Source organism: Herpailurus yagouaroundi, unplaced genomic scaffold (assembly GCF_014898765.1).
Source record: "Herpailurus yagouaroundi ecotype Mexico unplaced genomic scaffold, PumYag 163, whole genome shotgun sequence".
NCBI classification, from domain to species: Eukaryota; Metazoa; Chordata; class Mammalia; order Carnivora; family Felidae; genus Herpailurus; species Herpailurus yagouaroundi.
In genome coordinates this window covers 20,193,009-20,244,022 of record NW_024412404.1, presented here as the reverse complement: position 1 = coordinate 20,244,022, position 51,014 = coordinate 20,193,009, and the positions used below count along the sequence as shown (strand labels likewise).

Genomic DNA, 51,014 nt, shown 5'->3' with positions numbered 1-51,014 from the left:
AGGGATGACAAAAATAATCTAGGGAAGGGTCTGAACTGATCAGTGGAATAAGCGAGACCACTAAAATATGGGTAATCACTTTTAATTAGTAGTTTTTAGAGGCCATATTGAGCTGGAGAAACGTGGCCCATAGGTACTGTTTATTGAGCACTTATGTATGTTGCCTCATGGAAACCCCAAAAGGACTTTACATGGGAAAGCTTACAAGCATCCTAATTCCAGGGGAGTCAGGCATCTGGGGCACAGAGAGATTAAGTAACTTGTTCATGGCCATGTAGCTAGTAAATGCATGCCAGGGCTTGGATTTATACCCAAGTCTTGCTGAACCCAAAATTCTGACCCTTGATCATTATGTTATGCTTCTTTCCATTAAAAAAAAAATTTCTTGAGGAGAAAATCAAGTAGAAATGGACCGATCTCATTACCAATTCTCTATTTGTTGTTGTTGTTTCCAATCTTCATCGAGATAAGGGACTATACGCCGCTCATTTCCTTATTAGGTACCCATATAGTTATTACTTTTTCCTTAAAAATTTTTTTTTTTACCTTTTATTTAATTTTGAGAGACAGAGAGAGAGAGAGCATGAGCTGGGGAGGGGCAGAGAGAGACACACACAGGGAATCTGAAGCAGGCTCCAGGCTCTGAGCTGTCAGCACAGGGCCCGACATGGGGCTTGAACCCACAAACCATGAGATCATGACCTGAGCCAAAGTTGGAAGCTTAACCTACTGAGCTACCCAGGTGCCCAGTCATTTACTTTTTCTTCTGGAGTTTCTGAAGTATTTGATGCACCTTTAGCCTTGATATTTTGTTACATTTTTTTGTTGATAATCTAGGGAGAAACAGTTTCTTAGATGATTTCACCATCATTCTTCATGTCTAAGGAGTATCACTTAACCACAGTGGAAAAGTGATGGTTGCCTATAAAATAACTGCTTTTGAGAAGGAATTTGAATCAGAGTGGGGGGGGATATGACGAGCAGTCCAGTTTTCATGAACAGCCTCCAGGGAACGTAGCTCTCGTGACGGAACCTCCTGGTGAAGTGTGGCTGGATTTTTCTATCTCTTCTCGCTGTTGTCTGTTACCTCCAACACCCACCTCTCCTGAGAGGCAATTTGGTAACATCCCCTCTCAGCTCCCGACTTGTTTCTGAAGGCAGAAACATTTTGGGAACTTCATCCCTTTTTAGAGGGAAGTCTTTGTGAATCATTCTTTCAGTACTGCCTTCTTTGACACTGACTTTCATTTTTGCTGGCTGAGAGGTATCGTCTTGGTTGATCTTAGTCTGGAGTTGTCTCTTGTGAAAACCTTTTTTAAAATGTTTTTATTTAAATTCCAGTTAGTTAACATATAGTATGATATTCGTTTTGGATGTACAATATAGTGATTCAACACGGCCGTGCAACACCCTGCACTCATCATGACCAGTGTGCTCCTTAATCCCCATCACCTCTTTCACCCACCCCCCCCCCCACCTCTCCTCTGGTAACCATCAGTTTGTTCTCCATAGGTGAGGGTGTTTCTTGGTTTGCCTCTTTTTTCCCTCTTTGCCCATTTGTGTGGTTTCTTTTTTTTAATCTTTTTTTTTTTTTAATTTTTTTTTTCAACGTTTATTTATTTTTGGAACAGAGAGAGACAGAGCATGAACGGGGGAGGGGCAGAGAGAGAGGGAGACACAGAATCAGAAACAGGCTCCAGTCTCCGAGCCATCCGCCCAGAGCCTGACGCGGGGCTCGAACTCACGGACCGCGAGATGGTGACCTGGCTGAAGTCGGACGCTTAACCGACTGCGCCACCCAGGCGCCCCAGTGTGGTTTCTTAAACTCCACATATGAGTGAAATCATATGGTATTTGTCTTTCTCTGACTGACTTATTTCGCATAGCACTCTACTCCCTAGCTCCATCCATGTCCTAGCAAACAGCAAGATTTCATTCTTTCTTTATGGCTGAGTAATGTTCCACTGTGGGTATACACCACATTTTCTTTATCCATTCACCAGTCGCTGGACCCTTGGACCGTTTCCATAATTTGGCTGTTGTAGATCTTGTGAGAACTTTCAAAAAGACTATCTTTGAAGTACTAAAGGTAAGCGGATTAACCTTGAAGTGGCGAAAGTTCTTCACGCCTTCATGGCTCTCTAGAAAAGGGTCATAGAAAACTGAAGGAAGAGCTCCCTCTACAGCTTTAGCTTGGGTAACACTCTACAGAGTTTGCACTTCAAGATGACATCTGTGGGAATATGTGGTCTGGACTTCCTTTACCTTGGTTACCTGATTTTCCTGAAAAAAGATTAATTGAGATCATGGAACTTTTTTTTTTTTTATGTTTATTTATTTATTTTGAGAGAGACAGGGAGGGGCAGAGAGAGAGAAGGAGAGAGAGAGAGAGAGTATCCCAAGCAGGCTCTGCACTGTTAGCGAAGAGCCTGATGTGGGGCTCAAACTCACAAACCACAAGATCATGACCTGAGCCAAAATCAAGAGTTGGATGCCGAGCTGACTGAGCCACAAAGCACCCGTCATGGAATTTTCGTAGGAGAGGCAATTTGCTGAGCACTTTCTCCTGAAGGGTTTCAGGCAGACAGCATTGTGAGCTCAGTGCAGCTCAGACTTACTTCAAACTATTCCCTATTCCTAAGACATTTGATCCTGGCTATCTTTCGCTAAAGATTTTTTTCCTTTGGTTAATGTTTTCCAGGGAACTTCGCTGAGTTGGAGCCTCTCCATAGATTTTCTGACAGCATATGCTGGGGAGAATTGTCCTGGCTCAAAATATTCATTACTTGTTCCTCTTCTAAAGAATTACTTGAAAGATTTTTATCCTGACTAATCTTATACTTGAAACTTTTAATCTCCAGATGGCATTATTTGACCAGACTTATCTACTAATATTTGTGGTGACATTTGCTGAAGAACTTGTTCTTTATTTAGGATTTTTTATTTAGTAGTTTGACCCATGACAATGATAATTCTTTTGATATTTTGTTCCAAAGGGATATAGAGATGAATAGTAACGTGTCTGAATTCATGTCAGGATATTGTGCTACAGAACCTGTAAATCTGTTACTCCTGAAGAGTAATCCCAAGACACTTTGCCCTTATACATTGGTTTAATTCCTCCTGATGTCCAGATTTGCTTAGTTTTATCATTTCTCAGTGATTCAACAAACCATCTTTCAAGCAAGCCTCTTTTGAGGTTTTGTTCTAAACATCCTGATCGTTGGGTGTTATTTTTCTGTATGAACTTTCTGAATATCTTCTTTTCTGGACAATCCTATGCCATTTTCTCTGTAATTACGTCCTGAATGGGACACTGGGAATGCTTCTTTCAGACCAGAATTTGGGGGAGGGAAGTGGATTTCTTTCTGGATTTCTACTAATTGGATTCAGCTGCTCCTGAATAGACTTGTAAGAGATCATGTCTTTGTCACGGTCTTTTCTACATGATTGCCTCCCTGAAGAAGCTGCTTGGGGAACTGGGTCTCAATCACATTTGCCCTCTGATGAGATGTCCACTGATGTCACTTGAAGGATGTGCCCCAGTCATCTCTCTTTAAAGTTTTTTAATTTTTAAAAATGTTTTTATTTATTTTTGAGACACAGTGCGAGTAGGGGAGGGGAAGAGAGACAGGGGGAGAGAGGACTCAAGGTGGGCTCTGTGCTGACAGCAGCAAGCCCGATGCGGGGCTCGAATCCACGAACCATGAGATCGTGACCTGAGCTGAAGTCAGACACTCAGCCAACTGAGCCACCCAGGTGCCCTCAATCATCTCTTTTTTAAAAAATATGAACCACACACACACACACACACACACACACACACACACTCTACTTTTTTATTTTAAGTAGGCTCCACATCCAATATGGGGCTCGAACTCATTACCCGAGATCAAGAGTCACATGCTGTACCCACCGAGTCAGCCAGGTGCCTCCCCCCACCTAAACACTCCTTTTTGAAGAGGCTTGTCTTGAATATCTTTATCCAAGGACCTCAGGCCTCCAAGGGTCCCTCCTGGGCTACTTATTTGGTGGCTAATTTTATTCATGGAATCTCTTTATCCAGCAACTGATTTTTGAGGAGTCTCATAAACACTGATTTTATGCACTGGTTGTGACAGTGATGAATATTGAGGAATTTTTCCCTGGCTAACTTTTCTCATAAAGTTGCTTTCTTTTGGTCATTATTCATGAAGGTTTTTTCCCTTGGTCAGGCTCATCTGTAGAATTTATCTCCCCTGGTGATAATTCTTGCAAAGTCTCTTCTCAGCTATTTGCATCCATGTAGTTTCAAATGATCTGAAGATATTTTATTCTGGCCCATTATGGTTCTGGAATATGTCCCCAGCGGTCACTTTTTCAGAGAGGGGTGGGGAACGATTGTGGTCTGGCTGAAAATAGCCATGGGTTTTACCATTAGGGGCCATGATTTGTCATCAATTTCTCCCTTCTTGGCATTATATGTGGATTTTTCTTTTCTGGTGCCCCTTATGGAGCAAATTTTGTGCCAACAACCCTTATCTCTGAACTGTACGCTCTTTGATTGTTCCAATTCACTTTGCCTAAACTTATCTGCAAGTGTGGTATTTCCGGACAATGATATCTTTGGATCCTGTTTTATTCCTGAAAGTTGCCTTTTTGGACAATGACAACCAAAGAATTGTTTTCTTTTCTCACCATTTGTTTGGAAGGGGGTATCTTTTGACCATGATTCTAGAGAAGACTCAAGAAACCCCATCTGGTGCCAGCATGACTTTTGACCATGGCATCCAAAGGTCTACTTTCTGGGAACACTAACTGAGATTCTCTTCTTTCGGTGACATTCGGACTTGCCTTTTGCTGAAAGGCCTCAGAAGTTTCTTCTTGACAAACAGAACTCAAACATGAAAGCAGAAAGACCTGGAGGACTTTCCCTCTACTCATATGACTCAGCTGTAAGCTATCCCTGAGGAGCTGTTGGCTCAAGTATTAAACTGTCTTCATACAAATCATAAATTTTAATCCTATTATGAAAATCACTCACGAGTGTTTCTTTGTTGATAAGCATCTTCTTCTAGCTACATTGTTAGTTAAAACTTATATTAACTTATATTAATACTTATATTTTCATTTTCATGTTCCAACCATATCTAGTTGTGACATCATAGCTTTTGTGTTTGTTCTCCAAAAGTCATTCTTCTCATTCTCTTTCCAAAGAGAGAAGAGGGGTGTTTATTTCCCCCATAGGATATTATTCCACCTTTTGAAGAATATTTACAATCTATGGAAAAATATAAGAATGATATCACTAAGTACGAGTTACTCAAAAGAATGTTTTCACTGGAAGATGTTACTCTATCATTGGGAAAAGCTTTAACTTATGGACCTTATCACTTTCATGGTTATAAGTGGCTTTAAAGGATCTAACCTGGATTTTTGAAGTATCCTGTTTGGGATTGCAAATGCTTAGAGCGTTGGTTAATTTTGGGTGATAATCAAGACAATAAAATATACATGAGTGAGCTTAAATGCTTCTGGGTAACAATGATCATTTGAAAGCTTTTTGAAGGTTTCATTTCATCTACGAGGTAAGAAAAAGACTGTAATTGACTTGGAGCAAAATGTCCACGGACAGGGGATTAAACTTCCTTTATCAGTAGGTGTGAGGCAGCACAGCCTGGCAGTCAAGTGTGTGAGCTCCTGATAGACAGACCCGAATGCCACCTCCTGGCTGTCTGACCTTGAGTCAACCACTAATCTCTGAGCCTTAGTTGTTTCCTCAGCCATAACATGGAGATTATTAAAGTGCCCAACTCGGGGAGGCGGTTGCTGAGAGCGTTGAATGAGATAATGTAATCAAGCCCTTAGCATAGGGCCTGGCACATATTAAATATCCAGCATAAGTCAGATAGTATTCTTGAGAACCAAGATAATGCTTTTTAAAGTATGTTTCTTTCTTTAAACACAGGTGAAGGAATAAACTTAAGGGGTAAGTGGAAATTCACATATTCCCTTTAGAAAGCATAGAAAGTCTGAGTGAGATCATATGGCATTTGTCTTTCTCTATTTTTGCTTAACATTTTCTTCTGGCTCCATCCATGTTGCAAGTGGCCAGATCTCATTCTTTTTTTTCATAGCTGAATAATATTCCATTGCATATATCTATACCCCATCTTCTTTATCCATTCATCTCCTCATATATGGAATTTAAGAAACAAAACAGATGAGCAAAGGGAAAATATAGGAGAGAAAGAGAGAGAGAGAGAGAAACCAAGAAACAGACTCTTAACTATAGAGAACAAACTGATGGTTACCAGAGGGGAGGCGGGCAGAGGTTTGGGTTAAATAGGTGGGGATTAAGGAGGGCACTTGTGATGGTGAGCACAGGGTGATGCATGGAATTGTTGAATCACTATCACACTGTATGTGAGCTACACTAGAATTAAAATAAAAACTTAAACTTAAAAAAAAAAAAAGCAAGTATAGAAAGTCTGACTGAATATGTATCCTTTGGGGGAAGAAGTACTCCATCCTAAACATTTACTCCTTGAAAACGGTTCTGATTTAAAATTTTTTTTTAATGTTTATTTATTTTTGAAAGAGAGAGACAGAGTGTGAGTGGGGGAGGAGCAGAGAGAGAGGGACACAGAATCCAAAGCAGGGTCCAGGCACAGAGCCCAACACGGGGCTCAAACCCACAAACCCTAAGATCATGACCTGAGCCGAAGTCGGATGCTTAACCAACTGAGCCACCCAGGCTCCCTGGGAATGGTTCTGATTTCAAAGTCACTTCAAAATCAAACATTACGGGGTGCTTGGGTGGTTTAGTCAGTTAAGCAACTGACTTGGGCTCAGGTCATGATCTCGCGGTTCGAGAGTTCGAGCCCCGTGTCAGGCTCGCTGTTGTCAGCACAGAGCCCACTTCGGATCCTCTGTCTCTCTCTCTCTGCCCTTCCCCCCCTTGTGTGCCCTCCCCCCCCCATATCTCAAAAATAAATAAACATAAAAAAATTTTTTTTAATCAAGCGTTGTTTTGGAGCAAATTTACTCAGCCCCTTAATTTCTTAATTTCTCCGTAAGCGAATAAAAGCTGGGGTCCATTCTAGACTTCTTCCCACTCACTGTGGATACCTCCTCCCCAGCATCTCTCAAATCCAGCCCTTTTCCTGCACCCTGAGCCCCTCCGGCAGTTCCTCCACACACACCCTGCTGACGCTCTAGTGAGTACTCACTCCTGCCCCTGTGCCTCTGCACGTGCCCTTCTCCCAATCTCCATGTCTTTCACCTACTGTCATTTCTGCCACCATCTCTCCGTGCACTGGGCTTACTGTGGTCATTGAACGCCTCCTCTGCCTGAATTACTGCTGCTGTCGGCCATAGCTGCTCAAAGAGGGCGACAGGACAGGTGAAGAGAGGTGCCAACCACAAGAACTAGGAGGCAAGGAAGGCACGGCTGCCTCTCTTCAGGTTAGTCTTCAGTTGCTCCCTAAAGCAAAGCCAGCTTGGTCAGAGGTGGGATACATAATGTCACCTTAGTGAGAGAGGTGAGAAAGACCATACACCCAGTGAAGGCATCGAGCTTCCTCTAGAGAATGTGTCCATCAGAAAGAGGCAGCACAATCATTGGCAGTGACCTCCAGGCACTGCCCTGGGGAGAGGGAAGGGACTTGGCCATTTTATTTTGCCACTCAGTCCCTGGGCAAAACAAGCTTTTGGTAAAACCTGTGAGACTCTGGTCACCCGTCTTGACTTTGTCCTGGGCTGTGGACTAGGGCCATCTCTGTTGGGAGAGGGATAAGTCAGGTTGCAAGCCCGTTCCCTTAACCAGTTGATTTCCAAGGCTGCTTTTTTTTTTTTTTTAATTATTTTTTTTCAACGTTTATTTATTTTTGGGACAGAGGGAGACAGAGCATGAACGGGGGAGGGGCAGAGAGAGAGGGAGACACAGAATCGGAAACAGGCTCCAGGCTCTGAGCCATCAGCCCAGAGCCCGACACGGGGCTCGAACTCACGGACCACGAGATCGTGACCTGGCTGAAGTCGGACGCTTAACCGACTGCGCCACCCAGGCGCCCCTGCTTTTTTTTTTTAATGCCATGTTTATTTATTTTTGAGACAGAGAGATAGTGAGGAAGCAGCAGAGAAAGAGAGAGAGAGAATCCCAAAGAGGATCCATGTTGTCAGCACAGAGCCCAACACAGGACTCAAACCTGTGAACCATGAGATCATGACCTGAGCCAAGATCAAGAGTTAGACACTTAACCGACTGAGCCACTGAGGGGCCGCTCTGAGGCTACTCTTCTGAGGGCGGTGTTGATGAGTGAGGTCGGGCCCTCACTCTGGAACCAAACCATTGGGGGGTTTGAACACTGGCTCTCCCACTTCTAGCCACATGGACTCAGGCAGGCTACCTGTCTCTGTGCTTCCGTTTCTTTGTTGGTAAAATGGGGATAATAATGGTGTGTATTTGCAAAACACGTAGCTGATATCAGAATATCTATACAGAACTCTACTGTTTTTCACATATCAGATGGACAGAAAATAAAACTAAACCAGCTCAGTGAGTGTGGCAAGAGTATGAAGAAATGGCCACTTTGAAAAAAAATTTTTTTAATGTTTATTTATTTTTGGGAAAGAAAGACAGACAGAGCATGAGTAGTGGAGGGGCAGAGAGGGGGACACAGAACCTGAAGCAGGCTCCAGGCTCCGAGCTGCCAGCACAGAGTCCGACGTGGGCCTCGAACTCATGACCTGCGAGATCATGCATGACCTGAGCCAAACAAAGTCAGCCCCTTAACCGACCAAGTACCCAGGTGCCCCAAGAAATGGCCACTTTGAAATGGGAGTGTACGTTCGTCTAGCTTTCTAGGCGGCAATTAGGCAAAACTGATTGCAATTCAACATAAAAGATAACGTTTTCTTTTTAAAATAAATAAAAACCAAAGTACATTATTGGGATAATTTAGGATGTTTGAAAATGGAGCGTAGGTGAGAAGTGTATCAACTATTAAAAAATTAAACGGTTTATTTTGAGATACTTACAGATGTGCATGCAGTTGTATGAAATAATATAGAGATCCATGGATTCTTTACCTAGTTTCCCCAAATAGTAACATCTTGCAAAACTGTTGAGCCATGATATTGACACTGATACAAGCAACCAATCAGATTCAAGATTTCTCCCGTTGACTTGTACTTGCCTGTAGGTGTGTTTAATTCCAACCGATTTTTTTTCAGATGTGCAGGTTTGCGGATCTACTACCGCAATCAAAATACAAAACAGCTCCATCAGCACAAAACCCCCTCTTGTTGTTTTTTATAACAACATCATCCCTCCCAAACCCCTGCCCCAAGCCATGGCAACTGCTAATCTAGCCTCCACCTTTGTGGGGTTATTTATAAATGAACCATAGAGTCTGCTACCTTTTGGGATTAGACATAATTTCCTACAAGCTTTTGTGCTCGGCATGATTTCTCTTCAGATTCGTCCAAGTTGTTTGGGTATCACTAGTTCGCTCCTTTTTAATTTTTTTTTTTTTTTTAAGGTTTATTTTTGAGAGAGACAGAGACAGAATGAGAGTGGGTTGGGGCAGAGAGAGAGGGAGGCACAGAATCCGAAGCAGGCTCCGGGCTCTGAGCTGTCAGCACAGAACCCGACGCGGGGCTTCAACCCACGAACCTCGAGATCATGACTTGAGCCGAAGCCGGACACTGAACCGACTGAGCCACCCAGGCGCCCCAGTTCATTCCTTTTTATTGCTGAGTAGTATTCTGAGATACGGATGGACTACAGTTTAACAGTTGACGCACTGAAAAACATCTGGGTTATTTCCAGGTTTTGTCTACTGTGAATAAAGCTTTTATAAACATTCACATACAGGTTTCTCTATGAATGTAAGTTTTTGTTCCTCTGGGACAAGTGTCCAAGAGTACAAATCCTGGCTTATGTAGCAACTGCATGTTGAGTTCTATTAGAGATTGCTACACTGTCTTCCAGAGTAATTGTACCACGTTACATTTCCAGGAGCAAAGTATGAGTGAGCTGGGTTTTCCTCATCCTCACTAGTATTCAGTGTTGTCACTATTTTTTAACTCTAGGTATCCTGACAAACGTGAGGTGGTGCATCATTGATTTTTTTTTTCAACGTTTATTTATTTTTGGGACAGAGAGAGACAGAGCATGAACGGGTGAGGGGCAGAGAGAGAGGGAGACACAGAATCAGAAACAGGCTCCAGGCTCTGAGCCATCAGCCCAGAGCCCGATGCGGGGCTCGAACTCACGGACTGCGAGATCGTGACCTGGCTGAAGTCGGACGCTTAACCGACTGCGCCACCCAGGCGCCCCATCATTGATTTTTTTAGGTTTATTTATTTATTTTTGAGAGAGAGAGAGAGAGAGAGAGAGCGCATGCAAGTGGGGGAGGGGCAGAGAGAGAGAGGGAGACAGAATCTGAAGCAGGCTCCAGGCTCTGTCAGCACGAAGCCCGATGAGGGGCTCGAATTCACTCACCGTGAGATCATGACTTGAGCCAAAGTTGGACGCTTAACCAACCGACAGAGCCACCCAGGCGCCCCCAAATATCTTTCAGTTTAGCAATCTATAAATCTATCAGCAGAGATGTTCTAAGATATGTGTACAGGGAAGTTCACTGTAACAACTTTCTGGTAACAAAATAACAACAACAAAAAAAGCCAAACTTGGAAACAGTGCAAAAAAAGATTAGTAGGGATTGATTACACTTTCATGGACGAGTAACGTGATCACGTACTGGGGCTAAATAACGGTCAGAGGCAAAAGTATGGAATCCCTTAAAGCAGACAAAAGTTACAACTCACCTCACATGGGTTGTGATGTCCAAGGGACAACCACTCCCAGGCAGAGGACCTCACCTTCCCACTGGGGAGCTGCAGATACCATCCCATCCACTGAGGATTGCACTGCGTCCTCTACAAAGTTCTCTCTGCTTCTGTGTGTGGGTTTTTGGATCCTCTGGCTTTTTCCCAGCTACTCTGGAAAGTGTGGCTGCATGTCTACCCACCAGGCACAAATTTGAAGTAATAACCTCACCACCTGCTTTACTCAAAGACTGAGTGGGTCAAGGCCACTCCCAAGTTTCCCAGGTCTGCCCTCTGTGATAAAGCCTGACTCCACTTTTTGGCGTCTGACTGCCGACAGCTTTTAGGTTTCAACTCTTCCCCTTCCCCACTGTGCCCCACATCTGGGCAAACTGATAAACTCAGGTGCTCCCAACTTTGGCACAGCGGGAGTTTCAAGCCACGCAAGCCTCTCCCCGAGGGCGGAACTCCTACATGGGTCCACCCCTAACTACACTATAAACCCCAAGCCAGTCTCCCCTTGTTATCTCAAGCCATTTTCAAGCGAGCATGGGAAGCTTGTCCTCTTCTTCCCCAAAAGCCTCATCGTGGAAGTGGGCACACCGAGCTCTACTGTCATTGGAGCTGTTTTAAAATACCTGTTGTCAGTGACATGGGTATGCTCCAGGACACGTGTAAACACTCGGGGACCTGACTGCAAAATTCATCTAAAGTCAAGACACGGGGCTCCTGCATGGCGCAGTTGGTTAAGTGTCCACTTTGGCTCAGGTCATGATCTCACGGCTCGGTTCACGCCCCGCATCCGGCTCTGTGCTGACAGCTCAGAGCCTGGAGCCTGCTTTGGATTCTGTGTCTCCCTCTCTCTCTGCCCCTACCCTGCTCGTACTCTCTTTCTCTCAAAAATAAAATAAACATTAAAAAAAATTTTAAGTCAAGACACGAACACATGAAATGGATGTTTTTACTGTCTAATCTAAAAAAAAAAAGATAAATCAAGAGAAAAAAGTCTTTTGGTTACTTATTTGAAATCCTCATGAGTTTATTTTATCCTATCAGTAGTTGAAATGTTTACATGATTAAGGGGTTTTCATGGCTATCAGAACAGAACTTTGGCTGGAGAGTCCCTGCAGACACCCCCCTCCACAGTCCCTCAAATTTTGGTTTAATTCACATAGTTACCATCTTCAGTCAGAGCCCTAGCTGGCCCCTTTCTGAGCTTGTAGCTTTGAGAGAAGCATCCTGAGAATCAGCCACCTTTTGATAACTTAAGGAGATTTGGAGCCAGGATGCATTCTGGGAGCAATTTTATGCCGAAAAGCCTAGGAATTTATTTCTTGTGGAGTTTCAACACTGCAGTCAGCCTGGCCAGATGTCTCTCAAGAAGGAATCTATTGAGGCATCCCGGGAACCATATTGGAAGTACCTGGCAAAGATTCTTGCCTCAAGCCATCCTTCTCAACGGGTTTTGTGTTCTCTTGTATGAATACAGTCTTCATTGTGGAGCTAGCTACAGATACCAGTGGCTAAACAAAACCAAAAAGGAAAAGAGTTCATTAGCAGAGATTAAAACACACTCAATATGCCAAGAACACAACACTGCCATTTTCACGCCCAAGACTAATAACAAAATTAAACAGAGCTGCTCTCACAAAGTATAAAACAAATCAGATAGGACCGGGATGATTCACCAATAATTTTACTGCCTGCCAGAACAAAACTGAACACCATTTAAAGGAAAACTACATAATCTAGGCTCCCTACTAAGTATCATCTACAATGTTCAGCACATAAGTAATAATTACTAGACATACATATCATAATCTAGGGGAAAAGTATGTAATAGAAAGAGACCTTAAAATGACAAAGGGCTTAAAACACTTATCACAAATATTGTCAAGATTGAAAAAATAAATTCAGTCTCAGTGACCTATGACACAGTATCAAACCGTCTGGCATCTAGGTGACTGCAGTCCCATGAGATCGAAAAGACCCTTCCAACTTCAAAGTGCTATGCGTCTACACAGCAAATCTATGTTTTTTTTGTTTTTTGTCTTTAATAATGTTTTTTTTTTTCCCAACGTTTATTTATTTTTGGGACAAAGAGAGACAGAGCATGAACGGGGGAGGGGCAGAGAGAGAGGGAGACACAGAATCGGAAACAGGCTCCAGGCTCTGAGCCATCAGCCCAGAGCCCGACACGGGGCTCGAACCCACGGACCGCGAGATCGTGACCTGGCTGAAGTCGGACGCTTAACCGACTGCGCCACCCAGGCGCCCCTTGTTTTTTGTCTTTAAAGACAGAAAACATGGGGTGGGGAGAGGAGCAGAGGGAGGGAGAAAAAGAATTTTTTTTTTTAATGTTTATTTATTTTGAGAGAGAGAGGGGCACGAGCAGGGGAGGGGCAGAGAGAGAGGGAAAAAGGATTCCAAGCAGCGAGATCATGACCTGAGCCGAAATCAAGAATCAGGCTCAACCGACTGAGCCACCCAGGCGCCCTGCAAATCGATGTATTGATTCCATAAAAATGTAATTATAAAACATTTGTATGGCCACATCTCTATATACAAAGGGATTGTTTTCCAACATAGAAACAGAATTATGGTTTAGTTACTTAAAACTACCTCAGCTTAATAAAGAGAAATACAAGGGCAACTTTTGCTAGCTTTCCTTTAGGCCTGACTCAAATACTACCTTCTCTTGCCACCTCTTCTTGATGGCTATAATTGGCTAAGATCTCTACCACACGCAGTGCTGTCTGTACTCCTCTTTTTTTTTTTTCAACGTTTATTTATTTTGGGGACAGAGAGAGACAGAGCACGAACGGGGGGAGGGGCAGAGAGAGAGGGAGACACAGAATCGGAAACAGGCTCCAGGCTCTGAGCCATCAGCCCAGAGCCCGACGCGGGGCTCGAACTCACGGACCACGAGATCGTGACCTGGCTGAAGTCGGACGCTTAACCGACTGCGCCACCCAGGCGCCCCTGTACTCCTCTTTTTGACGCATCGACTGGACCGGGAATATTCAATCTGGGGCACTCAAAGGCTTTCTAAGGTATATGCAAGCGATCATGGTTGTAAGATAGTAAGGTAAGTTTAGCAAAGCTTTGAGTACGCGCACAAAAGCCCATCGGAAGGCCCGCTGAAATCTTATTCCACTCCTCCTGGGCCTATTTGAGACCAGATTTCAGAGTACTAGTGACTCAAAAACTGAAAATGACCAGTAGCCAGGAATAGTCTGCCATTTGCCTTGAGCCGGTGAGAAACAAGAACTTTGAATCTCATCCTATTTGAGGTATCTTCACTTCTTTGCCCTCTCTACCCAGCTCCTTCAATTCATACTCTGAGAGCAACTTGCTTGTGGATGATGTGGCTCTTCAAGGGAAGCGTTGTTTCCCGATCATCGTTGGGTCTCTCTACTTCCTTCTAACAAAGGGCATCACTTTCCATGATCACGATTTGCACACGCATTCTTCCTTGAAACTGAAAACCTGGCACTTAGTCCTGGCAGCATGCTGGCTCTCCCGCCCATCTTCCCTCACAGTCGCCTTTGTCTCACACTTGGCAAAAGAACAGCATGCCTTTTACTCATCTAAATCTTGCAAAGGAATATTGCTACAGGGTGTCATAGCTCCTGCACGCAACACAATGGGATGATTCAAAATATTCATGTGAGCAAAGTTTTCTTTAATAAAGGCATCCTAAAACCAGGGTGGAGTTTTGGAAGTCGTTCCCTGCCTTATATATTCATACTTCTATTAACAGGGAAGCGTGATGTTAGAAAAGGATGAGGGGGGCGGTAAGGGGATGACAGCTTCGGCTTCACAACCTCCCTACTACCATCTCCCAGCAACTGCTCAAAGAATGAAACGTTCCCCAGGGCATCTGGGTGGCTCAGTCAGTCAAGTGTCGGCTCTTGACTTGGGCTCAGATCATGATCTCGCAGTTTGTGAGTTCGAGCCCCATATGGGGCTCTGTGCTGACTGCACGCAAAGCCTGCTTGGGGATTCTCTCTCTCTGTCTTTCTCTGCTCCTACCCCACTCGTGTGCTCTGTTCTCTGTCAAAATAAATAAATAAGCTTTAAAAAGGTAAAAAAAAGAAAAAGAAAAAGAATGAAATGTTCCTGAGTGAGAGTTCCTTTGGACTATTGACAAACAGGAGTATGAACCTACCTTTCTTTTGACTTGATTTACCTTTAAAACATCCAGACTTAAAAAAATAAACCTATTAATGATGAGGAGAGCTGAGCATATTAGCCTAAGTGTACGTAAGCTAAATAGTTTCATGTCTCTTCATCAAAGGTGGCTTTGGAAAGCAGCAAAAGCTAGTGGATTGCACAAAACTGCACTAAAGATTTTAACACACAGGATATGGTGAGAGGTGGAAAGACGTCAGATATCAAGCCCAGTGAGTCAATTTCCTATCCAGCTATCACGCACTTTGAAGAAAGCGCAAAATAGGCACAAGATGTTTTTCAGAAGATTATGGCAAAAATCTCGTGAGATAAAAGATAAGCTTGGCAGACTAATGAACATACAGCTGTTTCCAGCTACAAGAAGGTAACAATTTATGACCAGTATTAAAGCATCACAGAGAAGGCATCTGTGGTTTGGTACATAAATAGGTAGTTCAGAGCAAATAAAATACTTAAGTAAATAGTATATAATGAATACAATAGTGTACTTGAAGTATATACTGATAACCATATTTGGTTTCTGGAAGGCTGAACAACACTTGAAAAGGGTTCAAAGGATCTTGTAAGGAAACATATTTGTTCTAAGTGAGAGCAGATTTGTTTTTAAGTCTGATTTTTTAAAACCAGTAACATCTAAGGTATTTCCTGAAATCTAAAATGGAACTGCCTTTAAACATTTTCTTCTTCCGTTGACAAGGATTGCCAATAAGACGGGTTTATACATAAACATATGAATAAGCAGGGAAAGGTAGGCTTACAGGAGCCGTGATGCACTTTGCACTGGGGCCTAGAGGACTTACAGGTTTCCAGATATCCATCCCTGGGATGCATGCACCCCCACTGCTGAGCTCCTTCTCCCTACCTGGTGACACTTATCATACTTCTGTTGAATCTGACAGTCTTCTTGCTTCAGCATTTCTGTCATCTCGGTTTCTTTGAGGCTATTATCGTATTCTTCCTTCAGCCGGATCTTCTCTCGGCTATCCTGGGGTGATTCGAGAGCTGAATCAGGTCAGTCCCTGGGAAGCCTGTACGAATAGGCCTGCCCTCGCTGGGATAGACCACAGACTCGGGTCCTGTCGGCCTCTGAAACTTGCTCCTGTAACTAGCTTTTGCCTGCTGGTACCTCCAAATCTACCAATTCCACAACCCCTCTGAGTTGGATTCCTTCTTCAGCCCCCAGACGCCCCAGACTTCAAGAATATCTGGGCCCAAGCGATCTCCCAGGTTGAATAAACCAAGAAACCTTTTGGGCTAGCTCTGGAATCCTGCTTTGGATTTCAAATTTCCGTGAGGAAGCTGAGAAGCCGTCCCCAAGACGACTCAGTGCACACACACACACCTCTTCTTTTGCTCTAGAGGTATTCCTGTAATGATAAAGCCAGTGAGCCAGGTACTCTATGGGGTCACTGGGCCGAACCTTCGCCACCTCTGCCAGTGCCTGGCCCAGGCAGGTTCCAAAGCACCTCTTCAGGTAGTCCGTTTCCATCCTTGTGGGCCTGGGAAACATCAAAGCAGAGTCACGCTACTTTGTGAATTTGATCTGATTTTAAAGATAGACACGTTCTAATCAATTTGGATTCATTTCGGGATAACTCTGAGATTCTTTGGGACGCCACCCCTCCCAAAAGAGCCAATAAATACATATTTGCCTATCGTTCTTATATTCAAATGGACTTTTTTAAAAGCTCTCCAGCTGTCTTAAGTCAGATAATAATAGATCCTGGGGGTCATCAGGCCCGAGAGGAGCTTGCTTTATTGGTGATTAGGGGAGGCTAAGGTCTCCATTTACCCCCACGTCTCTACCCTTGAGTAGGGAGGAAATAACTGAGCAGGCAGGAGGTCCCAAGAGCGGCTCTAAGGACCCAGAAAGCTGTGCTATTGTGAGCTTGGAAGCTACAGTCATCTGTGACATAGATAAGACAGACTTATTTATTTCATAAGGGACCACTGAGAAGCCCTGGGGAGGAGAGGAAGGGAACATGGCAGGTGCCACAGCTACCCATAGTGAAGGCCCTGCCAGCACTTAATACAATATTCTGCTGTCTAGTGCTCAAGTAAGAAACTGCATGAGCTTGAGTTAATGCCCCGGTATTTGCTATTAGTCAGATTTCAAGAGCTGGGGGCCGTGTAGGCTGAGTCAGATCATAAGTTAGGGATGGCAGTGTAGTGTAGCAGTCTGAACACAGGCTTCGGGAACAGACAGACCAAGTTCCGGTCCTGGTGCCGCTATTTATTAGCTGTGTGATCTTCAACAATTCACCCGGTCTCTCTGAGCCTCAATTTTCTCATCTGTAGAACAGAATAATAAACATATGTGCCTCATAACTGTGGGGATTAAAAGAGATAATAAATACATGTAAAGCACTTAGCTTGGCACACAGGAAGTGTTTAATAAACAGTAGCTATTACAGTGGAAGACTATAACATAAAAGTAGATAGACTGACACCTGGCCTATTTCGGACCAACTCTGTATTTCTGAAGTTTACATATCTTATGTCCCAAAGAGCAAATAATAAAGTGAATAATATTTTTATCTTATTTTTTTAATGTTTTATTTATTTTTGAGAGAGAGAGAGACAGAGTACGAGCAGGGGAGGGGCAGAGAGAGGGAGACACAGAATCCGAAGCAGGCTCCAGGCTCTGAGCTGGCAGCACAGAGCCCGATATAGGGCTTGAACTCGTGAACCACGAGACATGACCTGAGCCAAAGTTGGATGCTTAACCAACTGAGCCGCCCAGGTGCCCTGAGATAGGGCAAGTTCTAAAAGTAGAATGTCAACTAATAAACATAGAAGGAATAATGGAGTATTTAAAAATCAACATTTTGGGGGCACCTGGGTGACTCGGTCGGTTAAGCGTCCGACTTCGCCTCAGGTCATGATCTCATGGTTTGTGGGGTCGAACCCTGAGTCGGGTTCTGTGTTGACAGCTCAGAGCCTGGAGCCTGCTTCGGATTCTGTGTCTCCCTCTCTCTCTGCCCCTCCTCCACTTGCACTCTGTCTCTCAAAAATGAATAAACGTTAAAAAAAATCAACATTTTGTACCCATCACAGTATAACTTCATCAAGCTGAAACATCAGTGAGTGCTAAAACTCAGTGAATATTTGATAAACAGAATATTCATATAGTCTCAAAGTTTCTCCTCACAATTTGTATTCCAAAAGGAAATACAAGAGCTTTACAGTGACGGGACCTGCCCAATACAACTTTAATCAAGCGATCTAAGTAAACATCACTAGTAAAGGGATAAAGTGACATCATGTGTCTCCTGATGTGATGCACTTCTTAGTGGGATAAAATACATTTCTGTGGATCCTGCCCAAAATGGAAACCTCAAATCTAATTGGGGAAATAACAAACAAAGCCAAGTTGAGAGACAGTCTTGCAAGTGGCCTTTACTCTTATAAATGTCAAGATCTTGAAAGACAAAGAAAAGAGGAGGGACCATTCCAGAGCAAAGAGGCCTACACAGAACTAACAACTGCACCGAACACATGATTCTGGATTGAATCTGAACCAAAAAAAAAAAAAAAAAAAAGAATTTCATAATTCTTTTGAATTATGTTGTTGGGGACAGTAGATAGGAATATGGTCGTTGCATAATAGAAGTGTATCAAGGTTAAATTTCCCGGTTTTGGCCATTGAGATATGAGTAAGAAAATGCGCTTTTTCTTAGGAACTACACAGTGTAGTAGGTCTGAATAATGTCTCCCCAAAGTGTCTAAGTCCTAATACCAGAACCTATGGAAGAGGTTACCTTCTGTGGCAAAAGGGGCTTTGCGGGTGTGATGAAGTGAAAGATTTTGATTTGGGAAGACGATACTGGATTATCCAGATAGGCACACTGTAATCCCAAGGGTCTTTATAACAGGAACACGCTAAGGTCAGACAGGGAACAAGGTGTGATGGCAGAAGTTGAGGGCAAAAATGTGACGTCATTCAGGAGCCAAGGAGTGTGGGTAGCCTGTGAAGCTGGAAAAGGCAAGGAAACGGATTCTCCCCTGGGGCTGCAGAAGGAGCCAGCCCTGCAGACGTGTGGATTTTAGCCCTCTTAAGACTCATGTTGGATTCTGGCTTGAAAAACTCTAAGAGACTAAATGTGTGTTTAAAGCTACTAAGTTTGGGATAACAGTGGAAGGTGGGGGGGGGGGTACGAGGTGTTCTACCTCTGTTAATGTGCGGCCCACCTGAACCAATGCACCTGGATAAGCTGTCTTCTACACCCCTTTTACTCAAAGTTCGGTCCGTGATCTGCAGGACTGCGTGACCAGGAGGCTTGTCGAAACGCAGATTCTCGGGGCGCCTAGGTGGCGCAGTCGGTTAAGCGTCCGACTTCAGCCAGGTCACGATCTCGCGGTCCGTGAGTTCGAGCCCCGCGTCGGGCTCTGGGCTGACGGCTCGGAGCCTGGAGCCTGTTTCCGATTCTGGGTCTCCCTCTCTCTCTGCCCCTCCCCCGTTCGTGCTCTGTCTCTCTCGGTCCCAAAAATAAATAAAACGTTGAAAAAAAAATTAAAAAAAAAAAAAAAAGAAACGCAGATTCTCAGGTCCCACCCCCTACGTCCATATTCAGAGTCTGCATTTTAGCAAAATCCCCAGGTGATTCTGTTACAGCCCTACTTGGCTTTCACCACCGGAGAGCTGCCAGAATCACCAACTCTGCGTTCTGGGACCAGTCTCTCTGCAGGAAAGGAGGGGCAAACCCTTTCTGGACTGAGCATCTGCTGGACACTGCACCTTTTCAACAATGGTCTCAATGAAATAGGAGACCTGACAGTTACAAGACCTTGCTGCACAGGCAGTAGAGCCAGGAAAACAGAACCACCGCGTGAGGCCTCGGGAGGGAGAGGCCAAAGGGACGCCTTTCGCAGGCCTCTGTCCACAAACTCAGGGCACACTTACCAAGGGGGACGGGGCTCTTTTCCCCAGAGCTCCTCTGAGGGTCTGCTTACACTGCGCCTCCTTGCTCACGGCCTTGCAACTCAGTCGGCATAGAGATGGTCTTTGTTGACACTCTTCCCAGTGCTAAGCACACAGTAGGTGCTCAGGAAATATTTCTTGACTTAATCAGTGAGGGCCCTGGCGCGTGCTAGCTCAGGCAAGAGCCCAAGCTCCCGTCCATCTGTCAGTGCCCAGTCTGGTACTTACTGCCTCAACCAACGTTTGGTGAGGCTTCCCCTGCCCAGCACTGCCCAACATAAATTAAAACAGAACCTGGGAGACGCTAGCAGAGCGCTGTGCCCAAACCACTAGGCCTGGGAAGACTGCAATGGCTCCGCAATGGCGTAGGTCGGAAGGCTTCCCGGAGGTGGGAGCGCCTGAGCTGGTTCCGATAGGAACCAAGCAGAGGTCACCGGCACTCGCAAAGGTGCGAAGCTGTGAAAACATCGGGGCCGTCGAACTACCGCGATTGTCTCCTCTGGCTGGGGGCTCTGGGGGTTTCCCGCCCTTGGGGGACAGGTCTCTCCCAGGGAGCGCGGGCCTGTCCGCCGCTCCACTCCTCCTCTCGGCCTCCCGCTCCTCCCAGCCTCCAGGTTGCAAAGTCTCGGCTCACCTACGGCGGCGCTCCCCCCTCTGCGTGGCGCCTCCGCCACACCCCGCGCGCGCCTTCTGCGCCCCAGTCTCGCGCACGCTCCTCTCCGCCGCGAGCTCGCTCCCCCGCCCACCAGCCCGCTGGCGCCCGGACTCACCCAACCTGGGAGCCCCCGCTCACTGCCGCGCGCGCCCCGCGCCCCGCGCGCCTGGGTCCCTTCCCCGCGGCAGCGCGCCGTCTCGCGTCCCAAGGCGCGCGCTCGTTGCCTAGCGACGGGAGATGCCTAGCGACGGTGAGCGCGCGGGCGCCGCCCAGACCTGTTGCTGGCGCTTGGCTGGGGTCCCGCGCGCGCGGTGGTTCGGGCCGTTGGACCTTCTGAGTGGTGTGGGGCTCAGGCGACGCCTGAGCTCCCCGAGCAGAGCGAGGTTAGTGCAGCGCCTGGGGGCGGCCGCCGTTGCTACCGCCTCCTCCTCCGCCTCTTACTTTCCCTCTCCTCCCCCTCAACCCCGCTGGCGGCACTGCGCGCCGCCGTGTGGAGAGGACTGGAAACTCTACCCGGGCCCCTCCTTTCTCACTAGGCCGGCCGGCTTTCTCCTAAGCATGGGCAAAAGGACTTCTTTGTACTTCTTGTGACAACTTCTACGGGCTTGAGGTAGCTGTTTCTGTGGGAAAGAGCTTTCTTCTATTGCGCCGATGCTCCCGTTGGTGTATATGATAAGTAACATTCCTTGCAAGAACCTGTGTATGGGTATTGTCATTTCATGGACAGGAAACATGCCAAGCGAGGTAGCAGATGTTACCTGGGTTCTGCTAAGCCACGCCCATAGATCCGAGACTGACCCTCCATTGGGAGCCGCTCTTAGGCCAGAGGTTTCTTCCTTGGGGACATGGTCCCTTTCCCATGTATTTTCAGTAATCTGTTGCCTGTTTTGTGTTACTCCACTTCAGATGACATTGACCTGTCAATGTAGTTATTTTTGTCTTTAGAGTATATCCCACGGAAGAAGCACAGTGAAGATACCGTGTCTCAAACTCATCTGTAATACTGTCATTCTCTCCGTATGGTTAAGCTTTTTTTTTTTTTAATTTTTTTTCAACGTTTATTTATTTTTGGGACAGAGAGAGACAGAGCATGAACGGGCGAGGGGCAGAGAGAGAGGGAGACACAGAATCGGAAACAGGCTCCAGGCTCTGAGCCATCAGCCCAGAGCCCGACGCGGGGCTCGAACTCACGGACCGCGAGATCGTGACCTGGCTGAAGTCGGACGCCCAACCGACTGCGCCACCCAGGCGCCCCTGTATGGTTAAGCTTGATAGGGAATTAGGCTCATTTGTGCCAGTTTTTAGAGTTTAAGTTTTTATGGCTGCACTTATGTACACATATACACATTCCTTTCTCCACTGCTGTTGTTAATACAAAACATACTATATACAATTTTTGCACCTTGCTTTTTTTTTTTTCTCCCAGTGTCCTGGAGGTCACTCCCTATTTTAGAGACCTTCCTCGTGTCTTTTATATGCACAGTAATTCATTGTGTTGCTGTTTCGTCAGTCCCTTAATGAAGAAGTTTTGGATACAGTTGCAGCTTGGCTATTCTAAATAACGGTGCAAAATAACCATGTGTATGTATCATCACTCCATATTTTTGCAAGATAGGATCCCCAGAAGTGAGACAGATAGTTCAAAGGGTAAATATCTGTTTAATTCTCTAGATATTGCTAAATTCCTCTCCATGGGTACTATACCATTTTGTACCCTCACCACCATCAAATGAGAGAGAAGAGGTGGGCCTTATGGATGAACCTCAGGAGGTTGTTGTTTCTGAAATTTTAGGCGGAATGTTAGGTGCATCTGTCCAGGGACAGGACCAGACATGCTGGCATTCTCTGCTCTATAATTGCTCATGTCTGACATATAGGCACACAGTATATATTTGTTGAACAACGATTATATCTCATTAGATTCTCAGAAGAGACTGGACGCCGTGAGGGTAATTTCAGGGTGATTAGTTTTTTCAAAGCACCTGAGATGCAGTTGTTGCTACATTTCTTTCCTTCCCTTGTTCCTTCCTTCCTTCCTTCCTTCCTTCCTTCCTTCCTTCCTTCCTTCCTTCTTCGTTCCTTCTCTCTCTCTCTCTTTCTCTCTCTCTCTTCTCTCTTTTAAATCCAGTCTAAGATTGGGGCACCTGGGTGGCTCAGTCGGTTATGCATCTGACTTCGGCTCAGGTCATGATCTCACGGTTCATGGGTTCAAGCCCCGCGTCGGGCTCTGTACTTATAGCTCAGAGCCTGGAGCCTGCTTCCAATTCAGTGTCTCCCTCTCTCCCTCCCCTGCTCATGCTCTGTCTCTCTCTCAAAAAAAAAATTAAATCTGGTCTAAGATTATTCCTGTCCATCTTCATAACTGAATAGACTGGGACATTATTGGGAGAATGGAGAAACTCGTTCACTTGCTCCATGGGGAACCAGCGTGTCTGCCCTGTGATTAAAACACACCCCTTGAGGAGCTGGAGGAGTTTGTCTTCTAGAGGGAGGACGGACATGCACGTACACAGATGATTCTCAGGTTGTATGACAGGTGCTGTGTGAGTTGCTTGGAGAAGGAAGAATTTCTTTACGGTGCTTGGGAAGGCTCAGGGAATGAGAGATGACCTACATCTTGCGGGTGAGGAGAGACATTTCCCAGCCTGGGAGATGGTGAGGAATCATTATGCACAACAGTCCTGGAGACTGAAGTGTGCAAGGTGTGACTGGCAGCATGGCAGAATGTTTAGTATAGTTAGAGCCCAGGATGTGCTGGTGGCAGAGGAGATGTCTGGAGGTGAGCGGGCGAAGAAATTGGGGCCAAAGCATGAGGAGCCTCTTATGCTATCCTTTGAAGGTTGAATTCTTTTTATTCTTTGTCCTTAGAGATTTATGGACTTCTGTGGTTTCTTGAGGTGGAGTATTGTGATGTTTTCTAAAACGGACCCCCATGGCTTGGGAGGAACATCTTAGTCACGAAGGTAATGGCTCTGGAATGAAGATTTGGGTATGAATCCCATCTCCACCATATGGACTTACACTCCTTGTGTCTGGGCTTCCTCATCCACACAGTGGGGATAAATAATACCGATTTTTTACCCATGTTGTGAGGATTAAGTGACACATGCATTGCTTGGCGTATAGTCAGCTCCCAACGACAGTAACCCTTTTTCTTTTTTTGTCGTTGTTTTGTTGTTGTTGTTTAGTTTCTGTATCATTTATTTCTGCTTTAATCTTTATTATTTCCTTCCTTTTGCTGGTTGGGGGTTTTGTTTGTTGCTCTTCTCTGACTCCTGGACTCGAAAGCCCTTCAGGATTTTGAAAGCGCATCTTAGTGTTAGTCGTAGTGACATCTGTGGAGGCTTTCTGGAAACTGTGAGAAGTTTCCCCGGAGCCAGCTTTTTTGTGTCATCCCTGACAGGGGGAGGGGGGGCGCCCACGTTACATCCACGACAGGATGTAACGCTTTGTTGGCCTCGCCGGACTCTACTTTTATTGTGCCTTACTGAACGTTTCCTGCATTAATGCAAAAACATTTACCTTTTAGAGGTTAGGGGTGAGAAATGGAGTCGACATATCTTCAAAAGTGCCTTGGGACGTGTCTAACTCAAGGTCTTGCAGAAGTGGCGAGAATTCGCCCAGTGGATCCAATAGAATATTTAGCATTGTGGATTTACAAATATAAGGAAAATGTGACCATGGAGCAGCTGGTAAGTGGGGACCTTCTTGTAGAAAATTAGAAGAGTGAGGGATGCCCCAGTTGGTTGAGTGTCCGACTAGGTCACGATCTCATGATTCCTGAGATCTAGCCCTGCGTCTGGTGGGCTCTGAGCTGACAGCGTGGAGCCTGCTTGGGATTCTCTCTCTCCCTCTCTCTCTGCCCCTCTCCTGCTCCTGCTCACATGCACACTTGCATGTGCTGTCTCTCCAAATAAATAAATAAGCATTAAAAAACAGTAGAAGAGTCAAATAATTGGTCCAATTTGCTTTTTTAAAAAGTTCAAGTGTTCTTTCTTTCTGTTTATAAAAATAGCATGTTTATTATAGAACAACTTGGACAATATCAAAAACATTAAAAAATACCCAGAGAAGACCTCTTTCTTCTAGTCTTTTTTCTATACATTTTCTATACATTTGTAGTTTTTCTTTTTGCATAATCGTGAACATACCCACTGTATAATTTTAATTTTATGCTCTTTGTTCAAGTAAAACACACATTTCCCCAAATTGTTACACATTTTCCACATGGGTGAAGTAAAATTTGCTTACCCTTTCCCCATTGTTGGTGATTAACATGCTTTCAAGATTGTTTTCACAAATTGTTTTATCTCCACTTAGTCACTTGATATTATTTTTGAACACTGCTAGAGACAGAAGGAAATGGCCAGCCTGGAGCGTGAGAGAGAACTGGCTTTGATAGAGCAGGAAATGATGGAGAGGCTCAAAGCAGAGGAGCTCCTGATTCAGCAGGTGAGACAAGCGTGGGGGTTCAGGGGTGACTGGAATTAGTGGGGTCAGCCTCAGTGTGGTGCGACCCAAATGGCGAAAAACTCCCCATTGCTAGTCAGTTAGGAATGGCTTTCTTCCATCTTCATGTTTCTGTGTTTCTGCCTCTACGCCTTCTTTGCTAGAGAAGCAGCAGCAGCTGGGGTAGGAGGAAACCCAGGGAGTGTGTTCTCATGGAAGCCAAGGGGAGAGAGCGTCTCAGTGAGACCCGAGGAGTCAATTGCTGGTTGAGTGAGAGCAAGACTGTGAAGTGCTCATTCAAGGCCACTGGTGACCTTGATAGGAGCAGTGTGTTGGGGAGGGGGGAGGATAACGGGGGAGACAGTGAGTGAAGGTAATGCTTTCAAGGAGATTTTCAAGGAGGGAGGCTGGGTTTTTTTAGGAGCAGCGGGGAAGGGAGTGGTTGACGTTAAGAAATGGGGAGAGGATAGTCTGGGTACACGTGGGTGTATAGGTTTTGTGGCACAAAGTTGAAAGCAGTTTCTGAATGACTCTTCTTTATGAAGTAGAGACCATGATCATCTTCCAAGAATGGGGCAATGAAGTGGGAGGTGTGGGAAGAGCGGTGAGGGTTTGAAATGGTGGCTTTGGAGGATGTTAGAGTTGACCAGGAAACTTAGCATTGCTTGGTGGCATGGAGTACCCTGTTAGAGTTAGAGACCAGGCATTTATAATGTTGCCAGTTGGTTTGGTTTTATGATTATGGGTTTTCTCCACTTAGGCCAGATATTTGAGTGAAGATGTGGAAGGGGCAGACCCCTTGACTAAAGTAGGTTTGGGGTAACGGGATTAGGGAGCTGAAGATGTTGGTAAGAGAACGGTTTAAGGGATGAGTCCTGGAGTGTAAACAAGATAGGGAAAGTTCCAGAGTGGCTTCTGGACCGATTTAATTTATGAAGAGCCTCTGAACTAAATTTAGGTTATCCTTACCATTCTACCACATAGTACTTAACTCTAGAGTCTCGAGTCGCAGCTAAGGGAAAGGGAAAGAAGCCCGTGATTTGGGTGTGTGGATAAGAAGAGTATAGACATGGCAAATAGTTTCTCTGCCTAAACTCTCATACCTGATACTTGGGTAGAACATTCTAGGCACCTTAGACAGATATGGCTATTGAAAACTTTACTGCTTCCGAATCTTCTTTTTATCTAATCATTTGGCTAATTCCTATCAGGAGGTGGCAAAGCATTGAGTTGGGTGTCAAACGATCATCCAAATGGGTGAGTGTCTGCTGTAGTTGCCCCAACTTTCGAGAAGCTGCCCTTGTTCTTCAGCTTCTACAGCCAGTGTCTGCCCCCTTCTATCAGAATAAGGAGAACCTCTCAGCAGTTCTCCTTCCCCAAGGCAGTTACGTCACAAATGTAGAGGCACTTAACGTTCTTTGACTCATCCACTTTGTCTTACTTAGATCCAAGTTGGCAATACTAGAAATCAAGCACTCCTCTCGCGGTATCCTGTTGACCAGCGTGAAGTGATCCGCTGTGCATTGAACCCTGAGCATTGTATGGGGAATGGAAGATAACAGTAATAGTCTCCAGAAGATTTTATGACCAGTTAAAGAAATAGCTTGGTGGGCAGAAATAGATGAGACGAGGAAAAGGGGCACGTGGTTCGGGAGGAGGGAGCACCAGAGAAGAGCTTGGGAGAGAGTGAGACCGAGATGCAAAGAAACATAGAGGCGCTCAGAGTCCATTGGATCAAGTGAGCTTGGGCTTCGGGACTCTGGTCACTTCCCTGCTCTCACAGTTAGTGCTACTGATTTTTAAGCACTCTCCAGTAAACCCCGGGCTCTTGTGAACTGGGAAGTATTTTTACTGCCATTTTCTACTTAAGAGCTTACTGAGGAGGTATACAAGCTGGTCTGTCTGTTTGTTTTGTTTTTTGAATACCTTTTCTAATGGTTTTAGTCATGTGTGAAGAAGGTTTTAGGTTTTGAAATTTTCCCGAAAATGTTACACTGGTTCTGATGACCAATGTGGTTGGTATTTGCCAAGTACATTTTGCATTGTTGTTGAGAGATTACTTATCTCACTTCCTCTGCGAATATCTGCAAGTGGATTGAGTGATGTGTTCTTGCACTTCGGCTACCTACCCATCACTTTTATCCTAGTGTGCATGATACAAAATTACCAAGAAATTCCCTTCAACGACCTTTCGTAAATAAATATTAACTCCTGTTTATTATCTCTTTATTTGTCAAAATGTATTACTTTTAAAAGATGTGTTTTAAAAGCATAGCTTTAAAGTGCTCTTGGGGCGCCTGGGTGGCTCAGTCGGTTAAGCGTCCGACTTGGGCTCAAGTCATGATCTCGCGGTCCGTGAGTTCGAGCCCCGCGTCGGGCTCTGTACTGACAGCTCAGGGCCTGGAACCTGTTTCAGATTCTGTGTCTCCCTCTCTCTCTGACCCTCTCCCGTTCATGCTCTGTCTCTGTCTCAAAAATAAATAAATGTTTAAAAAAATTTTTAAATGCTCTTAATGGGATATGTATGTATTATGGAGTATTATGTAGACATAGCAAGAGAGAACAAATTTCCACAAATGTTGTGTCAATGAAATAAAATTAAAAAAAAATAAAATTGACTGCAAAATATAACTTTTTTTTTTGGAATCCGGCTTACTACTTGGAAGACTTAAATTATTTTTTAAAGATAATATTTCACTTAGTTGGAGTTCAGAGTTAATGTTCCTTATCATCAAAATTGATTGAAAATATTTATCTGTGAATGCTGATCTGTAATGAGATTTTAGTATTCCATCTTTGAAAATAGCTTAGAGATGCTTCCTGCCAAATACTGATTATCAGTCCATGTGCATATAATTTTGACTATATTTATCTCCTGGAATGCATTTGTAGAATTCTGTTAGATTTTTATCTTGTTTTGCCTTTTGGCATGTCATTACCTTGTAGATTAATCACTTCCAATTGAAGGTTGGTAAAAGCTTCTCAATCACACAGTTAAATGGATTTGGGGATATGGAAATTTAATTTGCATTTAAATCAAGGCCAAAAAAAAAAAAAAAACCCAACAAAACTCTGGATCTGTAGTTTGAGATTGGGAAATATACCTGCTGCAGATTTGTGTGGGGATGGGGGTCTAGTTTCTTGTTTTAGATTTTGCCTGCACGGGAAGTGAATGAGGCAGCTTGACATGGTGATTCAAACATTAGGTGTTGTTGAAATGTCTGTCCTGCAGGGCTAAATTTTTACATATTAAGTGCTGTTTCACCTTGTATGTTTAGTTTGAATCGATTTAAAAACATTATTAGGTCTGTAGCAAAAGCTTATTTCCAAAGCCATTTACGGTTTGATAATAGTGACTGAACATGATTCTTCTCATTCAGAAAAATTTCAATCTTGGTCCTGAGCCCCAAAATTCACACTAAACTGTTACCGTGTTTTCATTTCATGATACATGGCCAGTATAGAAAATTCAAATTTCGGCTTCACGGTGAAGCCGTGGAACTGCTGTGTGGTAGGGCAAGCCTAGATTTATTCGGTTTCCGTTCCTGACACAAATTCACAGAACTGATGATGGGCACGCTCAAAAGGGTGAAAGAAAGGTGCTGCTGGTCCCGCTGGCTCAAGAGCACGTGACACTTCCTGCAGAGCACCTGCTGGTGGGCAATACGGCCACGACTCATAGGCTCTCCACGCTGTGTTTTCACAAGCTTGGTAAACGTGTCCAACTGAGCCTCTTTCCGTTCACCATTGGTTGTAACACATCTTAGCAGGTTTCGTTGCTGGTTGTACTGAATTAATGTTTCTCGACTTCTTTGGAAATATTCTTGCCTGTAGTTGTCCCATGAAGACTGTTCATAGAGGCTGATCTTTCAGTCACTTCAGACTCAGCCCTGGGGCGCCTGGGTGGCTCAGTCGGTTGAGCGTCTTACTCTTGGTTCCAGCTCGGGTCGTGATCCCAGGGTTGTGGGATCAAGCCCGAGTCAGGCTCTGCGCTGAGCATGGAGCCTGCTGAAGATTCTCTCTCTCCCTCTCCCCTGTCTCTCTGTCCAAAAAACAAAGCAAAACAAAAACCCTCAGCCTTGATTCCAGTAAACAGTAACCCCTGAGCAGTGTTGGGGTTAGTCTACCCATCAGGAGCCAAGGAAAATCGCTCAAAATAATTCGCCTTGTTTTTAATTGCCTGTTGATGTTGCTCCCAAAGCCATCAACTCTTTGAGCAACTGTTTCACCAAAATCTTAATGTAAGTCCTCCCCCCCCCCCCCCCCCCCCCCCCAGGACACTGAAATCAAAACGCGTCATTAAATCATCATTGGTAAGTGAGCGTCTTTGCTTCGCTAACAAAGGAACCACTTGGGAACTTGCTTCCATTGCAGTCTCATTTCTATTTTTAATTTTTGTGAAGAAATCCTGTGATGAAGTAATTCTGCTTAAATTTTCTAATACTTCTGACCTTTGTTTTCATGTGGGCTGAGAATATTGTGATGACACGTGCTTAGTCTGGTAGTATTGCATTCTTTTTTTTTTTTTTTTTTTTTTTTTTTTTACAAAATGTGCCCTTTTATTTTACTTTTTAAAATTTACATGCAAATTAGTTAGCATACAGTGCAACAATGACTTCAGGAGTAGATTCCTTAGTGCCCCTTACCCATTTAGCCCATCCCCCCTCCCACACACCTTCCAGTAACCCTCTGTTTGTTCTCCATATTTATGAGTCTCTTACGCTTTGTCCCCTCCCTGCTTTTATATTATTTCTGCTTCCCTTCCCTTATGTTCATCTGTTCTGTCTCTTAAAGTCCTCATATGAGTGAAGTCATACGATATTTGTCTTTCTCTGACTGACTAATTTCACTTAGCATGATACCCTCCAGTTCCATCCATGTAGTCGCAGATGGCAAGATTTCATTCTTTTTGATTGCCGAGTAATATTCCATTCTATAGATATACCACATCTTCTTTATCCATTCATTCATTGATGGACATTTGGGCTCTTTCCATACTTTGGCTATTGTTGATAGTGCTGCTATAAACATGGGGGTGCATGTGTCCCTTCAAAACAGCACACCTGTATCCCTTGGATAAATGCCTAGTAGTGCAATTGCTGGGTCGTAGGGTAGTTGTATTTTTAGTTTTTTGAGGAACCTCCATACTGTTTTCCAGAGTGGCTGCACCAGCTTGCATTCCCAGTATTGCATTCTTTTAATAAAGTATCATTGCTTCGTAAACACCATACTTTGCCATTTAATTTGATAATAAAATAATCCACTCTCCGCTGTATCTTCAGAGAGCAACATTCCAAATCCACATCTTTTCTTGTTTTGACATGATGGGTGTGCACTGTTTTAAAAAATGTCATGGTGTGGTGATACCATGCCACTCCAAGAACTGTTGAGATAAAATGGCATGACTGTGATTTGTAGTGTGCTGAGCAGAGCACAAAATGATGAGAGTACCACCTATGGTCCCTGTTGCAACTACCCAACCGCCGTTCTGCAAAACCAGTCACAGACAATAAGTAAGCAAATGAACCTGGCAGTGTTTCAACAAAACTTTTGTTTATAGGCACCGAAATTTGAATTTTCTGTAATTTCCATGTGCTGCGAAATATTATTCTTTCGGTATTTTTCAGCCATTTAAAACTGTAAAACCTTTCTTAGCTCATGGACTGTACAATACAGGACTGGGTTCAGATGTGGCCCACAGAATTTAGTTTGCTGACCCCTATTCTAGTGTGGCATGTCTGTTGAGTTGGAACCAAATATGCTGTTGATTATCTGTGGTTTCAGATAATATACTTAAGGTTTTCTCATCCACTCTTCTGTAACCAAGGTTTGGCTATTTGAAGACCTATCTATGGATGAAGAGATTTTATTTGAAAAAAAGTACGACAATCTCATTTGTTGCTCTAAGAAGAACAGAGAAAATAACATGATTTTGTGCAGATTGTTCTTTTCTGCAAATTAGCAATTAAGGAAGCTTCCTTTTTTATGTTAGACTTCAGGAAATATTTGTAAAAGCTAAAGTATTAGGCGGCTGTGATCATTTATTCTTGTAAGCGTCTGAAATTTACGTAGGTATAAACTTAATTATCCTGGGACATTTCAGAGTGATTAGAGTTAATTCCTGGCAATTGATCTGACTTTAACATGACTTATTTATTTCTGAATATTCAGCAACAGCTGGCATTCCAGCTGGAGTTGGAAATGCAAGAAAAAGAGAGACAAAGAGTAGAAGAACTACACAGAGCTCAGGAACAATTAGAGAAGGTAATTTGAAGCTTTATACCTGCCCGCTTTATTTAAAACCTCTTAGAACCCTCAAACTGTTTCTTCCAGCTGTTATAACGTGGGATTCATAGACGTGCTACACATTAGCTGTGTGACTGACACAAGTCTTATAACCTTGTTAGTCTCCTTTTGCCTTTTTGAAAAATAAGAATAACAAGATATCACTAGCACTATCTTACTGGTTTGTCACGAGGATCAGTCAAGACCATATACGTGAAACTGCTTTGTGAGCAGTAGAGTTCTCTCTTGGGGATGTTAGCAACATTTTAGTCAAGGCACAGTGGTCCTTGACTATGGTAGCTGATGTTGAAGGTTAAGTTCTTTGTAACGTTGAGGGTGTTCTGATCTCTGAGACAGTCGCATATTTCTTCCTCGTGTTAGATGTGTTATCAACAATATTTTTACGTTTCAAAATATTTTTATATGGCTGTTTCATGTCTTTCATTCAATTACGCAGGGACTTATGTTAAAAAGTCTGTTTCGGGGCGCCTGGGTGGCTCAGTTGGTTGGGCGTCTGACTTCAGCTCAGGTCATGATCTCACAGTTCGTGAGTTCCAGCCCCGCGTCGGGCTCTGTGCTTACAGCTCGGAGCCTGGAGCCTGCTTGGGATTCTGTGTCTCCCTCTCTCTCTGCCCCTCCCCTGCTCACGCTCTGTCTCTGTCTCAAAAATAAATAAAAACATTAAAAAAATAATTTAAAAAAAAGTCTGTTTCCATTGACTGTCTGTATAATGTCAGACCTCTAGTTTGGCCAATGTTCCCTGGGATCCAAAATGTGTGTGTCACATAGACCAAATTTCTGAAGGACTGAGTTATACCTTTCAACTGGATATTTTATATTCTATGTTTATAACCAGCCTCGATTTATTCCACAATTAAAATGAAAAATAGAAGTAGGTTTCATTGAATATGTCTATTCATGGCTTAGATGAGAGCATCATTATTTAGAGCACTTTTTTGAAAGGTGGAAGAATGGATTGAAATCAAAAATGAGATTCTTGGGGCGCCTGGGTGGCGCAGTCGGTTAAGCGTCCGACTTCAGCCAGGTCACGATCTCGCGGTCCGTGGGTTTGAGCCCCGTGTCAGGCTCTGGGCTGATGGCTCAGAGCCTGGAGCCTGTTTCCGATTCTGTGTCTCCCTCTCTCTCTGCCCCCTCCCCCATTCATGCTCTGTCTCTCTCTGTCCCAAAAATAAATAAACGTTGAAAAAAAAATGAGATTCTTAAAAAGATAAATTAAGGGGCTCCTGGTGGCTTAGTCAGTTAAGTGTCAGACACTTGATCTCAGCTCTCAGGGCTGTGAGTTCAAGCTCCTCATTGGGCTACGTGTTGGGCATGGAGCCTACTTAAAAAAATAAAATACTAAGATAAAACACAAAAAAGATAAATTCAAAACCCTATACATAGTCTGAAAACACACGTAGTTAACAAAACACAGATGCTGATGTTATCTCAGTCTGAATGTTGGAGGGCACGTGGTTATACATGCATGTGCACACACACACATAAATACATGGGGACGTTGGGGCGCCTGGGTGGCTCAGTCGGTTGAGCGGCCGACTTTGGTTCAGGTCATGATCTTGCTGTCCGTGAGTTCAAGCCCCGCATCGGGCTCTGTGCTGACAGCTCAGAGCCTGGAGCCTGTTTCCCCTCCCCCGTCCATGCTCTGTCTCTCTCTGTCTCAAAAATAAATAAACGTTAAAAAAATTTTTTTAAATACATGGGGACGTATATCCCCTTTCTCTCTGGTGAGGATTCAGTGATGTCAAATGGAAGGAAAGTTTTTGTTTTGTCACTTGTCACCCTGACTAATAATTTGGCTTTCGGTTTAATGTCTCAGATCATTTCATTTTTCAAAGAGTCGTGTTCAATTATAAATAAAACATGGTTTTCTATTAGTGTCAAGTGTTAAGTGAGACTGTGAGCTGCAGTTTTGTACTAAATGTATTCAGGTCACCCTTTTAAAAGTGATGACATGTTTGCTGTTAAACTGATCATAGCACTATGTAAAAATAAACCTTCTTGAACATTAAACATGGAATCAAAATGGAAAGTATATTCAAATATTTTTCTTCATTTTTATATATTGTAGGAGATGGGAATGAATATAGAAAACATACCTACGAGTGAAGATAGTTCACATTCAGAGGTGAGAAGGAAACATTATTCTGTGTCACGTGAAATGAATGAGTGTCCTGGGGGGCAAAGCTTAACTTTGATGCATTAGGAGCTAAACGTTTTAATAAGGAAATTATCAAACTTGATAGTCCAAGTGTGTGTTCTAGTAACAACAGTTCACGAGTACAGTGTTCTTTAGAGCAAAATCTCAAAGTGGATAAAAATTGGACTTTTGGTTTGCGTTTGTATTTTTTATTTTTTTTAAATTTAATTTATTGTCAAATTGGCTAACATACAGTGTGTGCAGTGTGCTCTTGGTTTTGGGGGTAGATTCCCATGATTTATGTCTTACATACAACACCCAGTGCTCATCCCAACAAGTGTCCTCCTCAACGCCCATCACCCATTTTTAAAAACCAGAATGTCGTGAGATATTTATTGACCATATGTTTACTTCCAATGATACATGTTAATTTTCTGTATTAAATTAAATTTCTTAAATTTAAGTAAGTTTTAGCATTTATCTCTAGAATTCTCTCTCCATTAACAGGTGTTGGTTCATTCCATTAATTAATGACACTGAATTTGGATGTTGTAATTCAGAAATCTCCTACCAAAATCAAAGAAAATTAACGTATTCGTTTTGAACTCATCTAATATTAGAAACGAATTTTAATGATTGTAGGGTATAACGCCAGACTCAGGCAAAACGCTGGCTGAAATTAGCGATCGATACGGGGCACCTAACCTGAGCAGAGTGGAAGAACTTGATGAGCCAATGCTATCTGATGTAAGTATCCTTAAGAAAGTGTTTTGTGAAAAACAGATTTGTTTGTTTGTTTGCTTTGTTTTACTCTGGGAAAGCCTAGTGCCTATGAGGCCTGGGTTGGATGGCAAATGGGCCCTTACTGTCATAGAAAGAAACCAGTTCCCCGAGTGCTGGCCATATTCCCAATCGGCCTTCTGCCCTTTTGTGGACCTGTGCTGCTGGCCACCAGGGGCAGGCTGGGCGCAGGTCTGGCTCCTTGCAAATGTGTCAGCACTGATGGGAAAGTAGCTGGAAGCTGGAGCTGAGGTCATGGTGTGCCATATGCAGAGGGTGATGTATATATATTTTGGAGTTAGGCTTTGAAAATCTCAAAATCTCTTCAAGATATATATTTAAAATCATTTGGTGAAATACATAATCTTTAAGTTAAATGTTGGGGGCCAGCTTATTGTTTCTCAGGAGCAAACACTAGAATGAAATAAATATCCTAATGAAAGTGCATGCTTTTACAGTATATAAGTACACATGCTTGTTTAATAAACACATGGTGTTTTCTAGGTACCAGGCATTGTGCCTGTTGTTGTGAATAAAACGGTTTTTTTTTCTTTTCTTTTTTTTACCTTGTCTAGGGGGGAAATAGGCAATTGGATAAGCAATTGATAGTCATTGTTAGAGGGAACAAGTGGTTTATTGCCCAGAGCAATAGGCTTTGACAGTGAACAAGGGAGCTATTAATCTAAGCCGGACCTGCGGGTATAGACCAGGACTGTCCTGGCAGAGGATGTATTTAGTGACCTAACCATGCGCACTGACAAAATGGGACAGCCAGCCCAGTGGAGGAGCCCTGTCAGGGAAGGCTTCCTGAAGGAAGTTGGTGACTGATTGCTGGGGGTGCGAGGGGGAGGATTCGAGAGTACAAGACAGCTAGAGACCTGACAGGGGAGAGTTGGGGGTGTGAGGCAGGGAGGAGGAGAGACCACGCAGGGGAGGGAACAGGAACCAGGCTGTGAAAGGCCTGGTAATTTGTGCCCAGATGCCGTAGATTTTATCCTAAAGGCAATGGAGGCTGATGCTATCAGCCCTGCATTTTAGGAAAGCTCTCTGGCAGCAGCATGGAGGGGAGGATGGAGAGAGAGAGGTGAGGACACCCATTAGGAGGCTAATGCAGTAATCGAGAGAGAGATGGCATCGGTGGCCTATTCACAAGGGAAAACTGGAAGGGCTTGGTGCTAATCAGTTAGTAGAGATGTTCCATTAAATGTCTGCTGTGTTTTGGGACCACGCAGGGAGGTAGCGAAGACAAATGCACAGAACAGATGGGCCTCCTGCCCTCGGGGTGGGGATGGGGGGCGGCGTGGGCCAAGGGCACCTAAGAGGACAGACCTAGCCTGGATGAGTCTTCCTGAGGAAATGAAACTTAAGGGGTTAGTCTGAGCTCAGCCCAGCAGACAGGGAGAGCAAGACACTCCCACAGAACGGAATGGCCCAGCTCAGACGCTGGCTGGGTTGTGCGGAGCTTGGAGATGGTGCAACTCCAAGCTGGAGAAGTGGCTAATGGCCACATCACACTGTACTCTGTATGGCAAGTGCAGTGGGATTCACTGAAAGGGTTTATGTGAGGACTGGAGATGTGGCTTTAGAGGGGAGAGAGAGGATTCGAGTGGGCATGCGTGGAAAAGAGAGACCACTTAGGAGGTTTTATAATTGTCCAGATGCAGGATGACCAGGGCTAGGATCAGGGTGTAGACAGCAGAGATGGGGAGAACCCAGTGGATTTGATATTGGCTGGGAGGATAAGGGACAGAAGAAAGTCAAGGTGATGCCCAGGTTTCTGCCATGGGCAACCAACCGGACTCAGAGCTTAGCCATTTGTTGAGGTGAGGAACATAAGAAGAGGAAGTAGGTTTTGTGAAAATGATGGCTTCCGTTGTGGACATGCTGAGTCTCAGGTGACCCTGAGATACGCAGATGTAAGTGGCCAAAGACCAGTTGATGTGCGGTACAGGTTCAGAGGACAAGAGAGCTGTCCAAGCAGGAGATAGGAACATAGCAGTCATCGGCATATGAGCTAGGTGAAGCTAGGAGAGGGAGTCGGGTACCTAGGAGAATGTGCAGAATGTGCAGGACGGGGCTCAGGCACATCCATTACACATTCCATCATTTAAGGGGTGGACACAGGAGGAGGACCCCTACAAGAATGATAGGGATAACAGTAAGAAAGGGGGGAGGGGAGCAAGAGAAGGAGAAGAAAGGATGGGTTGATAAACACTGTGCTTGAGAACACCGTTGTTATCATGCTGAGTTTGGATCTTACTTGAACTAGTTCGAAAACTATCGAAAAGCTTCATTTACATAGTCACATAGAATTGACCCCAACTCTGATTTCTTTGGCTTGTACCTTTTCACAATTCTGATTGTATTAAAGTATATTTACTTTTTATTCTGCTTTTAGGTTGCATTAAACATTGATCAAGATTTGTAAGATCAACCAACCCAAGAGCAATACATTTTTCTGCTTGTTTCAAGTTTCAAAACATGAGGTTCCCAACTGTATTTTTTTCCTCCAAACCTGAACTCTGCTTTTTTTTTTTTTTTTCTCTAAAGACAGCTTTATAAATGGGCTTTCAAGGGTAGCCTTAACAGGTTGTTTTGGATTCTCCGATGCAACTGGTTGTTTGTAGGATTCCTCAGAGAGCAAGAGAGAGAGTTTGCCCAAGCAACCGGAAGGCGCAAATGGGAGATGAGCTGAAAAGACTGTGTGTGTGTGTGTGTGTGTGTGTGTGTGTGTGTGTGCGCGCGCGCGCGCACGTGTGAGAACAAGATTGCCCGAGGTGAAGGTTACGGTCTGTGAAGAGTGAAAGGGGCTACCACTGTGCAGGACTTGGGAGTGTTCGACATGCCTTAGATCTGAGCTCCCCCCTGGAAGTGGACTGTGAGGATTTCTCCAGTTTGCTCGGCAGTGATACTTTGTAGGACCATTAATCCACGCTTACTGATAGGGCTGGATGGGGAAGGATGCCAAGTTCTGGGGTACCAAGACCCAGCATTTCTTCTGGAGCAACCAGTGTGGGCAGACATCCTGGTGATACTGTTGGAGAGACGCTCTCGCTGGCACAGGCCATGCAGGGGGCTTCCTTGGGTGGGCGCTGGGTGGTCCATGGGCCCTGACTACTCTCCTGGCCCCTTGGAAGTTTCACACCCAACCTTGAACTTTAGGGAGAACTTTTCTTCCTTTTTAAAATTCTTCCAAATCTAAGTCTTTATTCTGAATCCTTTCTGTTATTTAAGGAAGGGTATAGGCATGGAAACATAAATGCCAGGAAGAGGATTCTTAAATAAAATTTTAGGGGCTCCCTGGTGGCTCAGTAAGTTAAGCATCCGATTTCGGCTCAGGTCATGATCTCATGGTTTGTGAGTTCAAGCCCCAGTGTCGGACTCTGTGTAGACAGCTCAGAGCCTGGAGCCTGCTTCAGCCTCTCTCTGCCTGCCCCCCGCCCCCCTGCACTCTGTCTCTCTCTCTCAAATATAAATAAACATTAAAACAATTATATAAAAAATAAATTAATTAAAAATTTAAAAGATCTGCTTTTGGTCATCATATATCTTTCCTGAGGCAGTGAGAGCAGAACAGCCAAGTTGCTTAAATGGGAAGAGAGAAAGGGGGGAAAATAATGGGGGAAGCACTGGTTTCATTAAAAAGAAATGTTATCTCGTCGTATCAGTTCTGTATATTCTTTAGAAAGAAGTCCCAGGCACCCTGGAGAGATGGTTTCCGGGTCAGTTGGGCCACCAGGCCCTGTGTCCCCAGCATGGATGACCTGTCTCAGTCTGCCAGGCAGGTGTCTAAGGCAGCGAGAGAGCACGTGTCCCCCTGCCCCCCAGCCTGGGCCTGTGAGGGCACCCTCGTGGAGGGCTGGGGGTGGAAGGGCGGGCTCAGGGGGCCCTTGGCCTCAGCGCAGCCCAGGCAGTCTGGTGCTGGGGCTTGACAGCAAGAGTCTGTGAGTGCCGGCTAGTCGCGGGGTGAATCACTGTGGCTCTGGGACACAGGGTAGCCCTCTTGGAAGCATCCCCAGCCAGATCTGAGCATAAGAGGGAGGACGTAGAACGGGGTGAAAAAGGAGATGACGCTTTTTCTCTCAACCTTCTTCTACGCCGAGTAATTTTGGATGAGATGTGAATTCTATCTTCTTGGGTGTTGGATATTTTTATCCCTGTAAATATTTGTGAGCTTTGTTTCTGGATGCCGTTAAGGTACTCGGGAATAATTTGATCCTTTCTGGTCTTGCTTTCAAGAAGCTTTGTTAGGTGGGACCAGAGAAGAATTGAGCCTAGGGCAAGTTTTGTCCCACCATTAAGGCCACACACTCTAGGGACACTGCCCCATGTTGAGTGAATTATGAGAACTGTCACTTTGGCTGTGGAAAGAGACACTATCTTCATTGTATTTTTAGACCACTTTACTGAGGTATGGTTGACAGAAAGGTAACTTATTCCCAGCTCTCTTTGAGAGAGCTCGTGTGCCCTCCAGTCATCTGAGAGTTTCTTTCCTTGGCTTCTTATCACTTCTTCCTCCCCATGCATTTATTACTCAGCTGAAGACTCAGGGGGACCCTCTGGAGGTACCCCTGGACTCCGGGCTCTGAGACCACTGGGCTTCACCCACAAGGCAGAGCGCTGATGCGGTTGCAGGGAACACTGTTTCCCGTTCCTCAGAGGTCTTTGTCCTCTGTTGCCTCAGGTTCACTGTCCCAACAGCTGGGACAGTGTGGTTTGTCGCACCAAATGGTGCTGGTTTTTCGTCGTTTCACAGGTGAGGGCAAGGCCTGTCTCTGTCGGTCCACCTTCACCTGAAACCAGAGTTCAGATGCCACAGACATTTTCTCATGAAAATCCCTGTTCCTTTGCTTCTTCAACTTGCCTAATTTGGCGAAATTTAATGTGGTTACTTTCTGAGAAGAATTTAGGGGGTTTGGGAAGTATCGAATGACTTGTGTCTCTTAACCTGCTTGGAACCAGGCCGAAAGGGCTAAGCGGGAATCAAGGAATCAACTTTACAGATGCTAAAAGGCCACCAGAGAGTGCAGGACACCAGGCCAAAGCTGAGTATCCTGTTTCTCCTGGCTAGTTTGAAGAGAAGCCGCTGGAGAATGATAGTTCTCTCTGTGTCAGCTGAAGAGCCCGCCTGATCTGCCTCTCACGTGGAGGACCGAAGCACGGTGGGGCTGTGGACGGTCCTGATCCCCGGGGCCTTCAGGAGCGAGAGCTCGAGAGGCCAGGTTGAGCGTGGGGCCTTTACCCAGACCCATTCACCCATCTCCTGAAAGAAGGAAGAGAAGAGGGTGCAGAAATTGCCTGGCTCCCTGTTCTGCCACACGCTTCTCTCCTGGGAAATGACACTTCTCAGTATTATTTTGCCTGACGTAAGTGACCAAAAACCCTGACTTGGAAACAGGCTGACACCCTTGATGCAAGTGGCTTAATGGATCAAATGATCTCTTGTCTCCCACGAGAAGTCCAGAGAATGGGCAGGCCGCAGACGCGATGGGTCAGGGCTCCAGCACCCTCTCTCTTGGCTCTGCCTTTCTGGTCTCCACCGGTCTCATCCTTGGGCTCTTCCCAGTGTGGCTGCCGTCAATAATTCCAGGTGCTATATTCAGCCATGACAGCATCTCATGGAAGAAGAGGGGAGAGTCCTCCTGGTGTTTTTATTTATATTCCTAGAAACTCCCCGACAGACTTGCCTTTCTGTCTCACTGATTATGATTGCATTCTACATTTACTCTCTCCCAATTTCATTCACAAGGAAGATAAGGAATCATTACACTGTCGTCTTACTGATTCATTGGTTTATAGATTCATTTATTTTCAATCTATGTCAAAGGGTCATAAGTAGTCACCAGGGTGGCATAAGTGTGGCCCCTAGAGAACCAAATCTAAGTGCCATCTCTGCAGTTAACATGAACCTGAGAATGAGCGCCTCTAAAATTTTGCTATGGGGAACTCTGATTGCCTTGCCCTCCTCCTGGCCCTGCCATTTACTATGGGGAATAAGAATAGGGCATGACCTTTGCCCTACAGCACTTTTGGGTCAAGTACAGCTTGTGTGCACATATAATAGGAACTAAGTACCTGGTGCAAATAGAAGCTAAGAATTTAGGGGAATGGGATTGGAGCAAGCTTCATGAAAGCGAGGACATTTCCAAAGGAACCTTAAAGGAGAGGTAAGTTTTCAGTGGGTGAAATTCATGGAAATGAGAAGGAAACTGGGCCAAAGACAGATGGGTAGGAACCTGACTGGGGAGGGTCTGAACACCAGCCTCCAAAGTCTGTACTTGACGCCAGGGAGGGATGTGTGGAAAGACCCAGGATGGCCTTTGAGGACTTTCCACAGTTTCAGGATGTGGAAGTGAAATTCGGATCGTGTGGCTAAGGGCATGGATTTTGGTAAGGAAAGGAAAAAGACTGAGGTGATCTTCTGGAGAAGTTTGGTGACGAAGAGAGAGCGACTGGAGAGTGTAGCAGGATTGAGCAGGGATGCTCTCCTTGGAAATGAGGCTTTGCTTGTACTCTGGCAATAGGAAACAGGAAAGTTGGTGAGCCCAGAAGTAGAGACTGAAGGTGTGGCTCAGGAGGGTTGGAGCAGGGATCCAGGAGTACTAAGTGTGGGTCAAAACTGACAAGAGGGAGGAGAGCACTTCTGAAATTATGTTTTCCCCCCAGGAGGGGGAAAATGTAGAGAGAGACATTTTAAGTGAAGGGGATGAATATTTGAGGGTAGTGGAGCAGCGCACACAGTCTAGGATTCTCTACTTCTGATCCTTTTGGTAAAGAAGGAGAGAAGGGCAGAGGCTGGTCAGGTACATGAGTGAGGATGCATTTAAAACATGTGCTGGGGGCGGGGGGCGCCTGGGTGGCTCAGTCGGTTAAGCGTCCGACTTCGGCTCAGGTCATGATCTTGCAGTCCGTGGGTTCGAGCCCCGCGTCGGGCTCTGTGCTGACAGCTCAGAGCCTGGAGCCTGTTTCAGATTCTGTGTCTCCCTCTTTCTCTGACCCTCCCCTGTTCATGCTCTCTTTCTGTCTCAAAAATAAATAAATGTTAAAAAAAATTAAAAAAAAAAAAACACATGTGCTGAGGACTATCGACAATAGCCAAATTGTGGAAAGAGCCCAAATGTCCATCAACTGATGAATGGATAAAGATGTGGTGTGTGTGTATATATATAAAGGAATATTACTCAGCTATCAAAAAGAGCGACATCTTGCCATTTGCAACAACATGGATGGAACTAGAGTGTATTTAATGCTAAGCAAAATAAGTCAGAGAAATATAAATATCGTATGATTTCATTCATATGGGGAATTAAGAAACAAAGCAGATGAACATAGGGAAGCAAAAATAAGATAAAAACAGGAAGGGAGACAAACCGTAAGAGACTTAAATACAGAGAACAAACTGAGGGTTGCTGGTGGGGTGTTAGGTGGAGAGATGGGCTAAATGGATGATGGGCATTGAGGAGGGCACTTGGGGGATGAGCACTGGATGTTATATGTAAGTGATGAATCACTGCATTGCATTCCTGAAATCATTATAACACTGTATGTTAACTAACTTGGATTTCAATTTAAGTAAAAAGGAAGAAAGAGAAATGAATAAACAGCATGAAGTGAGGAAGTGGGTACAGATTTATGAAAAAGATTCTCTAATGCGCGTTAAAATCATTTGGATGGAGTGGTGAAGCTATTAAAATATAAACATTTCTGGGTCTCAGTCTTAGAAGTTCTAACTTAGTTTTAGCAAAAACCAGAAATGTGCATTTTAAAGAGCATCCCAGTTTTAATAAAGGCTGGACTATATTTAAAAAATTGGCAATGAAAAAGAGGAAAGGTAATGGAGGGGAAGCCTTTCGGCTGGGGGGTGGGGGCCAAACACCTTGTAATTTTAAACTTGCTTCCCCTAGAAAGCTTCTTCCCTGTGGCAATAACGTGTCACCCAGCCAATACAAAGACCAGCCTACTTAATAGTTGTGCTTTTCATTGTAAATTGTATAATTGCCTTTTGGTATCATTGCCTTTTGCGCATCTTGACCTAATATATCCTAGGGCCTGATGACCCTTGGATAAACTGAACGTTGATATTTTAGCCTTTAATGAGTATCTATTGTTTAATGCTTAAAAAAAATTAATTAAAAAAAATAAATAAAACATCTGCCGGGGGAATGGACCACAGAATTAATGTTGGACAACTCTTTGGGCCCAATGGAAGTTCATTCAGTCAAAAAACACTTGATAGGGGCGCCTGGGTGGCTCAGTCAGCTAAGCGTCTGACTTTGGCTCAACTCATGATCTCGCGGTCCGTGTGTTCGAGCCCTGTGTCGGCCTCTGTGCCGAGAGCTCAGAGCCTGGAGCCTGCTTTGGATTCTGTGTCTCCCAATCTCTCTCTGCCCCTCCGCCCCTCTCAGAAATAAATAAACATTAAAAAAAAATAAATAAAAAAGCACTTAATAATGCTTACTCTCTGCCTCAGTTTCCGCATCTGGATAATAAGTAATAGTGCCTGCCTCTTAGTATTGCTCTGAAGATGAAGTGACTCAATTCATGTGAAGTTTTCATAGGGGTGCCTAGCCCTTAGTAAGCACTCAACAGGTAGTGAAGTTGTTGCTGCTGCTGTCTTACCTGCCAGGTACTGTGCTAGGTAAGTGGAGTCTGCATTAGAGCTCTTCAGTCCTATTCCCCAGTGCCCCATAACAAACTCAAGGGTAGAACAGCATCCATGGGTAATGGAGGCACACTAGAATTGAGGATTGGCAGACTGTCACAAGACCGGCGGGATCTGAAGTCAAGTGCGAGCAGCAGTGGAGTGTGTGGCTACCATGTTCACCATTAGCTGGGTGTCAGCACTTGGCTCTAGGCCAGGAGGTAAGTGGCATTGTTCAAAGCAGATTCCCAGCCAGGGAATGGTGGTGATGGCGGGGGGGGCGGTGCTCAAGGTAGGCGAGGAGACAAGAAGGGGCATAACTCATGGGAGGCGTCTGCAAGAGTTTGGCCCAGCCAAGCAGTCAGTGTTTAGGAAGGCTGTGGCCCTTACAAAGAACTTGACCATAAATTAGGAACAGGGTCAATGCCCATTGTCCAGCTTTGATCCCAACTGGAAGGACTGGGGCAAGACAGAAGGGGGCTTGTGACTGGGTGGGAAGGCTTGAAATTGGTGGAGAGGGGAGAGGACTAACAGGGAGCACTTCTTTTTTTTTTTTTTTTTTTAATTTTTTTTCAACGTTTATTTATTTTTGGGACAGAGAGAGACAGAGCATGAACAGGGGAGGGGCAGAGAGAGAGGGAGACACAGAATCAGAAACAGGCTCCAGGCTCTGAGCCATCAGCCCAGAGCCCGACGCGGGGCTCGAACTCACGGACCGCGAGATCGTGACCTGGCTGAAGTCGGACGCTTAACCGACTGCGCCACCCAGGCGCCCCGGGAGCACTTCTTAATGCCGGAGGCTCTATCAGGAGTTCGTGGGACTGTGGGTATGAGCTTGTGTTTGTGTGGAGGAATGAAGTTTCAGAAAGTAACTACACAGAGTTGTTCACTAATGAGCCTTGGAGCTGGCCTTGCTGCCCCATGCGGTTTGACAGAACTACTGAATGTGTGTGGGATACTAAGAGCGTTAGAAAATAGCCTTGTCTAAAATAGAGTTGACTCTAGTTTCTTAGTAGCTTTTTCCCTTCCTCATTTCTTCAGCACGATAGGTAGCTTTGTTACTAACCAAGTGCCCAATCTAGAAGGTGGGAGTCATCCTTGACCCTCCGTGCTTCTTATACTTCGAGCCCAATACAGGGAGCCTGATACCGACTCCTTTTTCTCTCATGTTCCACAGCCACAGGTGATCGGTTTCTTAGCCAAAATATAAGAGATCAGCTTGTATAACACATTGTTCAGAGTCCTGTGCCAGCTACCTCCAGATTAAAGATTGTAAGGGCTTATCCCAATTGCAATCAATGGCCATTCACCCTTTATCTAATTCTCATTTCCACAGATCCCTCTGAGCTGGCTTCCCTCTGAGGACTGTGCTAGTTTCTGAGAACACAAACCAGTGTGAGAGGCGGTCAGTACCATTGAAATGCACTCTTCCAGATGGCGGGCAAAGGCACAAGCAAGCAGATAAATCAGGACACAAGCTCCAAAGGGCCAGTTTGGTAGGTAGTGCCATTGACTTTTTACATGGAGAGACGCCACCTAGAGCTGCATGGAAGTGAAAGACTCAGAGCAAACGACACCCACACAAGAACAAAGGTGCAGAATTGATGGTGGGTGGGCAGGAGGAACATGTGAGCAGAGCAGTGAAGATGGGAATACCCTCAGGAAGCTTGAAGAATAGTAGGTCTGGGCAGGGGTCTGGGAGGGGAGGTTGAGCAACGTCAGGTCTGGACCAGGTTGTGAAGCACATTACATCCCAAGCTAAGAAGTTTAAACCGTGTCTGCTGACAACGGGAGTGGAAATGAGATCTGCACGTGGACAAACTTCACTGGGAATGAGGGATGAGCATGTGGCCCTCTGTCACAGGGAGAAGTTTTAAGAGGTTTTAAAGGATGGTATTTAGGCTGCTGTTGTCCTAGTCTAGGCCTGAGGTAATGAGGGTCTGAGCCTGGGTCGTGGCAGTGGAAATCTACTCCATGAACACTTGTCTTGGGTTGACCACGCACGCGCCAAGAACTGAACTAGGTTCTTATGGGGAACATGAATGTGAGCGATTGATGGTCCCGCCTCCCGTCCCTCGCAGGGAGTAAGTGAGTGATGGGTCTGACACATTCCAGAGGTGGACTTGGAAGCTGATTGAATGGACGTGGAGGGCACAGGAAAAACCTGGATCTGGAACCTCGACAGGGCCATTGAGGGCTCGGGGAGATGAGGCGGGGGCACTGGTGTGAGGTAGGGATGGACACCTGGCCAGCTGGGTGTGTAGCTCGGAGCTCCTCTCTGCTGCTCTCACTGACCCAGGGAGGGGGGGGGCGGGGCGGGGGGGGGGGGGGGGCGGAGGCTTGTGTGGGAGACACCGGAAGTGACATAACTGATGTTTTTTTAGGAGACCAGAGTCTGAGCCCCATGACTAATGTATACAAGACAATACCATATTCCAAAGTGTCATTAAAGATACTCAGGGGCGCCTGGGTGACTCAGTCGGTTAAGCGTCCGACTTTGGCTCAGGTCGTGATCTCGCGGTTGGTGAGTTTGAGCCCCGTGTTGGGCTCTGTGCTGACAGCTCAAGAGTCTGGAGCCTGCTTCGGATTCTGTGTCTCCCTTTCTCTCTGTTGCTCATTCGCTCTCTCTCTCTCTCAAAAATAAAGATTAAAAAAATTTTTTTAACGTTCAAATGTGGTCCACTAAGAACACAAATCAAAACAAACAGCACAAGCTTTAAAAGTTTTGTGAAAGGTTAATTAAACCAAGAATTCAGGTATCTGTGGTATGTTGAACCCAGTTTGTTTCTAAACGTGTATTAGATTGTAACCTTCTGCTGCCACTAGGTGTCACAAAGATTCAGTTTTTAAAAGCTCTACCTCTTGAGGCTGAGGCTTTACAAGATTTCTTTTTGTACAGAGATAAGGTTTTCTAGTATTCACAAATATAATGAACTTCAAATCTTAAAATCAGTATGATGAAATACTTTGAATATGCACAAGAGCACACACATTAATATAAGCCATATGTTTTACCCCAACTCAGGTTTAACAAATATTAACCCTCTACCCTATTTGACAGCTTAAAAAAAAAAATCTTACAGTTGATGTTCTGTTTGTACTCCTGTATCCCATCCCTCTCGTATCTTGCCCACAGATAACCACTATCGTAATAAGATCAGCAGGCGTACTTTCCAGACATACATCCCTGATGTCTTCATACAAGGGTTTGTGTATTTCTCAAAAGACAATGTAGATTTCTGGATGAGATTTTAACTTAATGTTATGTGGTGTCCTGCTATAGGTGTCATTCTGCAACTTGTTTTTTCTCGTTCAGCATTATATTTTCAAGATTTATCCCTGCTGATTCATGTAGATCTCATTAATTTTAACTGCTCTATAATGTCCCATAGTACCTACTCTTCTATTGGCCACTGTTTACACTGTTTTAAAAGCTTCATTTTTTATACGTTCATCCTTGTACACATCTCTTTGTGCAAATGTGTACATTTGAGGAAACCTGGATTGCCTTCACAGTGTCCCTTAACTTTCAATGACACTCTGTCCCAGTAAAGCCAAGATCTGTCAGACCACCTTTGTAAGCAATGTATCCAGAACCATGACCCCAGTATTCTAGCAATGTCCTGTTGAAACATGTGGGAGCTGAGGTGTGAGTTTCTCTGGGGCAGCGGTTCTGAACTTGGGCATGGGCCACAATGTGCTGGAGGGCTTGCTTCTTAAAATGCACCCCCCAGGAAGGAAGGCAGTCTTGGGCTGGGACTAGAGAATTCCATTTCTTTCTTTCTTTCTTTCTTTCTTTCTTTCTTTCTTTCTTTCTCTTTCTTTCTCTTTCTTTCTTTCTTCCTCTGTTTTGTTTTTTATTATTTTATTATTTTATTTTTTTAATTTTAATTTTATTTTTTAAATTTACATCCAAATTAGTTAGCATATAATGCAACACTGATTTCAGGAGTAGATTCCTTAGTGCCCCTTACCCATTTAGCCCATCCCCCCTCCCACAACCCCTCCAGTAACCCTCAGTTTGTTCTCCATATTTATGCGTCTCTTCTGTTTTGTCCCCCTCCCTGTTTTTATATTATTATTTTCCGTTCCCTTATGTTCATCTGTTTTTTTCTCTTAAAGTCCTCATATGAGCGAAGTCATATGATTTTTGTCTTTCTCTGACTAATTTCACTTAGCATAATACCCTCCAGTTCCATCCACGTAGTTGTAAATGGCAAGATTTCATTCTTTTTGATTGCCGAGTAATACTCCATTGTAGATATATGCCACATCTTCTTTATCCATTCATCCATTGGTGGACATTTGGGCTCTTCCCATACTTCGGCTATTGTGGATAGTGCTGCTGCCATAAACACGGGGGTGCATGTGTCCCTTCGAAACAGCACACCTGTATCCCTTGGATAAATGCTTAGTAGTGCAATTGCTGGGTCGTAGGGTAGTTCTATTTTTAGTTTTTTGAGGAACCTCCATACTGTTGTCCAGAGTGGCTGCACCAGCTTGTGTTCCCATAGAGAATTCCATTTCTAACCAGCTCCCCAGCAGTGCTGCCGCCAACAATCATACATTGGAAAACATGCTCTGGCGTAGCCACGGCCAGCCTGTGCTCTGCCCGGCGCCCACTTTCCAGCCACTAGACAAAGCTAGATTGCTTTCCAAAGGGGTCACGTGGGTTTCCTAGGTCCTCCTATTGGCAGGGCATGGGCGTTCCTAGTGTGCCATTTCCTTTCCAGTAATGGGTAATGTCGCACTGGATATTTTTGCCCATCACAGATGTCTAATGCGGTGGCTTCTTGGAGGGTTAATTTGCATTTCCCCTGATTAGTAGCGAAGTTACAAATCTTTTTGTGTGCCTTGGACAATGGGTTTGCTCTTCTGGGAATTGTGTGTTTGTGTTATTTGCTTACATTTGCTATCGATTTGCTTGTCTCCTTTCTTATTGACTTTCTTTTTCCATTATATGTGTTGGGAAATCTCCCAGGTGGTGGGTTGTCTTTTAACTTGGTTTATGGTGTTTATTGTTGGGCAAAAATGTTAAGTTTTGTTTCAGTTAAATGTACCCTTTTTTTTCCCCATTTACGCCTTGTGCTTTTTAAAACTATCTTAACAAATTCATGAAACGTTATTAGTTGTCAGTCTGATTTAAAGATTATCTTTATAACAATGATTTCACGTATTTTAGAGTTCTCAAATTAATTGCTTTCAAGTATAGTCAATAATCAAACTGACAATTTAAACATCAGGTAAAGAGCATGGGGTCCCTGGCTGGTCCAGTCAGTGGAGTGTGTGACTCAGTCTCAGGATTGTGTGTTGGAGCCCCACGTCAGGTGTGTAGAGATTAGCTAAAAATAAAATCTTAAAAAAAAAACCCAGGGGGCGCCTGGGTGGCTTAGTCGGTTAAAAGCCCAACTTTGGCTCCAGGTTATGATCTCGGGGTTTGCGGGTTTGAGCCCTGCTGTGCTGACAGCTCAGAGCCTGGAGCCTGCTTTGGTTTCTGTCTCCCTCTCTCTGCCCCTCTCCAACTCATGCGTCTGTCTCTGTCTCTGTCTCTGTCTGTCTCTCTCTCTCAAAAGTAAACCAACATTTGGGGCGCCTGGGTGGCTCAGTCGGTTAAGCGCCCGGTTATGATCTCACGGTCTGTGGGTCCGAGCCCTGGGTCGGGCTCTGTGCTGACAGTTTAGAGCCTGGAGACTGCTTTGGATTCTGTGTCTCCCTCTCTCTGCCCCTCCCCTGCTCACGCTCTGTCTCTCTCTGTCTCTCAAAAGTAAATAAAGATGTTCTAAAAAATTTAAAAAACCAAACATTTAAAAAATCAGGTAAAGCATAATTAATCAGTTAGAATAATAAAAACAATTCTAGTTCATTGCTTGTACATCAGCGATAATGCCGGAATGATTTTTTAAGTGCCAAAAATGAATCTATTGCAGTCTAAACATCACAACCTATTTTTCCCCCCAGTTAATATTTTTGGCCTTTTAATTGAATGATTAACACTTTCTTCAAGGACACAGGAAGAAGAGCTTTTGGTCAGAAGTCTCCAAAGTCTAAGTTAGTGCAGGAGAAGTAAAAGGGGGAAAGGTACACAGGGAGTGACTTCCAGCGTAGCTAGGCTGATGGTGGTCCGCAGATGCGATTTTATGAGTCACGAGAAATGCTGACCCGTTTCAGGTTATCTGCCTGTGCTCACCCCGGCTGGGGCAACACCAGCTAGACATTTATTTGCATCAACACTATTTTGGAATTCAGTTAACTGTGACGTTATGGTTTATTCAAAAGGAAGAGACAGCACTTACCATGTGCCCTGCGTGGTATGCAAAAAATGCTTTGCATTACCTCTAATCCCTTTGTAAGGTAGATATTATCCCCATTTTACAGAAGCAGAAATGGAAGTTCAGAGAGCTATTTAAGCTTCTGAGATTCTCCAAGCTGATCATTGAGAGAGCTGATACGCAAACACAGATTTTTCTGGTTTTAAAATGTTCTTGTTACCACTGTGTTCTCTCAGGAACATTTCTCCAGAGTCTACTCTTTGTAGGTATTATTAGTTACTCATATTTTAGTGTAAAGTAGCCTAAGCTGTTTTGATAAACCATAAAGCTAGTTGAATTGGATGTACGAGGGGAACAGCTGAGCAGGTGGGCTGGTGCTGGAGGGTTTGAACTTGGCCTTAACACCTTCTGAGAGCCTAAAGAACTGGTACCTGCGGATGGCATGGGGGGAGGGGGTGGGCAACCAGACAAGAGGAAGTTCACTTGCTTTGCCCTTTTTCCTAGGGTGGTGCTTCCAAATTTTAGTTTCCCATAAGTTACTGGGGACTTTTGTTAAAGTATAGATTCTAATTCTCAGGTCTAGGGTGGACCCCCAGATTCTGCATTTCTTTTTTTTTTTAATTTTTTTTAACGTTTATTTATTTTTGAGACAGAGAGAGACAGAGCATGAACGGGGGAGGGTCAGAGAGAGAGGGAGACACAGAATCCGAAACAGGGTCCAGGCTCTGAGCAGTCAGCACAGAGCCTGACGCGGGGCTCGAGCTCACGGACCGCGAGATCATGACCTGAGCCGAAGTTGGCCGCTTAACTGACTGAGCCACCCAGGTGCCCCCCAGATTCTGTATTTCTAACAAGCAGGCAGGTGAGGCTGAGGCTGCTAGTTAGGGGACCACACTGAATACCAAGGGCCCGGGTGAACCTGGCCGTGTATGGTGGAGAATGTGCTGGACAGGGGACGGGGGCGGGGGGGGGGGGGGGAGGAAAAGTGTTTAGACCCTTGGGTGGCTGGAGGTGTTTGAGGACAGAGCAGCTGTGCAGCAGTTCTAAGGAAGGTGGCTCCCATCTAAGGATGGGAGGGTCTGTTTGGCCCCTGGGTGGTGGGGGTGGGTGGGTGGTGGGCACAGTGCTGGCAGTGCCTTTGGCTCACGCTGTAGATTCCGAGCACAGGCAAAAAAGTGAGCAGCGTCACTTTCTCCTTTATGGCATCTGACGATTCACTGGGCGCAGAGCTGCAGGAGACAATCCCTCATGGCTCCAGAGCCAGCGGAAGCAGATCGCACCGAACAGTGGAATTAGGGATGTGTTTGCCTCACCCTCTAAGGACCCTTTGGGTACAGTTCTGGAGCACTCAATAGCAAGCTTTCTGCAAATGAAGCTAGGAAAAGCTTCTTCTAAGCTCTGGTAGCAGGAAGCATTAGAGCGGCTGGCAGCAGATAAATAAGTAACCACAATTGTTGGTAATTTTTGTTATTTTGAATTAGGAAAACATTGAAGCAGATTTAATAGGCATCTTAGTGTGGGAAAAGGAGAGGATCCTTGGAAGAGCCAAGTTTGAGTGTGGTGTCACTTAACACTTATGACCCGAAATAAATCACTGAATCTCTCTGGGCCTCAGCTTCCTCCTCTGTTAAATGGGGACAGTACCCTGCCTGAGTCATCAAGAGAGCTGAATGACATTTGTAGAGGAGTGCTTTGTAAATGGCGAGATTGTCTATACGTGTTTATCAACATGGAAAATTGGTATCGGAGACAGAGTAGGGATGGAAGGCAGCCCCTACATAGGTTTTTATTTAATGTTTAAAAATCTTTTTTTATTTTTTAATAGAGGGTACAAGCAGGGGAGAGGC

The 51,014-nt window shown here is 44.7% G+C and overlaps 2 protein-coding genes across 7 annotated transcripts; one reads left to right on the top strand and one right to left on the bottom strand.

The window, feature by feature from the left end:
- Positions 1 to 11,823: 11,823 nt before the first annotated feature.
- On the bottom strand, positions 11,824 to 20,638 carry DYDC2 (DPY30 domain containing 2). Its single transcript, XM_040485580.1, is given in 5 exon segments — positions 11,824 to 12,338; positions 15,872 to 15,994; positions 16,352 to 16,508; positions 17,218 to 17,301; positions 19,913 to 20,638. Coding segments are annotated over 3 exon segments (528 nt in total). The 5' UTR covers positions 16,499 to 16,508; positions 17,218 to 17,301; positions 19,913 to 20,638; the 3' UTR covers positions 11,824 to 12,080.
- Positions 20,639 to 20,837: 199 nt separating this feature from the next.
- DYDC1 (DPY30 domain containing 1) lies at positions 20,838 to 45,142 on the top strand. 6 transcript variants are annotated; one of them, XM_040485573.1, is made up of 9 exons: positions 20,838 to 20,968; positions 21,122 to 21,195; positions 23,454 to 23,548; positions 24,115 to 24,277; positions 24,936 to 25,037; positions 31,206 to 31,298; positions 33,409 to 33,465; positions 34,120 to 34,224; positions 44,235 to 45,142. In XM_040485573.1, exons 4-9 carry the CDS (start codon positions 24,131 to 24,133, stop codon positions 44,277 to 44,279), a joined length of 549 nt encoding a protein of 182 aa, XP_040341507.1. In that variant the 5' UTR covers positions 20,838 to 20,968; positions 21,122 to 21,195; positions 23,454 to 23,548; positions 24,115 to 24,130; the 3' UTR covers positions 44,280 to 45,142. The 6 variants fall into 6 exon arrangements, with proteins under 6 accessions (XP_040341507.1, XP_040341513.1, XP_040341508.1 ...); XM_040485579.1 differs by lacking the exon at positions 44,235 to 45,142 and adding an exon at positions 36,656 to 36,756; XM_040485574.1 differs by lacking the exon at positions 23,454 to 23,548.
- The last annotated feature ends 5,872 nt before the right edge of the window (positions 45,143 to 51,014 follow it).

Excerpts from the sequence above, each read along its gene's own strand:
- DYDC1 (XM_040485574.1), top strand. The coding sequence starts at position 24,131 with ATGGAGTCGACATATCTTCAAAAGTGCCTTGGGACGTGTCTAACTCAA. Across the intron at positions 25,038-31,205 it reads AGGAGCTCCTGATTCAGCAG|CAACAGCTGGCATTCCAGCT; the intron begins GTGAGACAAGCG and ends CTGAATATTCAG. Across the intron at positions 33,466-34,119 it reads AAGATAGTTCACATTCAGAG|GGTATAACGCCAGACTCAGG; the intron begins GTGAGAAGGAAA and ends TAATGATTGTAG.